Source organism: Ptychodera flava, chromosome 3, assembly GCF_041260155.1.
Source record: "Ptychodera flava strain L36383 chromosome 3, AS_Pfla_20210202, whole genome shotgun sequence".
Taxonomy (NCBI): domain Eukaryota; kingdom Metazoa; phylum Hemichordata; class Enteropneusta; family Ptychoderidae; genus Ptychodera; species Ptychodera flava.
Genome location: NC_091930.1, coordinates 31,615,255 through 31,687,343, shown reverse-complemented (window position 1 = coordinate 31,687,343; position 72,089 = coordinate 31,615,255). Strand labels below are relative to the sequence as shown.

The 72,089-nt window shown below is 36.6% G+C and overlaps 4 protein-coding genes across 4 annotated transcripts in view; all 4 read right to left on the bottom strand.

Annotated features, from left to right (window-relative positions):
* LOC139129839 (uncharacterized) overlaps positions 1 to 5,150 on the bottom strand; it is a 9,680-nt gene extending 4,530 nt beyond the window's left edge. Inside the window, exons 1-8 of the mRNA XM_070695520.1 lie at positions 5,027 to 5,150; positions 4,647 to 4,662; positions 4,167 to 4,261; positions 3,595 to 3,701; positions 3,121 to 3,157; positions 1,996 to 2,096; positions 1,257 to 1,299; positions 582 to 607 (exon numbers count right to left, since the gene is read on the bottom strand). Of these exons, the coding sequence (XP_070551621.1) occupies positions 582 to 607; positions 1,257 to 1,299; positions 1,996 to 2,096; positions 3,121 to 3,157; positions 3,595 to 3,701; positions 4,167 to 4,179 (327 nt within the window). The 5' untranslated portion in view covers positions 4,180 to 4,261; positions 4,647 to 4,662; positions 5,027 to 5,150. The remainder of the gene's footprint in view (positions 1 to 581; positions 608 to 1,256; positions 1,300 to 1,995; positions 2,097 to 3,120; positions 3,158 to 3,594; positions 3,702 to 4,166; positions 4,262 to 4,646; positions 4,663 to 5,026) is intronic.
* Positions 5,151 to 5,719: 569 nt separating this feature from the next.
* On the bottom strand, positions 5,720 to 6,760 carry LOC139129838 (opioid-binding protein/cell adhesion molecule-like). Its single transcript, XM_070695519.1, has 2 exons — positions 6,481 to 6,760; positions 5,720 to 6,016 (listed from the first exon to the last, which is right to left on the bottom strand). Exons 1-2 carry the CDS (start codon positions 6,743 to 6,745, stop codon positions 5,760 to 5,762), a joined length of 522 nt encoding a protein of 173 aa, XP_070551620.1. The 5' UTR covers positions 6,746 to 6,760; the 3' UTR covers positions 5,720 to 5,759.
* A 34,370-nt stretch (positions 6,761 to 41,130) lies between these two features.
* On the bottom strand, positions 41,131 to 51,532 carry LOC139129201 (uncharacterized). Its single transcript, XM_070694839.1, has 6 exons — positions 51,242 to 51,532; positions 47,681 to 47,809; positions 47,036 to 47,051; positions 46,823 to 46,923; positions 43,467 to 43,537; positions 41,131 to 41,274 (listed from the first exon to the last, which is right to left on the bottom strand). Exons 1-6 carry the CDS (start codon positions 51,258 to 51,260, stop codon positions 41,131 to 41,133), a joined length of 480 nt encoding a protein of 159 aa, XP_070550940.1. The 5' UTR covers positions 51,261 to 51,532.
* A 17,602-nt stretch (positions 51,533 to 69,134) lies between these two features.
* On the bottom strand, positions 69,135 to 70,436 carry LOC139126213 (Fc receptor-like protein 5). Its single transcript, XM_070692263.1, has 2 exons — positions 70,157 to 70,436; positions 69,135 to 69,708 (listed from the first exon to the last, which is right to left on the bottom strand). The coding sequence occupies exons 1-2, from the start codon at positions 70,419 to 70,421 to the stop codon at positions 69,260 to 69,262; spliced, it is 714 nt and encodes a 237-aa protein (XP_070548364.1). The 5' UTR covers positions 70,422 to 70,436; the 3' UTR covers positions 69,135 to 69,259.
* Positions 70,437 to 72,089: the final 1,653 nt, after the last annotated feature.

Genomic DNA, 72,089 nt, shown 5'->3' with positions numbered 1-72,089 from the left:
ATAGTAAAGTTGTGGCTTACAGATAATCTATATAATTCTTGGTGCAATATTTAGTTACAGAGCCGACACTTCCTTAAACGCTAGCTAGGATTTCCTTCCGTGACAAATATTCTGATTCTCAATTTGTTATAAATTCTTTTCTGAAATATAAAGTTTTCGCTTCATGTTGAGCTATTGGGTTAATAAGGAGTTATGGTCATTTTAAATTTCAAATATCGGTATATGTTAAGTAGCTTCAGTTTTTTAGTGCCAAACTTTGGTGCAAAACATATTTTTTTGTCTTCCCTTGGTAAAATAATTGTTGAAATTTCGTCGAGGAAAGTTTAAGTAAGGTTTTGCTATTCACTTTGGAGGCGAAAACTACCTCATGGCAAAATATTATGTTACAAGACAAATGTTGACTACAATGTTTACACCGCTTGTGTTGGCGTTTGAGAGTGAACTGATTGGTAGAAATGACTCAATATTTAAAATGCAAAGCGATCCAATTTGAGGGAAAATTAATTTACAAACTCGTCATCAGGTTCAAAGAGATGATTATCAACGATCATAATTACCCCTGTCTTTGAAAGGTCACTTACTTCAGCTGTCACCAAAGGCGGGGGCACTGGAATAGAAAAGTTGTTTGATATCATGATTAAAGAAGTGAGATAGTTGAGAAATCAGGTTTCTGTATGTACGTTCGCTGGCATAATAGTGTAAATATTTGTTTACAGTAACTTAGTGACCACTTTGCCTTCATAATGGAAATGTTAAATCAAGGAACACGAAACAACAATCATGTGACATGTTATATCTAATAGTATGAAAGTCAAAATGACTCTGTTGAAGTGTCGAGGTTTTATATACAGAATAAATTCATGGTGTTTCAGTAAAAAATAAAAAAATAATAAAAGTACGAGTTCAAAACACATTTCCTAGCACGTTGACATCAAAAATGTTCTTCCTTGGCATTAGATATCAGATAATTTGGTAGAATGGCGCGGGGAAGTAAAGCGTTCGACAAATAAAAATTAGTTCATTCCCTCATAATTTTTGGTCATTCAAAATATTAACTCAGCATCTATTCCCAATATTGTCGCTACAAAAAAACGGGCCTAATATCGACGTCGTATGTTCGGGTCATTAAAATGTCTGAAATGACGATTTGCTCAAATTTTTTTTTCAGCGACAAACGAAATCACTTATGTTTCTACAAAAAAGGTTCTATTTTCCCTCTTATCATGGCCTCATCAAAAAAGCATGGTTTTCTGTACCTGGAATCTGACCGCCATCGTTATCTTGTAGGGGGTTAACTGCCTGTAAATAATTGACCAAATTAAAAAAAAAATTATCAAGTAAATGAACAATTATCTATGCATTTACCATAATACGCAAATAAATATAAAATAAAAAAATGCATAATATACATAATCCATTATACATGATACATAATCCGTTGATAAAATCAACGTGGTTCTTCTACAAATAAATCGATCAATTTACCTATCTTAGACAATTCTGCAAAAATTAATTAATCCACCTATCTATCAATATATCCCATTCGCTGACTTCGTATTTGTGTATTCCCTTACAAATTTAAGCAGGCTTGATAAATACTATATGTGCATATAGAATACGAACTGTAGTAAATTTAGAATTAACTAAAGGTTCCTGGCCGGCTAACAGTATGTTTGTAGTTTAACTTAAGGCTTTCTTTTCCTCGCGAATATGTACTGAATGCAATTTTCCTCGATTTGAGTTGGTAGCGATATTGGAATTAATAAGGGCGCCCGTTGGAATACTATTTACCTTCATTTCAAAGTTCGCAAATGAATTATGATCAAAATTGTGCATTTCATGTTTGCAATATCCCAGTGCTGTCGATAGCACTTTGACCTGCCGTGTCAGAGTGTACTGTATTATAAATTAGTCATTTGTACGCCTTGGCTGCATTGTGAATGTTGTTGCAAATTACTGGTCGAATTTATTGCAATGGTGTTCATTCTCCCGTACCTGCTCTTCCCCCTGCTGCTTCTGCGAATCTTGACCACTCTCAGTCGGCTGATTTGCAATGTCAGCATCCATGTTAGGCATAGGTAGAAATGAAAGAAAGCCTAGACAGCAATACAAAGGGAATACAAAAAAGAGAAGTCACAAAAATCTGAAAAGGCCACCATAGTATAGTTCGTGTTTCATTTCCATTGGTTACGCACAGAGCTAAAGTCTATGCATCATGGGGAAGGGGGATTGTTTTTATTTAGTTGGTATTGTTATCCCTTCGCAGTCACTAAGTTATTCGACACGAAGACAACAAAGTCAAAAGGATATTGACTTTATAAAACATTGTACACGACACACAGTTCGCATTACTGCAAATATGTAGGAATTTATGGAATGTCGGCTCAAAATGTCCAGCTATTTTTCGAGACACTATAAAGTTGAGAAGCACGACGACTGAAATTTCAAGCAGGGCGCGGTGTCAGATACTTCAATACTTTAGCACTTAAAAACCAGCAAAATGGTCTCCGATGACGAATCAATAAAGTGTTCAAATAAAAGTCCCGGTAGTTTGGACACGTCATCGTGCAAAACTGCTTTTAGGAATTAAATGACTCGAGCCGAAAGTTGATTGAAAAATAACACGTCCAACATCACATGATTGACTGTTGGTGTATTGCTTACATTGGCGAGACTTCGTAAAAACCTGATTTTTGGTATACGGGTATAACTATGGGATACACATTTTGATAAAACTTCCCTTGACCTAGATGACCTTTTACCTCAAATATACATATATGTCCATAACCCAGTAACCACAAGAGCTACACCCTTCTTATTTTTTATGACGGAAGACCTAATGACGCCACATAGTGTACCTCATTTAATATACACATATCCAATTCTTGACAAGTCTGTAGACCTAGATGTCTGATTTTTGGTATAAAGGGATAACTATGGGATACTTTTTTTTTAAATGTCACGTGACCATGATTGCCTTTGACCTCAATTTCACAAATTTACCCATAACCTTATATCTTTTTTGCATATCTATTTATCTTGTTGCCCCTGCGCATCAATCCTTAAACTCGGTCATTGCTGCTTTGGAGCTATATTTTACAATATTATTAGTATACTCACTGACGGAATCTCTTGTCATGGTTGGAGTATCAGAAGTCTGAATGAAAAAGCAAAATGTATTCGACCAATGTTAATAGGGAAAAAATTCTCACTGGACTAGTAAATAATTTATGTCAAGCTAGTCTAAAAATATAAATTTTAATTTTTTTCTCAAAAAACTATTCTCAGTGCAAAATTTTGAGGTCGTCATGAGCAACAACTTTCCCGAACATTTACTAGTTTACAGAATAAAGATGTGTATTATACCCAGTCATAAAACTCTATGGGGAATGGTATTTTCGAATTTTTACAAAACATCACTGTGAAATGCTCTATACACGCTTCAAAGTGTGTGCGCATAAGCAGCGGACCATCCAAACTTTCTTATAATGTGGGTGTCATAATATATGTCCTTTAGGTAGATTTCACCTTTACTTAATTAGTTCCCAGTTCAATTATGACAAACAATAACCAATTCCTCCGCACGTTACTCACCATTTCCTTATTCTCTGCCACTTTATCTTGATCAGAATCAACCTTCTCCGTTTTGTCAGTAGAAACACTTTGTTCGGCCTCGGTGTTTGCAAAAAATGTCAGTGGTTCTGTGAGAGATCGTTGAAAGAAAATATGAATAGCATATGAAAAAACCGGTTGCGGCACATCGTACAGTAAATGAGTGACGAGTGAAACATTTTAGAATAAAAAGTAGAACATTCACCAACAAAAAGACAAAGATTCTGTAATAATGCTTGACCCGGGTTGAAGTGTTAAAGGTGTCATTAAGAGTAAAACTTTTTTATGCCAGGATTAATCATCCAACCGTTAACATTCGATAAACTGACAAGTGAACTCTACAAAAATGAAAATTATATACAGATGCGTTTTCTATACTTGATGTTATTTAACAAATTTCTGATTATTAGAATGAAGCAATACCGAGAGATCAGAGTATTAACAGTTGCTCAAGCATCAAAGCAAACAAATACTTCTATTGTAATACTGACTAATTCAGACGCCCTTACATTTCACCACTATACGCAAGAAAGTGACTAGAAATTCCGTCTTACCTCCAGATAGCATGGTGTCGCTTTCGTTTGACAATCCGTCCGGATCATGTCTATCGAAATCACTATCCAATTGGACGCCATCGTAGGTACTCGTCCTATTCAAAGATTAGATCTAAACGTATCTTATCTGCATGTGATCTCTAGTTCAGCAATAAACGTACGTTGTCTTGCATTTCTACGGGCAAAAGTTTGACTATTCCGATGCTATAGCTGTGGCATAGTATTTCATTAAAAAGCATAACAGAACTGTGTGGTTACCTTGTCTTCTTTCTATATTGTCGGGGGCGGAGTCGGCTAGCAGATACGTAGTATGATTTTATGATATTTTTTACTATTTATAATTATAAACGTGCACTGTGTAAGTTGTTGTTACTGACAATGGGGGAAAAACTACCCTTAAGTGAAGGCACATTCGTTTTGTGCACTATACTTGAACTTTTCTGAAATGTATAGGTATTGCAACAACAATATATAACTTACCATATAACTGACTGACCTGAAATGAATTAAATGCAAAACATAAAATCATAAAATCATGCAAAACATAAAAATCAGAGCGTTATAAAAAATCATATATGTCACCATTATATCAGCAAACAATGAACACATAAACATGAACTTTTATTGTGCTTTGTATGCATTATGTTTCATTCATACTAGGAAGCATTAACGGTAATGCATTTGGCCTTGTACTCATTTGTCCGTTCTTCAAGTACATCATGATGGAGACTGTTGTCTTCGACAGCTCATGCTACCGTAAAACAGTTGATCAACTCTGTGCTACCCTTAACAATACTGGTAACGGTAAGGGTTACGCTTAAAATTTCTAGGCATTCGATAAGAAAGAAAGGTCAACATACTTATACTTTTATGATCTTGTTTCTTAGTTTTCCGACACAGACAAACCGCTATGGCTATGATAAGTAGAAGGAATAGAAAACCAGCGCAGGCTGAAGCAATGATGATGATCGTCAAATTCGATTCTCCTGTAGTAAAAGAAGAATGGACCATTGTAACATACAAATAAATGTCGACAAACTGTTAAAACAACATTTAACTGATATGAGAGAGAGCGAGAGAGCGAGAGAGAGAGAGAAGAGAGAGAGAGAGAGAGAGAGAGAGAGAGAGAGAGAGAGAGAGAGAGAGAGAGAGAGAGAGAGAGAGAGAGAGAGAGAGAGAGAGAGAGAGAGGGGGGGGGGGCTGACAGACAGGAAAACAGACACTGAGACAGACATGTATAGAGACTGAAAAAAGACAGACACGCTGACACAGGCACAGCAAGGTAGAAGGGCAGATAGACAATGAGACAGACACACGTACAGAAAATGAGGAGGAAAGGTGGTAGATACACAACGAGGAAAGAGCAAGCCAATGATATTATCTATCTCTAGATTCAATTTCGCTTCTTGTAGGTACCTCTGCGGATATTTGTTTCCTTTAGCGATCTACCCAAACTAGTTATCATCAAACAAAATATGAGCACTGGCTGTAAAACGGGCATCAACATATTATGTCATTCATTTGTTGTGATCAGCCCATGAAACCTACCAGTTCCCGTTTCGTTAATGGTCATAGATTGGTAATGACTTGGTTTCACCAGTTGTAAGCCTCACATATATAGGTACCGAAAGAGTTACTGCCAAGCGTGACCGTCAGCGTACTTGTGATTTCACCAGCCAATGTGTTCTCTATTCTGATGTTGTCGTCATCATTTGACAGTGTTTCGTTTCTGTTGTCGAACCATCGAATCGTTGGTCTTGGATTTCCCTCGGCTTTGCATTCCATGCTTACGTCATCATCCACACTCGCTTCGTAAACACGGGATTCATCAGAAGAGATGCGAGCTGAGTCTGAAAAAAAAAATTCAGTGTCTTTACTGTGACAAAGTAACTGTCTTATAGTTTTTCTCTTCATTTTGTACTTGTTAGAAGTATTCCTATATGTCTTTCGACGTGATAACACATTAGCTAAAACGCACTGCTCGCATGATCCTCTAGGTAAGAAGAAGAAAGTTGCATTTTATTTATGCTTTCGAGAACATCATGAAAATCATACTTGATAATTTTGCTTGTAGCTTGCAGCATGTGAACAAAGCGTTGTCAGGGAAATGGCATTATTGATGTATCCCAGTGACTACAGAATGACAAGAGGTTGACAGAAAAGCAAAAAAAAATATCAAGAGAAGTTTGTTGTTTCTTTACTCATCGACATAGGGCAAAATGGTACAAAATCTTCATTTTTCCTCAACTTATGACGAAAACTACAGGCCGTAATGGCCGTTCAGTAAAACATTGAAACATCGAGGCGTACTTACAGAAGACTGTGATTTGCAATGCGTCAGTAGAAAAGTCTTCTCTCTGGTCGTAAAATTTTGTTATGGCGTTGCACTGGTAGCTGCCATCTTGTGCTCTGGAAATGCTGGTGAGGTTGTGATACAATATCGATCCATCCGACTCTGCAATGGTTTCGCCTTCAAATGTCAGATTGATTTTGTAAGGGTTCGGGTTCCCATTGACGGCCGCGCAGTAGATGGTGACGTCACTGCCTTCCGTGATGTTGTGCAGTGGAGTGGTCGTCATTGTGACTTCCGACAAATCTTGAAAGAAGAATCATGGCAACGTCCAGTTATAGCTGTTCGTCAAGAAATGGTGATTCAAGCAGTTGAATTTAATTCTGACGCCCTACACTGAAATAGTCTAACATTGATATTTTCACATAAACGCGGCATATTGAAGGCATCGCTGGCTAAGAGATAGGAATTGCAAACGTGTACAGAAGGTCACCATCACATTCTGCGCACTTTTCATCTTCTTATGATGCCATCCGCTCTCCTGTTCATTCGAAATCCGTTTTAAATCGATCTGCAGATGCCTAAAATCCGATGAAGATATTGTGACGTTTCCATCTATACACTTATCTTATCTTTCTCAAGAGTGGCTGATCGAGACAAGCAAGTCGTGAAAACGATTCTTTGGTGATACCATAATTGATTAAGTTTGTCACATTATAAATATTTAGGATGTTACTGTTTTTAGGACCACCTGGCCTAAAGCTGTAGCTACCTTTGCTGGGCAAGCTACTAAAGCTATGAATCGTTTATCATGCGCCAGCAAGAACAGTAATAATTTTACGCTAAAACACACTTTAAGGTTTTCGGCTCAATGATTCTGCCAATTTTAATTTACGGTTCAGAAATTTAGGACTTCAATACTACGACACAATCGAGAAAGTTCAAAGAAAATGGTGTAGGAGGTTGCTCACTGTATTATGTCGTGTTACAAATAAAGCATTAGTAGGTGAATGTGGCCCACCGCCATGATTTGCTTCTACTATGCGTAGATGCATCAGTTGCTGGTTCAAATTATTTGAAAAGTCTCCTGACAGACTGTCACGACAAACCTATATTATGTTATGTAATTTAGAAAATATGGGACGACACACTTAGGCAATATCCATAAAAATAATTTCATTTTCTTACAGATTGGCTATACCTGGGTCGCCAAGGAGGTCGGCAATAAGAAAATGTTTCTCACTTCCCTTACCACGGTCGCGGGTCACGGATGTCTGCAAACAAGACTGGTTGGTCAATGAATAAGCCAACACTATGTACATATAACTAACTTTTAAGAGTTTACTAGCCCCTCAAAAGTATTAACAGCTGAATTGTAACTACAATACATTCGAGTTTTTGCTCGTTCCCGATGTTCGTCACTTTCTCTAGCAATAGACGAAGGGCGACATTATGTATCAATCTAAGACATAGATGCTATACTTTACGTAAATCACACGATGTGTAAGAGGGATACCATTTTCTGTTAACCTGCTCATTGTATATGATTTAAGAATTAAATATTTCCCACATGGGAGTTTTACTGAGCCCAACTTTGATAAGTTCCAGACACTTGTAAGTTCTGTAGACTCAGAAATGTAAATTAATCTCTTTAAAGTTAAAGCAGTAGATCCTCTAACCTCAAAATATGTAATGAATAGATGTACGTATTTATGTACTGATCTACTATGTATTATTTACATATTAGCTTGCCATCATGTATGCTTTATTTCTTTCCTTTTCACTCATCTATACAGTTATCCATATCATAGTAATGGGCTTCTGAGCGTTTAATTGAACTCGGATTGATTCTCTGTCTTCTCCCTTTGTATATGGGTCGGTGGCCTTAAAGTTGCAATATCGATCTAAATTGTCGACTTTCTTTTCGTAAAACTAAAGCAAATAGACCATGCTACGTTGAAGAACTCTCCTTTGCTAAGCCTCTAACCAATCCCGGCTCAAAAAACACGTTCATTTTGATACGTTACGACCGCCTAGCAAGGCTGTTTTGTACACACACACTTTCAAAACAAAAACATTGGCATTTTCTGCTGTGCGCATGACAAGTACCACCAAGATTGATGACGTCTCCATAGAGTGCACATTGGAAAGGCGATGTTGACACAATAACAGAACTTGACATACATGATGAATAAATAATTGAAAATTTTGCGTTTGCCTTACTTTGGTAGCGTTATAATGTTTCGGAAATATACATATATCGATATGATAAAGTACAGCTCTACAAATGATTGTGTGATCGATTTTTCTCACCAATACATCAGCGCCGCGCCGTATGCATAGTACTGTGTCTGTTCGATCGACCGTCAACGTACGCCTTTTTGGTTATGTTCACAGCGTGCTTGACAGCGTTTTCGCAATCGCAATCCTCACCACGTTGCATGTTGTTACATTTTTCATATTAAAAGGCGAGGCATCTGCACTGTATATTTTTTTGACAGCTTTGTACAGTTCAGTATTATCCACCACTGCAGAAGATCTGCAACTGACTGTGGCGCCCCTCCGTTTTGTCTTGCTTGTCCATGTAAGCGTGTCGACGCGTCATAAATGAGACCACTGATGATGGACACTGCAGTTTTCTTTTTTTCCGAAAAAAATGCCTATTTTACTGAAGGAATCCACATTATCAATGAATGCTAACGACTCTAAGTGATAATAAATTATTTCCCTACGGAAGGACTATGGCCCAGTTCACATTAAACATCGTCGGGTCTGCATGGTGTTGGTAGGTCAACGTCGTATATTATATGTTCCGAGGGACTATAGGGTCCTTGCCCGAGGAAACACCTCTCATGCCACTGGCTAGCGAAGTTGATCATCACACGGAAATGCTGTTTAATACGTCACTTTGAATTACGTCTGCACTCGCCACATATTAAGTTTGAGTTCGTCCCCTAACTTCGATCAGAAATGGACTTAAAATTTTTGATTGATTAGTCATCAACATCGCATTTAACGCCCTGCTCATAATAATGAGACTACACTGAGATGGGGTGAAATGGCTGGGGGAACAAACAAGCCATGCTAACATTAGTGACACTGCACTGACAGATTCAACAGATCTCCTATTTCTCGAGGGTCTTGCCAGTATCAATCGATTAAAAACTTTGCTGGGCGCTACGTCGACGCAGACTGCCGGCAGCCACTTCAGCTGTTGCCCTTGCATCTAAAACGTTTACCTCGTGCTTGCGCACTCGCCCTCGAGCATTCGGCCAGTGGCTCGGTGGGGGAAGCACAATACACAGTGTATTTTTCGCGAGAAACTAGACACAGTCTACCTCCTTGACGTGGTGCTGTAGTCACTTGTCACTCTTTTTCTGGTTCCATCTTTCGATCTGTCCAAACAATGTTTATTTTGCCGACATTTTTTGGCTGATTTCTTCCGTTCTACCAGGCTGAATCAGTCGGCAGAGACCAAGGGAGCGGGCAGAGGCCTTCCTGACGACCTGCCTGTGAGAAGTCTCGGCATGTCGACACGATGTTGCGATTTCGCAAACCTTTACATGCACCGAATACGCATGCGTACATATTCAAAAAGTAGAACTGACGTTTCAAATTATGTGCTCTACTCTCGCAAACAGTACCTACCAAAACAGCAATTTATTCGGTAATTAAATCAATTTACTCAAATTACAGTCATCCACGTGTTCCTGTTAATGATCGAATCTGCAAATGAAATTGTTACGGATTTTTCTATAAAAGTTAAATCGCCGAAATATGAAGGTCAATTCAGATCCATATTGTAACTTTAGAAAGCAATAAGTTACTCTCCATGATTGACAAATCCTGATTAGGTTGGCCAACGTTCTCGTAATAAGTGAGACCCTCTTAGCTGCTAGTCACCTCAGTATACCTGAACCACTGCCATAGAAGATAGAGTTCAAATTGGATAGTTTAAAGCAGCTACCAGGCTGAGGGTGCGTATTTTCAAATACAATGCAGTGATCCATACTAAGTGACCTTGCAAACCTTGTTCCGGTTGGTCGGCTTTTCTTGCTCGAGGTGTGAATGTGATTATCTATCATCTATGGCTGTGGTCAAGATGTATTGAGGTGACTACCATCTAACGAGAATAACCAAGAAGAAGCAAATATGGAAACGTCGCAACCTCGATATCCTATGTTTGATCTAAAGAGAAACAGTTTCACGTACCTTATTTTCAAGAGGTATGTTGTTTACCCTCATTTCATTTTACGTTTTATGTGAACAATATTCGTGCTTCTTCCTATTGTTATTGTTGCTGTTGTTTATTATGAAATGTTGTCAGATTTTGAGAGGTTTTAGATGATAAAAACAAAAGTGATACAAAGTTGCACCGAACAAAGCCAGGGTACCGCGTCAAGCATGCGCTCTTCTCCTGATAAAAACAGACTTTTCAAATCAAGACTTCTCTTGTTAGACCACCATTGATTTTATGGTGTTTCGATTGAAAATTAACTTATAACTATTTCAAGAATTTCTCATGCGCTCTTCTCCTAATAAAATAGACTTTTCAAATCAAGACTGTCACTTGTCAGACCACCATTGATTTTATGGTGTTTCGATTGAAAATTAACTTATAAATATTTCAAGAATTTCTCATTCTAACTAATATCAATGTATACGTTTCAAGTCGATGAGTTTGTGTTAATTTGGTGTGTGTGGGTCGTTATATATGTCTCTAAGTGAATATGTGCAAACGTTACGTGTATGGAAAGTGCAAGATACTCTGCGTTGGTTTTACAGTACTTAAGATCTCAGTGACTGATGCGTAATCTAGCAGTGATCAGAGAAGCCTCTGGTAGAATAAAGGTAGGGATGCGTATGAGTAGAACCGAACTCGCCTGTTTACTTAAATTCATAACGATGAGAGTGCTGTTGCAGTACATAAATAGAAGTCCCACAACAAACTTTCTAAGAGCACAGAATTAGAGTATGAGGAAAAGAAGTATTTTCGCTGCGGCTTTTCTGACCCAAAAAACCGTCAAAAAACCGGTTACACAAACTCTGATGTATTTCTGTACTTGACGAAGATCATACAAATGCTTACATATGCTCGAACGGCTCGTGTGCTCTCGGCCAAGCCCGACCGCGCACCATATCAATGGCCCAGCGCTTCCCGTATGTAAGCCAATGTACGCCAGGTGATCGAAGGTACTTAATGCCGATTTCGGAAAGAAGTTTGTTTAAATTCAATATACCAACGGCTATAGCAACGAAGACCATTTTGATGAATCACTTGATGATGATCATAATGATGATGATGACGATGATGATGATGGTGATGACGATGATGACGATGAAAGCAACAATGTTGGTGGTGAAGGTGGTGATCAGATATTGAGGCATGCTTAGTTATTTCAATGCATTGGAATAACATCATACAAAATTATTGACCTACATTGGACAATGAGTTCTGTAACACCATCGCCAGTAGTATTACTACCATCATGGAAAGTATTTGTTGCTGTACAGGTGTATTTTCCAGAGTCTGACCGATTCACTCTGTTGATGACATAGGTACGTTCAAGTGACAGGAAATCGCCATTTCTTGTCCACGAGTAAAACGAAGGCAATGGATTCGAATCTACTTCACACGAGAAGCTGACATTATTGTCGTGTTCTACACAAGACACGTTCTGTTCGTTGACGGAAGGCGGATCTATGAAACAGAGAAAACGGGAAATACGTTGTTTAGTAAATTGTTTAAAAGCATGTGCATTGCCATTTTACGATTTCCACACTCCAAACGACCCATTTCGTGACTTGCATGCAACGAACATAAAGTGTCATATATGCGCAAACATGTTATGTACACTAACATCCTCGGTATGTACTTACGCTATCGTATGTCAACACTGAACAGCCAAAGTAACCACTATTGATACACTACAAAATACACTTAATCTCCATTTGGTTGCTTGGCGTTTCTAAAGAAGACTTGAATGGTTAAAAATACTATATATAAGTAACTTTCAGCCAGGCTTCGGTTATAATGACCCGGAAAAACACTCCTTTGCAAAAGATCTTCTATACAGTGTTCAATATTTTAGTTGTTGAAATGTGCGTTTTCTATGATTTCTAATATCTGGCATGAGAACATGAATGTGGTATGTGTTGCGATTCTGAGAAATATTGAAACGTCAAACCCCAATTGGCGCTAAGTTGTGTTGATATCGGTATTAACTGCACATTTTATCAATATGCGTAACATTTAATCATTCATTGAAACTGCACAAATTAAGGCAGTAAGGACTTCGAATCGACCTCATACAAGAGATAATCAATCATGGTTATTGACTTACACTGGACGTCGACAGAAATGTTTTCCTTTCCACTTCCGATCGTGTTGTCCCAGAATGTATTATTGGCAGTACAAGTATAATCATCACTCTTGTTTCGAGTAATTAAGGTAAAATTTAACCAAACACCTACAGCGGTCGAATAGTCCCAAGAAATTGTCTCCACCTCTGGATTGGCGTCTACCGCCACACAAAGGATACTAAAATCGTCCTCTTCTATGACCTTGCCAGATTCGTCGATATTACCGTAATAGCGGAGTTCAACATCCGGGTTATCTGTGAAATTAAATCGTAGTAGTTAAAATAGTTCGATAGTGTAACTGGAAAAGAGAACTTCTATCAATTTTTCCATTACATGAAAATCTAAGATAAACGATAAGGGGGTTAAAAGACCATGTTTTGAGAAGACGGAAGGAGAGGGGTCCTCAATTTTAAATAAAAAAGTTAGAAGTTAAAGCTCCAAATGCATGTTTAATAAACCTGTCTCATGAACACCATTGTTAGTGGTAATTCTTACACTGAACGTCCAGTGCGATCGACGTATTCCCGTATCCTGTTGAATTATCCCAAAATGTATTTGTTGCGATACAAGTATATGTCCCTCGTTGTTCTTTTTTGACGTCAGAACGAGTGAGCGAAGAACCGGTGTCGATATCATGTCCTGTTAAATTTATCCAAGAGTAGCTTGGTTCTGGATTTGCGACTGCTGAACAATAGGCTTTGTATTCTCTTCCTTCGACAGCCCTGCCATCACTTTCGTCGGTGATTGCAGCAATCGGTTGGTCTGAAATAAAGGGAACCATTCAATTATTCCATTTTTTCAGTATATACTAAATAAACCAAACAACCGATAGTTCATCTTCCATGCTTTCCATAGCTAAATAGCGTTACTTTGTTAACGTTTAGCCAGTTATACTGATCAAAGAATTAACATGCGTGCTTATTTCGATGCAAAGTTGAGCGTAAAGTCGATTTTGATCACGTCATGATATTATAGTCGTTATCGTACTTGCTGAAGAAATGTATGTCCGAACAAAAACAGTGTGAATATTTGAAAGAGCGGAATCTTCGTGTTCCTCCTTGCTATCAAATGGCTACAGAGTAACGGTTCTCGAACAATGCGCCCTTCGATGAACTATACAGGTAGCTTTTTGTATGCCGTACTAACGATGAAAACACATGTGTCATACATTTCCGTTTATTGCAGTCAGGTAGAAACTCATACAGGTTTTAGGTCACAGCCGCTGATGACGACTTTAAAACTCAAAATTATGAACATATCATTACGATATCGTTATTTGTGCGTATCTTGATTTTGAAAGTGACATTAAGACAAACACATTGGCAATTAGTTTTTTACCTTACAATGCCTAGTTTTCTTTTCTTTCTTTATTTGAGTTTTTCCTTAAGGGACAAAGTCGGCCATTTTCCATGAATTTTGTTTGATACGAGATACAACTTATATTCTATGACATGTTGAAAGATACTGAATGAATGGGTGACCATGCATATATTCGACCCCGGTTTTAGACATAGTAAAAAATTAAACGAAATCAGATCTAAAATGAATCAATGGTCATGACCATTAATTCATTTTCGCGATGGTTTCATGTATCGTGTCCAAAACCGGGGTCGAATATATGCATGGCCACCTATTCATTCAGTATCTTTCAACATGTCAAACGATATAAGTAGTATCTCGTATCGAACCAAAATCATGAAAAAAGATGGCCGGCTTTGTCCCGTTAAGACTGACTGAACCTTATGTTACGTTGGTAGGTTATCATAATGACGCATTATCTGTTCTCAGTCCCAAATCAAACCTTATGTCTCTGTGTTTGGACTTTTCTCGGGGTGACTCGTTGAGAAAATGGCGTGTGCAAACGAACTCTTACGAACTCTTACGATAAACTCTTAATCCCGCTTCTTGACCAAGAAAATAGTTAAAATCGCAGTACAAGTCATTGCATTGATTATTTTTATGTATGAATGTGACGATGTTATTTCGACGTATTTCATCTCGAAAATTATCTCCTAAAAAGAGTTACATGTGTTTTTTAAATTGTTATTTTTCTGTTCTTAATCTACTCATTGATTCTAACAATATAAAACACGTAAAATATCAGTTTAGAAGGTACATGTAGTTTCCAGACTCACATTTATCCTTTTTGAATAAAATGATTATAAATTATACAAGACTTTTATGTCTTTATATGAACAATGCAAATTTAAAGTGCAGTATTTCGTAAATAATTCTTAGGAAAAAAAAACACAGAAACATACAAAAAATGAGTCAATGTTTTTCTCACATTCTACATCGACGTTCATGATTGTGGTACCGGTTCCAGTGTGTCCATCCCAGAATGTATTGGTTGCAATGCATGTATAGTTTCCAGACTCGTCCCTGCTGATGTCTTTGAATTCCACCAATTCATTAAAAGAAACTACATCGCCATTACCATCGAACCATGTTATGTTGTCGTGCATAGGATTAGAATCTACAACCACACACTCGACGCGAAACGAATGGCCTTCAATGATTCTGGCTGTGTCACTAGCATTGCCCTCAATTTGTACGTTCACTGAGGGGATATCTATGAACAAAAATTAACAAAATATTAAGTTTGTTGAACAAAGTTATTAATCTATTAGCAAAGATAATATTAACACAAAGTACAACTCATTAATATTACATCGTTAAACCAAGATATGGCTTGTGGCTGAGGCTCAGCATCTTTGACAATACACTCGGCTGAGAACGAATCTCCCTCAACTGTTGTGCTGTTTTACTGATGTTCCCATGAAACTCGACAGCAACAGATGATGGGTCTACAAAATGATGATCAAGATTCGAACATTAGCGTTTTGAAGGCAGCTAAGTTACAGAGTGGCCTAGCTGTTTGCAAAAGTCAAGGTTTAATGCCGGTTCGAATGTTTTGGAAAAAATATCCCCTGCCATATATACGTTTAGCTTTGTGACAGACGTCATTAACTTTGAAAACAAAAAACGTATATTACAGTAACTACGCGTAGACATAGCAAAGTTTTATATCTTAAAATGCCATTCCCAAATTTAACCATGAGATAATGAATGTACAAGCAGAATAATTAAAAATTCATTATAAACTTACATTGCACAATTAATGAAAATAAAGTCGTGGCGTTTGCCGTCGTGCTATTCCAGAATGTACTCCTAGCGTGGCACGTGTAGTTCCCGGATTGTTCTCGCTGCACTGAATTGAATTCCATCCGTTCATTTGAGCTGATCTCGTTTCCCTCCCAGTCGAACCAAGATATAGCTTGTGGTTGTGGGTTAGCTTCTGTGACTATGCACTCAACTGAAAATGATTCTCCCTCAATTGCTATGCTGTCGTTGCTCGCATTACCGTGGACTTTCGCAGAGAGAGACGGGCCGTCTACGAGACAATGGGTAAGCTTTATTGACGCTTCTTTAGAAAATAGCACTTTGACTTTCACCAATAGGTACCTTTTTGTAATCGAAGTTCAAGATGCAGTTTAGATAAACATAATTGAAAATCATCGATTATCTTTACAGCCCTAAAATTGATTTTACTGCCCAGCAGGTGATCATAAAAATGATATATTTAGTGTGTAAACACATAGGTTGCGTTACTCACATTGCACTTCTAACCACAGTGAAGCGGATCCATTTCCAAGTCGGCCATCTGCAAATTCGTTACTGGCGATGCAACTGTAGTTGCCTCTATGTTCCCTTGTTACATTTTCAATAACCAATCGGTTGTTATGATATATCTCGTCACGTGGTGGACCAATCCAATACCATTCTTGATTTTCTCAGGAAAGCCTATTTCTTCCAAATCGCATATTGCGACGAAACGCTCTCCTTCAAAGACTACAGTTCTAGTAGTGTTGGTTATATTGACACTCGGTGGGTCTAGTAATGAAGCCAAGGATTTAATGCAAAACTATATAAAGGCATATCAATATAACTATTTTACTGCGAGGTAGCAAAGAAACATACATTTGCCGTGTTTTTCCGGCACCCTTCAGTCAGGTCTCGCTTCAGATAAAATAGGGATCTAACACTTACAGTTGTCAATCTTTCTTTCCACAATAACCCTCCCTCACGCAATGATTTTTTTTAAATTATAGCATGTATATAGTATCGGCAAATGCATTCACACTCTAACGCATACCAAAGTGATTATTTGCCGGGTTAAGAAGGGACGTTATCACGGAAAATAGAAGAAAATATTTTAGAAGCTCCATAACATGGCTGTTAAAAGAAGGATAAGGAGTTTGCGACATTGTAATTCGTCGTCATCAAAATAAACGTTTTCGCGCCAGTTACCATTTATGAATCCAAATAGTATTGCATATAACTTCACTAGTAGTAAGAATTGGTAATTTTGTACCAAACAAACATGACAAAATATTGATTTATTTTGGCTACACCATGGGAACTTGAATTCGGTGAATGTATCAACTCAAATTGAACATTGTCGAATTTAGAACATTGGATAGCCTAATGTAAATCGTTACCGTCTAGCAGATCCCTATCTCGCTTTTCATTTTTTTTCTTTCAGAAATAATACAAATAACATCGCAGATTAACGCGTTTTCAACTCACATTGCACGACAACAACATAATCTTCTCCACAGCGTGCGACGTCTTCAACTGAAGCTAGAATTGATTCATGCTCTAGATGACAGTTTACCATCGTACCATTGTCTTCTTTCCGGAACACAGGGTACCATACGTTAATTTGTGAACTTTTTTCTCGAGATTTCACCATTCCGTCTGCATACCAGACAAGTTCACCGGGAGGAATTCCGTCCGTAACACTGCAGTTAAATGTGGAAATTTCACCAGCAACAACATATTGTAACGGATGAAGATCACAAGTTGGACCATCGGCTACCGAAACAAATCAAAACAGAAATAAAACAGAAAATGCTATTTTAAGGCAGTATGCCTCAAGAAAATGAAAATGTTCTTAGGTAAGATTTCCTACCATTCAGCTTCAAAATCAAGACTCTAAATATCTGTCCCCGAATCCTATTCTTTACTACGTGAATAACGTGTGTGAGGAATCAAAAGCTGCAAACTTGTAATATCATGATATGAATTACCGAAAATTACTTCTGATGTAGCCTTGGACATATCGCCGATAATTGTTTTCACGACAAACAAATGACGCAATTAACTGATAAACAGATTATGTGGACTAACATTTCTCCTGGTATGTATAATAATCCTATAGTTACTGAGATACAGAATCGTTTGGCAAAGTTATCGTTCATGTTGGAGGAAAATTAATATGGTACCAAAGTAATAAATATCCAATAAGAACTAACCCTGTAGCCTTTTAGTTAATGACTTTTGTAAAATAGCTCATGATCATCGAAGGTCATTGAAAAATGTATGGCACGAAATTAGGTGCAACACTTGTACATTTGGTCTGTTTGTTCACATTGAAAATATTTGCTTAAACTTTATTTTATGTTGATTGTGGTAACAAAAGCTAGCAACTGAGTGTAGAGCATTTTGTTAACTTGATTGCACTCCCCTGATAATTACCTGAGCAATTTTTAATTCAAATAGTTCAAATCGCCCTTGAAAAAGGGATTTTTTACAGACGTAACTATTTTTAGACAATTCAATAAAGTGTCTTAGGTCACTTGCATGTTCTCATTTTGATTATCAAATTCCAGTAGACTAAGTCATAGCATTCTTCACAAAAAATAACGTGGTTTTCCTTGTATGTTTGAGAGTGTGCCATTTTGTGGATTTTCGTGAAATACAATATGGTCACCATTGTCGATTCAAATCCAAATGTACGATGTACTGGTACTTACTACCCTCAACAATGTTATTTAGAGATACGAGCAGTCGCTACTTTTACTTGAAACGTGTATGTGTCAATGCCCAGTAGGCTTGGGTCAATTAATATCTAACAATACCTAGAACAAATAGCCTAGCTTCATGGTAGTCATCGTCACTGTTCCATATTTGACATGTATGTATCACATCCATTCTCAACTCCGTTTGATTAATGTAAATGTTATAAATATACCGATCTTCGCCTTCATCTCTAATGAGTTCATATGAATTATCGTGTATAGTTTTATCTGTTGTTATTCGCTGATAAGCTCCATCATCATACCCCCATTCGGCTTCATCTGTGTAGCTGTCTAAAGTACAGTTTAACTGTGAAGCGTAGCCTTCAAATGAAATGGTGTCGATCGGACCAGTTATGATTGAAGAACATTGCCCTGGAAGGGAAATAAAGACGATTGTCATAACAGGAACTATCCTACAGGATTTTTTGTGAGCGACAACTAAACCCACTAGTTTACGAATTTCGAAAGATCAAATGAGGGTTTAGTAACCTCAACTTACCAGCAGTTACAAGGCAAGATACAACGAAGATGACATGAACAGCCATATCTTCACTAAGATATTTAGTCGACATAATACGTTTCATTTAGTCACCTCTACCTAGGTTGACTAGCGTTTCAATGTCCTGCTTAAGAATGAATGTGTTCATCGGAGTACTAGTGGGGTTGTTTATGTGAATAAACATAAGACAAGTTAGACTTTTCAAGTGTAGTCGTATCTAATTCAAAAATGTCAAGAAATATGTAGTAGGCCATTCTTTGAACATTCTCACAGCGGAAAATTTCTGTTAACGACAACTATACCCACTTGTTCACGAATAGCAATTTCCCCAACAGTCCAATTGAGTGTTTGAAAACATCAACTTACCTGCAGTTACGAGGCAAGATACTACTAAGACGACTGGAACAGCCAAGTGTTCATTAAAAGATTTAGCCGACATGATACGTTTCATTTAGTGACCTCTACCTAGGATGGTAAGATCACAAGCCGCACTTAGTACAAACAAGGAAGCTACAAATATATGTGTCGAAACACCGCAATGTATGCATTTGTGGGGGCGCTGTGTCATACTGAGTAGATTGTAGTTTACTATTTTAATAACAATCCGATGGTGGCAGTCTACTATGGGAAAAAAGAGAGGTCAGTACGCTTAAATCTAGATATAACGTTCGATAACCTTAAGGAAAATTGACATAAATTTAAAACACGGGTGACTTAGAAGGAATATACTTCAGTGTATGTAGACCATTAACATTTTCATCATCTGTTTTCATCAGAGGGTAAACCGGTCATAGTTGTACAACGTAAAGAGAAGTAACAATTAATTCTATTTTATCCTTTAAGATTACTAATCATGGATCAATACAAATAACATCTTTAATCTCAACGCCTGGCGCGACACCAAGGGCAGTATAATATTAGATGTATTGTGTAAACGGCACGCTTTTCTCCGTCTGTCTCTCCCCACTCCTCCTCTGTGTATCTGTCTGTCTGTCTGCCTATTTGTCTGTCTGTCTAAGTGTCTGTCTGCGTCTGTGTCTCTCTGTGCCTCTCTCCGTCTGTCTGTAAACGTAATGGGGATGATGTTATTTCAAATTTCCAGCCGGTCATTATTGTAATTGTTTCGAATTTATATCTATGTTGCTATTGAGTGTGTTTTCACCCTTTTACTGTATAACAGCGTCCACTTCGATAGAAAGCTTTGCCATTTGTATTATTTTGAGCCTTAAAGCAAAGTTCTACACGTATTTGTTGACAAATATATATGTGAAATGAATTGAATTGAATTGATGAAACTTAGGCATGTATTTACAAAATCTTGTTTTTTGCCCAATGTAGGATATTAAAGTCTTCCAAAGTAGATGTATGCTCACCGTTTCCGAAGAACAATTGATAGAAGAATAAAAAATTGAAAATTAAATGGATAGAGATGACAGATATGATTTTTTATATTTGCTAACGTAAATTTATGATGACCCTTAAACATGTGTGTAATATAGTTTTTCTATGTTTCTTTTTAAGTAAAAGGACAGTAATGATTTTAATGCAAAATATTGTTTAATATGTTTTCATGTTTATTTTCCCTTCGTATAATTTATGTACTAGAATCTGTTAACTCTACATTCCGCCACACTAAGGGTTTGTAGGTTTGGTATACATTCCGCCTCACTAAGGTTTGTAGGTTTGGTATACATTCCGCCTCACTAAGGGTTTGTAGGTTTGGTATCCTAATATATGTACAAACTGCATTTAACGGGAAGGTTTTCATTATCATCAGAGACGCCATGGAACGGCATAATTTCAGGAACAAGGATTACAGAAAATTCATGCCCGTAATTTTCTGTAGCTAACTTTTTACTGTAATTTGCATATGTTCTTCCGGCTGACAATTTAGTACAAACTTTGCAAGAAATCTATAAGAACCATTCAGTCAATAGAGTATTTGCAATTTGTAATTTCGATACCGTGAATCAAAATTAAAGAACAATCACATGACCACCATAGATAGCGCTAAATATAATGACGGCAGTAAGCACAATGGCACCAGCTAATTATAATCCTTATCAACGACGAGTTAGCATATCAATAAGATGTGATACAAGACACAGACAAAAATAAGATAATATATAAACTGGATTCATTTTCAGCCTTCTGCAGTGTCCAACATTCGATCAAAAGCCTTGTGCTTTGGTTAGGCTTGAAACATTAGAGTGCGGCAAAACGACAGTTTGTTCTTCTTATCTATCTATCTATCTATCTATCTATCTATCTATCTATCTATCTATCTATCTATCTATCTATCTATCTATCTATCTATTTATCTATCTATCTATCTCTCTATCATATCTGGCATGTATCTATGTATGTATCTCTGTATCTATGTTTGTATCTATCTATACTATGTATCTTTCATATCTCGTGGCAAATATTAACAAAGAATCGAGTATTCTGACATAAGCCAGTAGTGTAATCAAAGTATACTTTGTAAAGTTAATGACTTGATTCATGATACGAAAAAATGTCATTGCTCGTCAATGACCTAGTCATTTGAATATGACTTGAAATATAATTAACATCAATAGTAACAAACTTATCAATTCGACTGCAACATTATCTTGACGCATAGGTCACATATATGCATTAACTTGGATGGCGCCGCCACTCTCGCAAGAAAAATTAATAGGTGACCAATTTAAGACGCTTCACCGAACTGATTTTACCGTCCATTGACATACACTTAGAGTTTTTTAACAGAAATTTATCTCGGCTCTCTAAACTTCCTGAAAGGCTGCATTGTAAGTTCTCTTTTAAATATCTAAGAAAAGCACTACTTATAGCACAAATGTTGGGTCAGCGTCTTTTTAAATCACCGAACCATTTGTTTTACTGTAAGAGCAGGGCTGGCAGGTTGGCTATTTTAAACGCTGATGACTTGTTATGAAATGAGCTTGCTTCGCGCCATTGACCAATTTGTGACAAACTACCATATCCAAAGAGTCTTTGCATGACACAGACCAAATAAAATGGACAGTAGATCGACATACTTATAATCAAAACATGGACATTTTCAAATTAAAAGTTTTCGTTATAAAAATTATAGGAATGATAGTAGTCAGCAAACAACACAGAAGAATGTTGGCTGTCAACACTTTGTTTGATTGAGATGTCCCCCTCTCGCAAAGCATGTCTAATATATGATGAAATCCTTTTTCATGAACTCGGGCTTTGATGCACTATCCAGACCTACTTTTGCATTGCCTTGTCGCACATGGTGCTCATAATTTCAGAGTTACCAACGCAGCTCTCGTTATGTGAGGAGCGTTTTTGTGTTTCTACAGATTGTTCCTTATTCCCAATTGACTGGTGGTCTAATTTGAACGGAGTTTTTTCTAACCCTTTTTGTCTGCTTAAGAATGAACATCTTCATCGGAGTGAACTTGTATATGTAAATAAACATACGGCAAATTGGGTTTTTCAAGTGTAAACGTGTCTAATTCAAATAAATTAAGAATGACGTAGTAGGCCGTTCTTTGAACATTCTCACCGCAGGAAATTTATGTTAACGGCAACTATACCCACTTGTTCACGAGCAGCAATTCCACCGAAAGTTCCAGTGAGTGTTTGATAACGTCACCTCTACCTAGGTTCTGGTAAGATACGAGCCCCACATCTTACAAACACTGAAGCTAAAAAGTCTGTGGAAACACCGCAATTTATACATTCGTGAGGGCGCTGCGTCATTCTGTGTAGATTGTATTCTACGATGTTAATTACAATCCAATGGTGGCAGTCTACTATGGCTAAAGAAATGTCGGTACGTTTAAATATAGGTATCTGTTTGACAAGCTTTGAGGAAATTTCACATTAATTTCAAACACGAGTGAGGAACTAGTAGATCGGATATATTTCAGTTTAAGTAGGACCAACAAGTTTTGAATAAATATGGTGACTTACATTATTTAGGTAGAGGCAAGCTTACAACACATTGGGTTTAAATAGATAAGAATTTGTAATACGATATGTACCCAATATATACAAATGATGGACTCTTAGAATCAAATATCTAGACACATATGTTTTACAAGTACTAGACGGTAAAAATTTTAGAAGGAAATGTTATTACAGAGTGTAATAGTCCTCGGGATAAAGGCGAATTCCTTTCATTTAATCTGCAAAGAGGAAATTGAAATGAGGAGGAAGCCCGAAGGCGTCTGAGTGGTGCATAAAATATAATTTGAAATAAAAGGTAGAGTCAATAAACTGTCTCCGAATAATACAGTTTAATTAAAGCTAAAAAAATTCCGCCGAAGCGAAAGAGAGGGAAGATTAAAATCCATGCAGGACTGTACGATTATTTTCCCAAATAAACTTTAAAAACATATCTCTCAGAAAAAGTTTTTGAGCTTTGTCTAAACAGTGACTATAATATTGGCAGTTGGGGACAAGACCAGTACTCTAATCTGCTTCTAACTAAAGATGCATACACGGATTTCAACTCTCTCGGAGAAGAAAATGTATTACACGATCTCGTTATCAAACGGAACATTATGAAAGCTTGTTTACACATTCTTCGATGTGCTTTCGAATTAAAGATCAGAAACCATGGTAACATCCAAATCTCTGATCTCAAACACTCTATTCAACTGGCAGCCATCTATAGGGACTTCATACGAATAATTTATCTTGTTGTCGAAGGAAATAACTTTGTATTCTACAACACATGCGCTGTGTAAAAATCTCCGCGCTGTGTAAATCAATATCCGCGCTGTGCAACATTTATCTCCGCGCTCTTGGAAATTCTCCGCGCTGTGTAAAACCTCCGCGCTGTGTAAAAAAAAAAAATCATCGGCGCTGTGTAAAAATCTCTGCGCTGTGTAAAAATCTCCCTTTTGGAAATTCTCCGCGCTGTTTAAATTTCTCTCTACTATTTATAATTTTTCTGAACTGTTTCAAATTTCTCTCTACTGTTTGTTTTCCGTGCAATTCACTTCTGTGACTGTAAAGGAAAATGAGGGCAACTTCACATGTATGTGTTACTATGTAAGTCGAGCTTGGCCAGATCTTTTAGGTTGCGAAATCTCCGGTATATATCGAAAAATATTTATCCGCGATTTGACAAATATATAGTATCGTCCGTTTTTCGAAGTTGGGGTCGAACTGAGGAAGTCGTGCTTGCTCAGATCTGTAAAGTGATGAAATCTTGGATATATAAAGCTTATATTGGATATATACCCGCCATATGAAAAATCTAGTATCGTCTATAGCTGTAAAGAATGTGTTTCCTGGAAGACCAGCCAAAACTCCCGATAATGTCCGATCGGTCCTCAGCTAAGTCCCGATCGTCAAATAAAAAATTATTAAGCCTACATGTGAAGAATTTATTTCGTGCAAGGCCCGGAAACTCTCGATGATATCCGATCGGCCCTTTCGACGAAGTCCCGCTATTAATGTGTATGAATGTTTCGTGTGGACATTTAATGAAAAATGCTTTAAATGTAAAAATGTATTTCTTGAATGAATAAATTTTATAATGTAAAACATGCAGGGTTCTTGACTACCGGCCATGGATGCTATTTTTGAACTAAGAGTCGGACAGAGGTAGTCGAGTGGTCAGATATGTTAGGAACATTCGTTTTTTACAGGGAGGGGAATCGGTGGAAATCAGGGGGTTGACTTTTACGAAACCGTTTTTAGGGGGGTCAAGTTTTACAATCAATGATTTGAAGGGGGGTCAAATTTTACAAAGGTTTGTATGGAGTTATGGAAAAATTTGACTTTGGAATTTCACCGAAATGTTGCTTGTCCTCCATACATAATCTATGAGTGGTATAATCTATGAGTGGTCTATGAGAAGCTGTGAAAAACTTCTTTTAAATACAAAACTAGCTAAATCTGTGTTTTTATAGACTCTTGATTATTGATATTAATGTACTTGATTAGAGTGGGGCGATTACAAGTTCATGTGTGTGCAAAAAATTTGATTTTTGCAATTTCACCAAAAATGTTGATTCTCTTTACATTGTGGTATGTGAGGAAATTTTAAATATAATTTTTGCAATACAAAACCAGCTATTGAAATCAGTGCTTTAAAAAAGTTTGACAATTGATAGATATGTACGTGACGAGAATATTATATTTGAAGAGCAGATCTGAAAAAACAATATGACATATGTGATTATTTGTAAAGTTAAAAAGGATTCTTTGAAAGTTCAAAGGTCAAATGGCAAATTATAATTCAATTAAGATATTCCACGACCCCTCCCTGTAAAAACGAATGCTCTCTTACGTTGTGAAATCTCCGATACACATCGGATATTTACCCACGATTTGACAAAGTATCGTCTAGTATCAGAGTTAAAGTCCGAAATCGCCGATATTTATCGGGTTAATATTGGTGATTTTGCAGACCCGGCGTGCCGAGACACAGTGCAAATAAATCTAGTATGATCGTCTGGTATCGATATTAGAGTCTCGCAATTGCCGATATTTATAGGGTAAATATCAGCTATTTCTCAGCGTGCCGAGACACGATAGGCAAGAAGTCGTTCTAGTAACTTGTGGTATCAATATTACCAGGTATAGTCCCGAAATTGCCCATATTTATCGGTTATATATCGGCGATTTCGCAGACCCGGGCTGTCGAGATAAGAGACGCTTTGTGTAGTTTCGTCTTCGGATAGAGTCCCGAAATCGCCTATGTTTATCTGGTTAAAACCGGTCATAGTAGGCTGACTCAGCATGTCAAGATACGAACCACATTGTGTGTTATCGTCTTGTATCGATATTAGAGTCTCGAAATCCCTTATAAAACAATCATCTTTGAAAGGTGCAGAACATAACTTAGTATCTTGACAGTTTTTAACATTTTAGGCCCTATTACCTCCGACTCGCCCGACTTTCTTTAGACACTGTCTTCGAAAGAGCTGTTCTGTGAGAAAACGGTAAAAAACTAACACCGTTTTTGTTCTTCCTTTAGTTATTTTTGCACCCAACTGCACAACAGTTAATTTATGTTTTATGCTAAAGAGCATTAAAAAGTTGTAACGTGCAGAACTATACTAGACAGCATAGACTTAATGCTACGGTAAGCTGTGTCACACGTTCGTGTGTCGCCGATGACGTCACTCACGTCCCTCCCATGAGCCCTTTCGCGCCAATGGGATTTCGAGTTCATTTTCAGACATTTCGTTTTCTTCAAAGTCTCGTTTCGTCGCGCCGCAGTCGTTGACGCGTGCAAATATGTGGCAAATTTGAGCTGCATTTTATTAAGGTGGATTTTAGAAGGGGATAAATGGTGACATTCCCTGGACTGAGGTTTCCCTTTGAACAACGCAGAGAATTTCTGACAGCGAGGATTTTACACAGCGCGGAGATTTGTCGTTTTCGTCCACGGTACAAGAAACATTAAACAATTTCACTCGGTAGCAAAGCCTTTTCAGCAACATGATGGCCCTGTATCCATCAAACTAACGATAGAGGGCGCTTTGGGTCAAACTCACATGCAAGAACCGATTAAGAGTTGACCTTATCGAATATTAAATTTGTATAGGCCAGAAGGAATAAAGCAATGTGCCCAATGATATTGTTGTCATGGTGATAGCCCAGAACTTCTGAAAGATGACACATCATCTGGACACGCTTGGCCACGCTAAAACGGCGCTTTGACTTATTTGATTTCAAGTCTGGTGCCGTTGTGTTGATATATATAAAAAAGAAGGATGCTTTGCATCTGCCTTCTGTTTTATTCACTGTGAAGGTTTGAGGACCGGGGCATTATGTCACAACTTAAATTATCGAAATTTCAAATTGAAAATGTCAAAACAAGTGTTTTAGAATATGATATATCAAATATCACGACATCTGAAGAGGTTGACGCAATTTGTCACGGATTCTTTCATTGAATAATCGAACCTTGTACAATTTTCACAATTTTCATCTAAAAAACAAACAAAAATAAATCCATAAAATGTATCATTTGGACACAGTTCATTTACACAGCTTCAAATGTGTCAAAATCATAAATCTTATCCGTACCATGTGGGCTGCCAAACATAGGGACAAACTGCATTGTAAGTTTGAGCAAATCAAATGTTTTCATGCTTAACATGGCAACATATAAAGGAGACCTAGGTACACTTTATTGGTAGTTTTTAAGTATATATTAGATATTAGCTATGGTGACATTTGTTTTAATGAGGGACTAACAGTTTTACCCTCTATATTTATTCGGTTAATGAAGGGAAGATGAATATCTCTTACTGTAAATAAATGTAATTTTAGTTTGTAAATTAGAAGCTACAATATTGCTTGGTTTGCTTATTTCATTTAACGTTATGAAGGATGATGTGTTGGTATTTCCGGCAATAAAAGTAAATCTTTACTGAAACATCTACGCGTCAGTCATTTCATTTCATTTTGTATGTGCACCCTATTAATACAAAAAACTTTCAATTTTGTTTCTAGCAGAAAGCATATGATTATGATAAAGAAAAAAACAGCAATGGTGACACAGACGGCGATAATGATAATTACCGTGCTTGACTGTCCTGTATAAAAGACGTAAAAAAAATATAAATTAAATGTCAAACTTTCCATCATTATATGTACAGATTTTTACTTACAGACAGATAGATAGATAGACAGACGGACAAACAGACAGGTAGATAGACACTGGAAGACAGACAGACAGACAGACAGACAGACAGACAGACAGACAACAGGCAGACAGAGAGACAGACAGTCAATACTAGAGATAATAGGAGAGGGAATAAACGAAGGGGGCCAGACTTTGTCATTTGCAGGAAAAAATCAAAGACACTGTGACGGACGTTAATTCTCGTTTCGTATATTGTCACCGACTATCAAATTCTCTCTGTGTAAGATTTAAACATGGAATCTTTTCAATCTTTCAATACTGGGGTACCTACAAAAGACTATAATTTATTTTATATATTAAGTAAAATTATGCATATTTATTGAAGGTGACTATTGTTGACATTACAAAATGCTTGAATGAATAGAAACGTATAGTATATTCCACAGATTTCTGGCCAATACTGTATAACCTGAGACATTTTATCAATTTATGATGGTTAATGAATTAGTTATATGTCCTCAGCGGCAAAAATTAGGACTCCTTGTTTGCTTGTCTAAAGAAAAAACATTCATATCTCTCAGCAGGGTTTTGACAGTGACCTCCTGCGCCCCGGTCATGACACGATGACCTTCTGATGACAGAATCAGGTAATCAGTTTGTCGTGAAAGGTGACCTAGCCCATTTTAAAAGGAACATTGCCACATTCCAGTGACCATGGGTACCGGCAGCCAAGAGGCTACACGTACTAAGTATAGCGAAGTCTATCGCCTTATGTGTTTTGAAGAGAAAGCTGCGGATGTCAAAACATTTGTTTGTTTGCTGTTATATATCCACATATGCAAAAAAACAAAAAAAAACTGAAAGAGATTACGTCATAATTTATTTTGCTTGAGTAGATCCATATAAGATATACGGCCTTCACAATTTCTAATTTTTCCATAAAACTCACATTTTTAGCAAATCTTACGTTACTGATCTACAATTATTTGAAGTGCACCTTGATATGAGTAACACTGTAAAATTGCGATAAGTGAGCGGAAAATGACACATGCTTGAAAAACTACAGTATTGGGGTAAACGTTATATCTTAATTGGTCTGACACCTACACTTTATCGCACAAAATAAAGTGAACCAGTTAAGTAAATACTGTAAGAATTAACATAGAAAACAATTACAGCTAACTAAGAGAAACTTTGCAATGCCGGGTAAGTCATAACAATCGAAAGTGGCTTATGTTCAAACATTTTTCAAGGTTATTTTTATGGTTTTGTGAATTGGCAAAATTAAAGCCAAACTCGGACAATCGACAAGGTCTTAATTTATTAGTGTTATTATAGTGCAATGGCTGTCTTCTTCTGCTCGTCCAATTCCACCTTCCTACAGTATAAAGAACACAACAGACTGTAGAAAGAATGAATAGTAAATTGTCCTGCTGTCACCACAGGTGGATCGGACGCTATTAGTTTTATTTACTAAGTTTTTTTTCTGACAATTTTCTCTATCTTTCCGTTCCATTTCCTCATGCTCTGATTGATCGGAGTAAACAAAAGAAATGATTATATAACCTAATCTAGCCTCTAGACTCTTTATTGATTTTACACCCCAGTACAAGGACGTTTATCTCCATATTCATATCTTGTAATTAATTAGTCAACACAACTAATTTATGTTCATTCGTGAAATCATCAGGGATTTTGTCTTCTCTCTGATTTAGTTCTAACGATTATTCATATTGGTGCACATTGATTTCAAATTCACGTGACAGAGAGAGAGAGAGAGAGAGAGAGAAGAGAGAGAGAGAGGAGAGAGAGAGAGAGAGAGAGAGAGGAGGAGAGGAGAGAGAGGAGAGAGAGAGAGAGAGAGAGAGAGAGAGAGAGAGAGAGAGAGAGAGCGAGAGGGAGAGAGAGAGGAGAGAGAGAGGGGGGGTGGCTACGGATGGTGACCAAGAGAGGCTGTCACTGATCTCACATATCTCTAGGATGTCAACTGTAATTTTAAAAACAAGGACAGAGAGAAAGAGAGAAAGACAGACAGACAGAAGAACAGACAGAGACAGACAGAGACAGAGAGACAGACAGAGACAGAGAGAGAGAGAGAGAGATCACTGATCGTATCTCAAGTATATTTACTGTAATTTGAAAAACAAGGTTGTTGCAAAGCACAATCATATTTACATGTATGCATAATTCCCTTATACTTTACATCACATTATTTTACATTAAATTACATTGTGCTCCATGACTTTCCATGACATGACATGGCATTACACTACACTTCATATCATGGCATTGCATTACAAGCAATCCAATATGAGGAATGTCCCACTAGCAACACGGTGTTCTAAAACAAACAAATATTAGAACACTTCCCCATCTTCACAACGTGAACATCCACTCAGAGTATTGTCGAGGACTTGTCGTTGATGATTAGTGTTGACTTCATCTTCTCTTCCAATTTCATTAAACACTGCATCAAAACGCAATAATACAGATAAATCCGTACTTATAAGCTGACTGTATCAAAGAATAATACACGTGAATACACATGAATCCACATGAATACAGGCTTGCTGAATACAAGCAATGGATTATTGACTGTATTCATCTGTATATGCACTATTCAGCCAAATCAGGCAATAATCCATGTTAATACAGTAAGTATTATTGGCTCTTCATGCAGTGAAATTTCCTTTGTTGCGAAGCCTTATCCCTGGATTTCGGCAGTTTTGTTGTAGTTTTTAGCGTTTTGATAATCTTAACCTTCACCTGTTATCGTTCGACGTTTTATGATATCATAACTGTAGTAAACTTCGTTTTAGCTTGTATACTATCTGCCGCCCTCTACATCCCTCTCCGCGAATGGCTATGGTAACCATTATGGCAACCGTTGTACTATCAAATACCACCCTCATAACAGATTGGAGATTATAATTGCGCAATCTCATTTCGGTTTGATCACGTCCTGCCATCATAATGTCGCCGTTCCTCGTAACTTCCTTATCAGGGCGAAAAAGAACCATTCCATTCAGTACTCATCTGATGTGGGGCATTGGCCACATTTAGGCCAAACTCAGCCAATCTGGGATGTCTTGTTATAATATATGGCATGCCTAGTGCACACATATGAGATTAAACACATAGGAAACAATTGTGTTTACGGTATTCTTGCTAACACCTTTCCATTCCTTCTTCCGTATTTCGACGTTTAGACGAACTTCCACGTTTTCTTCTGTTTACAAGAGCAGTCTAATTTGAAGTGTCATACCAAGGATTCTTATCGTCTTTAACCACACATCTGATGATGTAGAACACAAATAAAGCTGTGGCCCGGCAGGACAACATCATTCAGTTTTCTTGCGGACAACCCCCCCCCCCCCCCATCAACCAATATGGAAATACCAGGATGAACTCTGTGTAAATTTGCATCCACAGAAAATTCTGGCCTCTACTGCATGACTTGGCACAATATATCAACGATGTTCGACGACTGAGATGTCATTATTGCAGAATCAACTACAATTTTTCAAAGACTGTCATTGGCGCAGTGCCCTCATTGGCGAATTTTAGGTTTCTTTCATTTTGCCTGCAAAGGAAAATAATGATCACATCTCACCGCGTTTTAAAAGTAATTCGAGAATAAAGTCTATTCACTGCCCCGTCATGGTATGAGACCTGATAAGAGTATAAGTTACCATTGTTGGGAACCACTGTGCCATGAAAGGTGACTTGGCTTATTTTTTTCAAGGACATTTCCTCGTTGCAGTGTACCCATGAGTAGCCCAGAGGTCATACGCACTGAGCTGAGTGGAGTTCAGCGTTGTGCTCAGTGTGTGTTGAAGGGAAAGGTGCAAATGGCGAAACATTTGCTTGCATGGTCTTGTATTTAATATTTTCAGATATTCAAATAAATAAACTTACTTTGGCGTCCTACGATATTTGGTGTTTTCCAAAGAGAGTTATCGCTCAGCTGATATCCTGAATGGATGCATTGTTGGTTCTATTTTAGATATCTGTTTAATGCAGAAAAGTTGAGTCAGCTTCCTTTAAAATCACTGACCCATTCATTTTACTTTACAGCAGGACAGTATGGTCGACAAGTTTGACGGCTGATGATTTCGTATGAAAACGCCTTGTCTCTCACCTGCTTAGCTTGCTTAGGAATGAACGTGTTCATCTGAATGAGCTTGTCTATGTGAATAAACATACAACAAGTTTGGCTTTTCAAGTGTAAACGTGCCCAATTCAAACATATTAAGAGTAAGGTAGTAGGCCATTCTGTGAACATTGTCACAGGGGGAAAACTTTAGAAATACAGAAAGCTATTATGATAAAGAAGTACTCCAAATAATGGAACTCATACTTACTTATGTGACATGAATTATGTCTAAAAGTCGTCATTGTAGACAAACCAAGAGAAAACAGAAATTACAACTCCAGTGATTGACCGGAAATAATACATGCCAAACAAAGCCGGCACACACGTTGCAGGTTCATATCTCGCCTTATCCCTCAAACGGCGGTGAAAAACCGCCGTTTGCCGGATTACAGCCAAACTTCAGAACGAGTAGATAAACACAACGAACCTCCCTGAGAGAAATTTTGTCATGTACACCCTGATAGCGTAACAAAAGATTGTCACACTTGAAGATGGCTATGTTGTTAACATCTGTAACCTCCAGAAATGCAATAATCTCCATAAATATAAATCAACCATAATTGTAATAAAATGCTCCATAAATGTAATATCGCCCATAAATGTAACAAAAATCAACCATAAATGTAATAAAAACACCAACCACAATTGTAATAAATGGTAACCATAAATGTAATAAAAAAATCACCCATAAATGTAATACTTGTCAACCAAAAATGTAATAAATCTATTTTGTGGTTGCAATTGAGGAAATAGCCCTTAAATATTTATCTATGTAATAGGAAAGCAACACCACACATTCATATCCTAATTTTTTGTGTTTAGTGTGTTTCGTATATTTGAAAGCGTATTTTACGTTTCCCTGATTTGTGTACAGAAGTGATTGGCCATGGCAAGACACGGCTGTAATCTGAATGTTAGTGCAGTCTCTACTCGGAGTGGAGGAGACTGTATAACACTGAGATCCTTTAACGCCGTTTTTACTTTCCTTAAAGCCTATCAGTCGCCTCAAATTTGTCTTCAGAGGATAAATTATGTTGAATAATTGATAGATTGTCTGTATTCCTATGTTGTTCCACTTGAAGTTTGTTCCTTCACTGGGGCTTTTAGGATGTCTAATTTTGTTCTACTGTCTATAAGGTATAGGCGAGCGGCGAATCCACAAAAAGGGCCTTATTTTAGGAGTTTAATTTACCCACCTTACATACGTCCATATCATACGTCATTTGAAAGCTAATTATCTCTACTTCAAGAAAATTTACGATGTGGAGCTGCCAAAGTAGGGCTATAACCCCTAATTTGCATAATGCACACGGGTACCCAATTTGAATAAATGCGATATAATATTTGAAATTTATTGTTAACTTCTCTGAACACATTTTTAAACTATCGTGTGATATTTCAAATGAAAGTAATTTTCATGTAGAATACAAAATGGATATCTAAAGAGATATTGAAATAATTCACTGAAATATTTTAATAGTTATATGGAAAAAATATTTCCGCTTTTGAATAAAGGTATTTTAAAAACATTAACAAAAGTATCAATGCAACCACAAGCAATATAATGTGAAAAAAGTGCATAGAACATGAAGAACAAGTATCTCAAAATTTAATAGTCATCAATTTCGCCATTTGCTATAGCGTTTCTCGTCTCATTCATTCCTTTCTATCTACCCGTAATTGTCTATGTCAGTTGAGCTATGTCTTTGAAGATGACATTTGTGTTTGTCTTACCATCGTATCATCCTCCTTTCCGCTCTCACATTATGTACTTTGCCTATGCAAATATAATCTTCTTATTTTCTGGCTTCACTTCAATATCTCGACAACTTTTATCACGGCAGGCTAAATAATGCTAACAGTAGCATATTTTAGTTCAATTCCACCTCTGCGACATTTTATGTTAATGGGCTGTCGGGAAGGCCGAACGAAAATAACATATGCGTGTGTGTAATATGTTTGTCTCTGCCACAAGATTGAATCCCAAGCTGATGTGAGTTGAATACTTATAAGACACCATTTGCAATAATCACCCTATACAATTATATTGTATATTGGAGCACACGGTTGTGTTCAGATCATTATGTTATCACTGTAACCTCCACAAATGTAATAATCTCCACAAATATAATATCAACCACAATTGTAATAAAATCAACCATAAATGTAATAAAACAGTCAACCATTAATGTAACAACTCGCAACCAAAAATGTAATAAACAAATTAACCATAAATGTAATAAAACTCAACTGTAAATGTAATAAACTTGAACTTGCGTTTGTGGTCATTGCCCTGAGTAAAGAGTAACTTTAATAAGACTAGTGTAATGTTATTGCATACTTTCCTGAAACTAGGTTTCCTTTCCGAAACACAGAATAGAATAATTTGAGAACACTATTAGAAAACGGCAAGGAGCCGATCAAACCGTTAGATAATGGAAGTGGAACAGCAGTTCTAGATACTGATAATTACATGACAAGGAAGCGTCAAAATTACTCGTCAACCAGTGATACCACACAAAGTTTATGACAGATAACTCAGAACAAATAACAGAGAAATATACAACCTTGTAACAGAATCTTACGACACAAAACATGTTGACGAGAACATATATCTGTATTTCAATCTGGTAAAAACAATACGAACACTTCTAGGCGAGCGGCAGGCTCACCTATTTTCACACTTAATGTACGCACCTTACATACGGCAACATCATACATCATTTGAAAGCTAATTATCTCTACTTCATGAAAATTGACGATGTGGAACTGCAAAGTAGGGCCATACCCCCCTAATTTGCATAATTCGCATGGGTACCTAATTTGCATAAATGTGATATAAAATTAGGAAATGCATAGTGAACTACTCTAAACATACTTTTTAACTATCAAGTGATATATCAAATAAAAGATATTTGTATGTAGAATACAAAATGGATATCCAAACGATATTTTAATCTATTGCACTGAAATATTTTCATATTTATATTGAAAAAATATTTTCCCCTTTTGAATAACAATATTTAAAAAAGTTAACACATACGGCCACATCATACAGCCAGAGCATACATCATTTGAAAGCTTATTATCTCTACTTCAAGAAAATAGACACTATTTAGTTGTCAGGTACGGCAGTAGCCCCTAATTTGCATAAATCACACGATTACACAATTTGCATTAATGCCATATAATATTAGAAATGTATTACTAACTACTCCAATCAGTCTTTAAAACTATCGATTGATATATCAAATAAAGGTATTTGTATGAGAGTACTAAATGGATATCTAAAAAGATATTTAATTGATTTCACTGATATATTTTCATTTTTATATTGAAAAAATACTTTTCCAATAAAAAAACAATATTTTGAAAAAAAATTCAACACATAAAGCCAAATCGTACAGCATCATCATATGTAGCTTTCTGTCTCTACTGCAAGAAAATTGACAATGTTGAGCTGTCAAGTGTGGCCGTGGCCCTTAATTTGCATAATTTACACGGGTATCAAATTTGCATAAATGCGATATTAAATAAATTTTCTGCTTTTTAATAACGATATTTCAATAATTTCAACACATAGAACCGCATCATATAACCACATTCAACGTCTTTTGAAAGCTTATTATCTCTGCTTACGAAAAATGACGATATGCAGCTGCCAAATAGGGCCGTAATTTTTTGATTTGCATAATGCTCACGGGTACCTAATTTGCATGAATCCGATATGAAATTACAAAAGTCCATTGTTAAGTACTTTAAACTTACTTTTAAACTATCGAATGATATATCAAATAAGAAGAATAGAACTACGAACTCCAAACGTGTATTGAAAATATTCTTATTGAATATTTTCATTGAAATCGTAAATATCTTGACTCGTTTTTAATATTCAAAAAATTGTGCAGTAAATACGAATAATGTTCACCATTATGGAGATAAATATCTGAATTTGTTTTGCAATTGATTTTTGTTTATTGAGGATACGCAGACTGAAACATTTTCCTGTCTAATTCCCATATAGCTGAACAACAAGAATATATAAAACCAATTGGAACTAATTCGGGATAATTGGGTCTTCATATTTTTGCAAATTTTCTCAAACGTGTTCAGTGCCCTATAGCTGAGTGTTGAAATATTACAAAGTACTCTTAAAACATGTAAAAAGAAAAAGCAGGTGAGCTTGTATTTGCAAAATTAAACCGACATTACTTCACCATCCAATTATCCCAAATTAATTCCAATCTTGTTATAAATAGTTGTGTGTTGAATAGCCCTTTTAAATTATTGATGCCATTTTTGTCTTAATTTTTAGAAATCTTTTTTGATGGATGATCATATGTTACCACATCTGTGTTACATTGACCGTTTCACTTCAGTTATGTGGAATATGTAGACGGAAGGCACCATATTTCATTTTATCGTATTTATTGTTATGTAATAAAGGGAAAGCAACTCAAAATGAAACAAAAGGGCAACATTCAAAGGCCTTGTCAAACGCGAAATAATACGATACATTAGAACAATCATGCAACAACAAGAGAATATATAATACAAGATATTTCCGAGATAAAAGTAATGAAAAGCGACAAAACGATTCTCAGTCTTGTTTAATTATTGCTAACTTTTGAAAAATCGGATGACGTTTAAATGTTGTTAGATTTTCATTTGACTTACTTGGAATTGTCAAAAGTAAAAGGGAACAAAACATTTTCAGGTCCCTATATGCAGATCAAAAACTTCAAGTGCCCCTCTATAATCTTCCAAAATTTTCGATTCCACCCCGACATTCTCTGCCCCTCACCGTTATTTTGGGCGTAGCCAAATTACATACATAAGAAACAGAAATATAAGCGTTACGATTATGCCAAGCTTCAAATAAGCATACCCTAACACAGCCTGAACGAACAGTACACATTCTTGCTTCCCTATTTGAACAAACTGAACTTCAGTGGAACAAAATGATTGGGAACACCTACAATCATTCAGTCGGTGCACATGTTTTACCAAAAGAAAATGAATGATTAGAGACTGATGAAGACAACCCTTATCTCAAAAGGTAGCATCAAAGGATTGCAGTGTCACATTAGTCTTGCCATCCCATAGGGCAGGACACGTCGATTAGGGCTACGTCTCGCCATGGTAAATCAACACTTTACACAAAACAGCCAAACATAACATACATTTACAATATGCATAATACTATACAAAAATTCAAACAACTAAGATATGAACGATGTGTGGAGTTGGTTTTTCTAATTGCATGTCACCAATTGTGTCTGCTGTCAAATTTAGCTTCCCTGCACAGACCTTTGTTCCTGCCGAGGCAGTGATAACTGTGACAACCCTTTTACTCATGACAATGGTGGTGAAGAAGAGGATGATGATCCTATAATTACTAGATTTACTGGAAATGATCAGGATCATGAATAGTGCATCTCTGACACATTGTTTGGACTAAAGAGTTACTTTTCAACAACTACAATAGTGTCGTTCATGTTGATCTTTCATTGTGTTTGCACTTAATAGTAATTGGTGATATTTTCCCAAGACGTCTTTACGAAATAATGTTGGAAGTCAAATCATTTACCATATATGTTAAAATAGATACATGCATATATATATATATATATATATATATATATATATATATATATATATAAATATATATATATATATATATATATATAATATATATATATATATATATATATATATATATATATATATCCCGTTGTCATGGTAACAACATTACAAGAATGTGTTGGTATTCTTCAGCGACATTAAAAGTTCAATATGCTGTGAATGGCTATATTATACTGCAAACAAAAGGCAAGTTTAGAGAAATAGTCTCTGACCTATAAAAGCTGGACATTGGTATTATGAGGTTATCCATCGATATCACCTCTTGGTGGGGTCGTATTGCTGCGAGTGCGGTTGTGGGCCGCATCACACTCGTCTTCGACTCGTGTGATGCGGCCAACAACCGCACGAGCAGCAATACGACGCTACCAAGAGGTGATATCGAGGGATAACCTCTTTATCATATACCTATGCCCACGTTATTGAAAGAATAAATCTCGTATATTAAATATGATACTTTTCACTGTGGTTTTCTGATGGACTACATTTGTTGCGTCATCTTGCTAAGGCGGATTGATATACTAGCGTCTGACGTAATCTATCAGCTTGCTCATTGACGTAATTTTTTTACGGTTGAGCAGAGAAATGCTTGAACTCTGTCATCAACATGTAGGATATCTACCGAATCCGTACGGTACATGCAAGTGTTGTGTTTGGTATTATTTTCCAGAACGCATTTACCATGAATACATGATATTTTGAAAGTTGTGCTTTGAATTTGCCGGTCCTCCGACATGTCCGATAGCACTTTTGCTTGTCGTCTGCGCGTCTACGTCTGTGCTTATGCACGGACGGAACAGCTGGTCTGATCTGTCATCGATCTGTCAGTGCCTGCACGGTGTGATGCTCTGCTCTTTAATTTGTTCAAATTGGTAGCACTACTAGCAGGTTAATCCGATATCGACACATGTGTTTTATTTCGTTACCCCGCATTTCCCTATGCTTCAAAACCCTGCCATTTTTGGAGATCGGACATGATATCGTAGTCAAAGTCAAAATCATAGACGGGTACCAGGGTTTGTTTTGATTAGGGCGCCACCATGTAAGTAGTCCGGTATGCAAATCAACAGGCCGTATCAAGCTTTGTTATGTAAATCAACAGGTCGTATCACTTTTTCATATGCAAATATTCAATTGAATGAAAGAAAGACGCGCTGATCATTCCTTTCATATGCAAATCAACAAGGCGTATCACTTTATTGACATGCAAATCAACATGATAAATCATGTCACTGAACTCAGTACAGGCACAATACAGGGCATAGGTATATGATAATGGATAATATTGTAAACAAGAAGAGGTATTCATACGTTTTAAAACATACATTTAAAAAATAATCATTTTCAGAAGTCATTTTGGCTGTTTGTTCCCCATGTTCTATGCACTTTTTTCACATCATAATGCTTGTGATTGCATTGATACTTTTGTTAATGTTTTTACAATACCTTTATTCAAAAGCGGAAATATTTTTCCACATAACTATTAAAATATTTCAGTGAAATTAATTTCAATATCTCATTGGATATTCATTTTGTATTCTACATTGAATTTATTTTCATTTGACATATCAGTTGATAGTTTAAAGTATGTTTAGAGAAGTTAACAATAAATTTTCATATTCGCCTTTATGCAAATTGTGAATTATGCAAATTGGGAATTATAGCCCTACTTTGTAGTTCCACATCGTCAATTTTTCTTGAAGTAGAGATTATAAGCTTTCAAATGATGTATGATATGGTTGTATATTGTGGCTGTATGTGTTCAAATTTTCAAAATATTGTTATTCAAAGGGGAAAATATGTTTTTCCATATAAATATGAAACTATTTCAGTGAAATCAATTACAGTATCTCTTTGGATATCATTTTTTATTCTTCATGCAAATACCTTTCATTTGATATATCACACGATAGTTAAAAAGTTGTTCAGAGAAGTTAACAATAAATTCTAAATATTATATCGCATTTATTTAAATTGGGTACCCGTGTGGATTATGCACATTATGGGGTTATGGCCCTACGTGGCAGCACCACATCGTCAATTTTCTTGAAGCAGAGATAATAAGCTTTCAAATGACGTATGATATGGACGTATGTAAGGTGGGTACATTAAACGTTTTATGGATTCGCCGCTCGCCTATACCTTATACACAGAAGAACAGAATTAGACATCCTAACATCCCCAATGAAGGAACAAACTTCAAATGGGACAACATAGGAATACAGACAATCTATTAATTATTCCACATAATTTATCCTCTGAAGACAATTTGAGGCGACTGATAGGCTTTAAGGAAAGTAAAAACGGCGTTAAAGGATCGTAGTGTTATACAGTTTCCTCCACTCCGAGTAGAGACTGCACTGACATTCAGATTACAGCCGTGTCTCGCCATGGCTAAACACTTCTGTACACAAAACAGGGAAACGTAAAATACGCTTTCAAATATACGAAAACACACTAAACACAAAAAATTAAGATATGAATGTGTGGTGTTGCTTGCCTTATTACATAGATAAATATTTAAGGGCTATTTCCTCAATTGCAACCACAAAGTAGATTTATTACATGTATGGTTGACAAATATTACATTTATGGGTGATTTTTTTACTACATTATGATTACCATTTATTACAATTGGTGGTTGGTGTTTTTATTACTTTTATGGTTGATTTTTGTTACATTTATGGGCGATATTACATTTATATGTGCATTTTATTACAACTATGGTTGATGTTACATTTATGGAGATTATTACATTTATGGAGATTACATACCCGACTTAATTCATGGGCGCCGCAATATTTTTGAGTGCTCGTTAGTAAACAAATAAGAAACGTGCAAAGTATTATTTTATAACATGCCACTAATAAAATTTATATCTTTTATTAGCAATTAAGTATTGTTATCCACCTTTGTTACTGATAGAAAATATCTTTATTATCACGCCTAAAAATAAAAAGAGAGAGAGAGAGAGAGGAGAGAGAGAGGAGAGAGAGAGAGAGAGAGAGAGAGAGAGAGAGAGAGAGTTGAGAGAGAGAGAGAGAAAGCTGTGGTGCATATGAACGAGGACATACGCAAAGAACGCTGAAAGTGAATTCTAGAAAAATGCCCCTGTGTCATCAATAACTAGATGCAAAATTTGCCAGTTTTTAGATCGGACGCTGGTTTTCAACTTGCAAGTAGAAGTTGTGCAGTGCAGTTATTATTGCAACGATAATGATGGCACAATCGTAACAGCTATTGCTTTCCTACATTTTCCAAGATAACATTCCATTTTGTATTAAAAGGATCCTAAGGCTTCTGAAAAATACATGTTTGTTATCAAAGTTCACAATTTTTCACTAGAGAAATACATTACATAATATCTATTTATATTCCGAATTCAAAATGACCTCCATCCCTATGCTATATCTACGGATCAGTAAAATACAATTATTTACTTTCACAAAGCAAGTTGATTAGTCTTTTCCTCCGAGCCCTATAAGTAATACTCAAATACCATCGTAAATATTTGAGAGTCCGAATATCTGTTCCCAGTGCGCATTCTAGTATCTTAAACTTTGATATTCACTTGATGATATGGGCTGTAATGATGCATATTCCATTTGCTCTGTATCGTTAGGGTGGGACTGGTTCTGCTGCCCAGGGCCACTAAATCGAGGTTGGGATCCACTTCATCATACGTTTGAGGAGCTGCCTGAACAAATAAAATCATATAACAGGTATTATTTCGCGAAATCATATGTCATGAATGGACAGTGTTGATTTGAAACACAGGTTACTGTCACAAGCTGGGATAATGTTGAAATAAATGTCAGATATAGTAAAAGACACTGATGAATTAAATTTTCGGACATCAAAAGACCATTGCAATATTTTTCGCATTTCTTTTCACGTTGGCGTTTCGTTAATGCCATAAAATTCTCAAAGAAGCACAAGTTGTTATAGCAGCCAACTTGGAGGCCATCTTTATTATCAATGTTTTTTTCGAATATCTTAATGAATATTTACAGATCCGCTGACCAAAGACACTACATTAACACATGAAACGTAACTTAGGCCGCGTTCAAAAACAATGGTGAGGGGAGGGGGGCTGTAGGAATCGCGATTGAAATCTTATTTTTTTCAGATCCACCTCAATATCCTCAAAAGTTTTCAAGTCCCCCCTCAATACCCTCAACAATTTTCAATTCCCCGCTAAATTACCATATAGCCGTATATTTATTAGGAATGCACGCAGATCAAAAATTAACATGTAATGTGTTGTTCTGCATGCAGATGTTCAACACTACCTCTTACCAGCAGGTTGTAAGCAATAAACATACGGCAAGTTCTTAAATTGATTCATTTTTAAATGCATCAGTGGAACGTTTGGATTCTCAGTCTAAGCCGACTTGAGTTTATCCAACTCTGGCCTGTTCAATGGCGCCAGCTGAAAAGCACACTAAATGACAATCATGAGAGAGTATGGAAATTGACTATTCCTACTACGTTTCCAACATTTTGAAAAAAATGAGCATAGTGACCTACCGAGGTTTTTATTAAAAGTACAAGACATATACAACTAAGATGCCACTTATGTTTTACAAATTTGACAATACTGGAGGTTAAATATTCCATGAAATTAATGTTTAAATCTCAGAAATTTTGATCGTGATAATGGTAAATTTGATAAAAATAAATGATTCCATTTAGTCACACATTTTTCCATTTAAATTAGAGTCTTTGCTGTTCAAAGTTTTACTTTGGTGTTATTGGTACAATGAGATGTGAAAATTTCACTCACTGCTTTAACTTGAAATGAATGGTTTTCTATATTGATTTTAAGGGATTTTAGAAAAACTGACTTTTCATCATACATTGTATAAGATCAAGTATGGTAACCCCATCTTTTTTCTCTAATATTTGATTGTTCTCATATGCCGGAATTCAAAAATCCATAGCAACAGTTAGTCCCCTAGTCTTCTATGTGTTGCTCTCTGGCTGGATCTTGTGTACAAGTAGATTTTATGTTTCGCTGTCAATTGAGTGTCCAATGACCAAGAACCCTTCTTAAACTACATCAGAGTCAGCGCTACATATGTCACTGTCACTGCCAGTATGTAGTAGCAGGGCAGTAGTTGTATTAACTTTTTATTTTGACAATATTTTTGTTCAGTTTATACAATTGCGTTCTTGTTCTACTCCCTACAGCATGTTGAGCTGTCTAATATTCAGCTTGCCGACATAGCCTATGTGTAACATGCATTTTTATCATTCAATTATCACCAATATTTAGACAAACGGGCTTTGTTGACAAACTGAATATTGTGTTTTTCAGCATGCTGTAGAGAGACACCAAGAAACTGTGTTTGATACATTGCATAGAAATATTGAAAAATTATCAACAGTTGCAGCTCCTGCCCCATTACAAGGCCAACTTGTTTACGAAATTAAATGGCATTCATACATTTTAGACTTTTCGAGATTAAAGACATAAAATGTGGCAAAACGGTTCTAGATTGTGTTTAATTATTACTAACATTAGAACCATTTGACGACATCAAAATGTTTGGGATCAAAATATTTTCAGATCCCCCTATAGGCAGAGCAAAACTTTCAATTCCCCCCTCGACTACCCTAAAAATTTTCGAATCCCCCCTTAATTCCTCCACCCCCCCCCTCACCATTTTATTTGAACGCGGCCTTAACATTACAAGTTGGACCAAAATATGCACTATAATATGGCTTTGAAGATACAGCATCCTTAAAGAAGCATTGCATGTACAATTGTGGGTAGTATTCACTTGTGTTCCGGACAATGCATGACATTCATCTATCACGTTTTATTTCATTCCACCGATTGAACCACTATACGATTTGTAGACTATAATAAATGCGATAACTCACTTTCGTCCTTGGACTTGACGTTATATTGCTTCCATCAATGGCAACATGTTGAGGTGAATTACCGGGAGGTTCTGGTGATGTAAATGATATAATTCGCAATTAATTGATGTTATTGTCAATTTGTATGCAGGCTGAAGTTAAACACGGCCAAAGATAATAATCGTTATTCCTTCATGTCTGAAAAATGGCAACCTAAACAAACGTATACGTAGCTGAACTGTTACATAAAAAGTCTGTATCCAATATGCTTAAATTTACCACCTCGAAATACTTTCAAAAACGTAAAGCCGTAAAATGACTAGGTGATCTTTTGAAAAAAAAGAATGCCATGCTGGTGTCGTAGATGCATAAATTTTTGTCACCAAATTTGCATAAATCGCAGAGCATGAAACTTTGAAAGCCACCCCTAAGATATATCTCACGTCAATATCATCAACAAACAAAAGAATATATCATCATTGATTTTACCCTCGGACATGTTATGCTCCGGCTAAGGCATAAAAAAACAAAGCATAAACGTGTGGATCACCCAATCTTTTTCTGCGAAGTAGTGTAGGTGGACAATGACCTTGAGGATACGAAAAATATGGCCGTGTAGGGGGCAGCGGAAATAACAAGCCAAGTAAAGTTTTATCGAAGAGAATCGTAGGTATCCCGGCCCAATTAAGAGAATAATTAATCATATAGCAATGTCAATAATATGAAGTATAAATATCAAAGTCACTAATTGTAACTGCCTATGGATAATAACTAATATTTGACGCAATTTTATACATTTGATAACTAAAAAGTAAAAAGAAAAGTGCGATTTAGCCTACTGTCAAAGCTTCTAATTGAGAGGGAATAGCAATCATCGCCCGTTTCGTATACAAATATGTACTTCAATCAAGATTTAACAATTTTTTTTCCATCATCACTGAGGTTTTCTATTTATCAATATATGTTTATACGAAAAGGCAGACCTGATCCGAGTTTTGCATATTGCATTTTTCTATCTGTTGTTTAATTATCATGTACAGTGTCAGTACGAGCCGATTAGCTACCATCAGACAGACTATGTGATCAAACAAAAATTATTCTCGCGTTTACACAACTGGTAATAGAGTCTTGGGCAGGAATGTAGAAGTGGTGTAGCCACAAAGTGATGATATCAAAGATGTGTGTACGTGTGGAAATGAGGTCAAAGGCTACGTTGGAATTGGTGGCTTGGAAAATTTGTAGGAAATGATTGAAAAGTGAAAAAAACAACAACAACACAATTTTCACTCAATTCCCTCTTAATATCCTAACTCTATCCATGTCTTCTTTTTTCCATCCTGATATCATTGTGGACGGACAGATCATTAATATTACATTAGGATAGAATGTGTTATCATTAGTTCTACTTATTTTATACAACAACAAATACAGCTGCCGGCGCTCGAACCGAGCGTCTTCATCATCTGAAGCACTACGTATACCATGTACTTCATGAAAACAAGTTGCAAGCAGGGATGCAACATTATGTTGCACATAAGTAATGCTATGCAGGCACTGCTCGGTTTATACTCTTCACTTGTATTGACTTTAAATTGCTTTAGACGTTTCGGGTTCATTTTTATTAAATTTCGGCCTTGCATTTCGTTCTTTTCTAATTATTTTTCTGCATATTTTGCATTGCCGTGTTTGACAGGCTTATCATTTCTATATTTATTCATTTTTGTTCTTTCTGTGTTCAGCAGGTTTATTATCGGTTAATTATACTTTTTTATCATTCGTTGCATTTGCACAGGATATATTAAGGGAAATAAATACCAATATGATAAAAACCAAATAAATACCAAACTTGCCTTTCTCTTACCTACATGCCCTGTTCGCTTGAGACGTGACGGACTGCGCACTGTCTGTGTGTGTGTGCGTGTATGTGTGTGTTTAAGTGCGTGCGTAGTAAGATGCGCCTTCTTTCCGTGAACTCCTGCTTCCTGCTGTGACCTGAATATTTTGCAGGATTAGCGAGTCTGATTCCCCTTCAACGGATTCAGGTCATGCGCGGAAGCATGAAGGAGCGTGCATTTTACTACGGATATTCACGTCTCAAGCGAGAAGGGCGAATAGTTACAGAAAGGCAGACAGAAAAAAAAACAAAAAACTTGTAGACAACGAAACTTATTTAGTTTTTATCCTATAAGTATTTTATTGTCCCTGAATATATTCCTGTGTTTGAACCAATGCTGATATGTGATGTTTGGTCTGCAGAAGAAGTAATGCAAATTGAATGAATATAGTCTTTTGTTTGTCATTATATTAATTGTTCTTTGCCTTTAAATGTACCCTGACGTCTGTTACGGAACAGTGTGTTGTGTTTGGCAACTGCTACATTGGAAAGGATTCAATATAGCCGTTGCGGTCGGGGTTAGTTTTTACATAAAACAAATATGATTAATGAAATGTTAGATAGATGATAGTGAACACGGAGTGAGACGGAATTATTGCAGCAGAGAGGTGATTCCTTGCCCTGAATCTAAAAGATGTGCGTTAGTCTTCATTTGCTTGATTTTGTGTCGTGTGAAGCACAGTGGGACCAGGAATTGGGGTTAGCTGACCAAATTGTCGGAAATACGCTCGCTCCGCTCAGACAATTTGATCAGCTGACCCCAATTCCTATCCGACACGAAAACTAAGCAGTCTAAATTGTGACAGTGATCGGAAGAAAGCAGAAATTCATTTTAATTCAACGTCATTAGTTAGTCAGTGCTCCAATTACAGACCGTCTGTGACCTGTTCATCGCTTTCTGTCTATACTCTTCAACTTCTTTAACCAATCTATATGTTTTTTCGTGAAAAGATCTGATAGACTTAACAAATGAGCCGATAGACAGGCATAGACATGAAAGAAGTTTACATATTCATTTTAGTGCATGAAATAAATATGAACTGTTTATTGTGACAGCATAATGTGATATTAACACAGGAAACTTCAGTTCTAGGAGGAATTTTTTTCCTGTTGTTATCAATGTGCTTATCGTCAAACGCTTAAAAGTTTCGTTGCAAGATTTCATCATGTATGTGAGAAAGTATACATGTCTTTTGACTGTATGGAGAGTTTGCCTATGGTTATTTCTTTATGCGTCCAGAATTTAACGAGGGTCTCGCTTTTCCATATCTTATTTGTTATAACGTATACAGCTTCAAGAAGAAGAGTTTCTGGGATGATACCACCATTTTTTATGTTACAATCTTTTCCGACAATTCATTCGGCGTTGAACCCCAATTTATGCAATTTAAAAGTTTTGCATTTTGCATTGCCTGTAGAAATGAATATTAATGCCACTAAATTAAAACGTGCCTCTTGAGAAACAAAAACGACATTTACGTACCTACAAATCGAGTGATATCGATCTCTTCTGATAAAGCTTTTGGTTCTTGTTTGTCAGTCAAAGTACTTGCGGTTATTTCAGCATATGCACTGATGTCTTGTCTTTGAAGAAATGTTGATCTGAATTAGTTAATTATTTTATCATTATAGTCAATAAAATACAACAGTAGATATTACTAACAATTATTATTTCAAAATAAATCACTTGACTTACCCCGCATTGGCATAGTCTGCAACAGAAATAAAACACACAAAAACCAGTTTTAAGTTCTTTTTACAACATATATCGACAAATAAATGTTCTAAAATTGGTTGCTGGTGCCAGTTCCTCTTTTTGACATAATAGTACGCTCATATCTTCGGATAAGGTAAATGTTACTGTGTAAAAACATTCTAGAGATTAAAGCTTTTGACACTTAGGGAAGCCGATCAAACGATAACGATTAGTTTCGTTGGACGCAGCGATATATTTATAGAGTATTTTGAAAAGTTCCCTTTTTTCTGTACAGAGTCAGAGATTAATGTCATAATATTTTACGGTATACATCTCTAAATGTCACATTTTTCTCTTCATTATACAGCATTTTTAAACATGAGCCTATGCAATCAGAAATATTTTCACATACAGTGAATATACTTCAGTATTTTTTTTTCAACTTACATTTACCAAGTTTCAGTCAGTCATCTTCATTCGAATGCACCGATAAATTGCTTGATCTATGAGGTCACATTTTTTCATATATTTTTCGGTGATGTAGAAACCACTTTACGTATTTCAACTGTGGTTGCTCTATTACTGATACAGAGTGATGTCCAATGTCTTTTTAGGCATCACATTGTAATGTCCTTCTTTACCTACCTGTGTTGCCGCTTTGAATTTTGACCGCACGTTTGTTGTAGTACAAAATTCCCAGAACAATTCCAACGATTAGAACCACAACGATGACGGTACATGTAACGCTGATGGCAATGATGTCTGAATTTGAGCCTGTGCAACGACAAAATACTCATAGGTAGTTAAGAGAAGATAAAAAGCATAGTACTGAACAATGCTACATGGATGTTTGGGTGCTTTCTTACCGAGCTATACAGGGACACAGATATATGTCATTGGTGATATCGGCTGGCCCGATAAAGCTATTTAATTCCCTCAAACATATCCTGACACATTTGGTTTTTAAGATTTTCAAGTTTGTATGGTTACCAGGTTGTAAAATAATCCTAATAACATCATTATAGTAATTGAAAACTTTGTAAGGGGGAATTCATACAATGCTGAAAAACATGAGTGCATTTCGGGAAATATTCCATAAGGAAACAAGTAAGGTAATGACTGATTTATGATATGGGAAAATTAAATCAAAATGCTCGTCAAAGACCTCATCATTGGAATATGACTTGAAGTGTGTCAACAAACAAATCCCTTCGACCGCAGCATTATCTTGATGCATAGGTTACATACCTATTTTGGATGGCGTCACTACTGTCACATGAAAATACATTAGTGAAAAATTTAAATCACTACGCCAAACTATTTTGTCATCTATCGACATTAAGATTTTAAAGAGAGATTGTTTTTCGCCATGCAAACCTCCTGAATGCCTGCATTGTAAGTTTTATTTTAAATATCTGAGCAAAGTACTATTTATAGCAGGAATATGGGGTCAGCTTCTTTTACAATCACTGACCCGTTATCTTACTCTAACAGCAGGGCAGTCAGGACGACAATGTTAAAGGTTGACAACTTGGCATGGATACAGTTTGCTTCGCTTCATTTACCCAATTGCTACTATCTACCTGATCCACAAACATGTTGCATGAAAGTGATCAACTTGAATGAGACAGCAAGATCGAGATAATTATTATCAAGACACGGATGTTTTCAAGTAGAATTTTCCGTCATAACAATATGAATATGTTAGTAGTCAGCAAACAACACTGAAGCACGTCGGCTGTTGAATCACTAAGGTTGTTCCTGCTGGGTAACAACACATTGTTTGTTCGAGAGGCCCCAACGGTAAAGCATGTCCGGTGTTCTATGTGATTCTTAAAGATGCAACTCAGGCGTTGAAACACTATCTGGACCAAATTTGTCTTGCCTGTGTTCACTATTTCAAGTCATTAATTCAAAGTTGCTAATGCAGGTCTCCTTTCGGGAGGAGTTTCTTGTGTTTTCTACAGATTGTTCTCCATTAACAGTAGGCTAGTGTTTCAAAGTCAGGGTGCATTTTCACACTTATTTAGCCTACCCAGGAAAGAGTCTATTCATCAGAGTAAGCTTGTCAACGTGAACAACCTAACAACAAGTTTGGCTTCATTAGTAAACGTGTCTTATTCAAAGATATTAAAAATGAGGTTGTGGGCCTCTCTTTGAACATTCTCAAAACAGGAAATCTAAACATGTACAGCAATAAGGGCTAATTACAGTACTTAACGGCAACATAAATTAACAGGTCTAGATACAGTTTATAAGTGGTCTCGAACCTATCAGGGTTTATTAGATAATAGCTGTATGTTAGGTCTTAGATATTTAAGAAATAATTCACACCCAGCGGTGGTTATAGCACGAGATTTTGACCAGTTGACGACATATACGCACGAGCGATATTGACTGCATAATTATATGAAGTGAACTCGTCAAAATCGAGTAGGATACCGCCGCTGGGTGTGCTTTATTGCTATTATATCATAACAGTACATTGAAATTCTTTCGTGGAACGTCAAAAACTGATATTTGCTAAAGCCGGGAGCTCGAGCTTATGCCAGCCGTGGTATATCGCAAATATACCATGGTTCTTTTTTCGTCTCAACCAATCAGATAATTGTATTTTGCGCCATAAATATACTGGTTTGAAAAAATGTCCATAATATCAAACATTAAAAGTATATTGGTGGCCCAAATACAGCGACCTGATTGGTCGAGACGTGAAAAGAACCGTGGGCGAACCGTGTATGTCAGTGATATACCACGACTGGCATACGCACGAGCTCTTAGCATGAACAACAATATTTTGTATGTTCCATGCCAGAAAATTAATCAACTGTTTGGATACTATGCATAAATCACACCAAGACGGCATACCACTCGGTTTTGACCAGTTCCCTTCTTGTATGCACTCACTATCGTTCGTGCATATATGTCGTGAACTGGTCAAAATTTCTTAGTATACCGACTCTTGGTCTGCTTTATTGATTAATTAGATACTAGCTATGTGAAATCGGTTTAATCAGGGAATAACGAATTGAGGAATTAACGATGAACGAATTTCCCTCCTTATTTGAACAAAGATGAATATCCCTTTTTGAAATAAAAATAATTTCAGTTTGTACATATAAGCAAGAATATCTCTTGATTTCTATTTTTAACGTAATGAAAGATGCCGCCATGTTCGGATTTTGACACTAAATAGGAAAATTTTTACAAACATATTTACGCGTCCTATAGTCAGTCATTTCATTTAATTTTGTATGTGCAATTTCAATGTTGATTCTAGCATAACTCATATGACTATGATAAAGACAAGAACACGTACAGCGTGGTGACAAGTACAGCGATAATAAATCACCGTGTTTCACTGTCCTGAAGGAAAAAAAGCATCTAAAATATAGTAATTAAATGTTAAACTTTAAGCATTAAACAAGATACAGAGGAAGACAGAAGACTGACTGACTGATGACTGACAAACAGACAGACACAGATAGATAGGCAGACAGACAGATAGACAGACAGACAAATAAACATACAGACTGTTCAAAGTAGACATAAAAGTAGATCAAATAAACAAAGGGGGCGACTCTGGCTATTGGAAAAAAAGAGACAGGGACTGACATAAATTCCTGTTTCAAACCTGGTCATCGAATATAAATTGTCTCTTTCTTTTCCTTATCATGCATCAAAGGAGATTTACTGTCGTTGTTCAATTGAATTTAGGGGGTTTTTTTGCCAATAGATCAATTGTATTTGTTCAGTTGAACAAGTTTTACGTTTGACGTTACAATGTGTGTTGCCGTTGAGCTGTAGGGCCGGGGACTGTACAAAGCTCAACTGTCGACGAATCGTATCACATACCTAGTGCTTGCAGACCACTAGAGATGGGAGTCGATCGGGTCTGCTGCCCCTTTAGGTTAAAGGGTGTAATAAAAGCTTTCAGGTCACCAAATTTCGACTTAAATATATTTCAATGACAAACGTTATTGCACAATTTCGGCTTGAATTTTCTTTAGAAATGAAAACTCATGACTGTTTCGATTCAAAAGATTGATCCGTTTATGTAACGAAAATGCTTGTCGATGCCATTGACATTGGATAAGGGCTCTTTTTATCCGTCCTGTTATACTTCAAACTGGACGCGATTGGGACTACTCTATGAGATGATGTGAGCAAAATGAGAGAGTAATTGTCTGATCGTATGGAACCTACCCTTTTGGATGACGGTCATAAATGGTAGTCGCTAGGTCTTACCAAATTGTAAGCTTCACATGTGTAGATACCGAAGGAGTCACTGCCCATCGTAAGCGTCAGCGTACTTGTGACTTCACCAGCCACGATATTATGTATTTTGATGTGTTGTCGTTATCACTAGAGAGAGTTTCGTTTTTATTGTTGAACCATCGAATCGTTGGGCTTGGATTTCCCTCGGCTGTACATTCAATGTTTATGTCATCGCCTACACTCGCTCGTACATGCGGTATTCTTCAGAGGAGATACGAGCCGAGTCTGAAAAAAATATTATATATATTTCAGTGTGTTTACTGTAAAAATGTGTGTTGCATTTTGCCTCACACTTAATAAATAAGTTTGTCTTTCTATGTGATAACTTACAAGCTTACAACGCATTGCTCATGTTATCCTAAAGTTGGTAGAAGAAGGTTGCATTCCAATTTCGTTTTCGAGAACATCACGCAAATCAGACTTGATAATTTTGATTTCAGCTTGCAGCATGTGATCAAAGAAGAATAGTCTGACAAATAGCATTATCAGTAAATCTCGGTGAGTTAGAACAACAGCAAGAGGCGAACAGACAAAGCCGTACAAATCTCAATAGAAAACCTCTTCTTTAAACCAACGGTAAACAATGACATGTAACAAATCTTCATTATTTCCCTCTCCCCACGACTAAAACTAAGGAACCTAAAAACTGTCGTGGAATCTGATACTAGGGTACTTACAAAGGACTTCAATTTCATGTGCGGCTTTAGAAAGGTTTTCTTGCAGGTCATAAAATTTTGTCATGGCGTTGCACTGGTAACTTCCACCTTGTGCTCTAGAAATGGTGGTGAGGTTATGATACATTATCAACTCATTTGACTCAGCGATGACTTCACCTTTAAATATTAAATTGATTTTGTAAGGGTTCGGGTTCCCATTGGTGGCCTGACAGTAGATCGTGACGTCACTGCCTTCGGTAATGTTTTGTAATGGAGTGGTTGAAATTCTGATGTCTGCCACATCTTAAAAAAAAGAATAATCGTAACAGCAAATTAGAGTCGTGTATCAGGAAAAGGTAGCTCAAACAGTTGCACTTTCGATTCATCTTCAACCCTACACTCGAATAGTCACATATATGTATTTCACATGTTACGATATATGTTGAAGACATGGCGGGCCTCTGAATTAGGATTGCAATTGTAAACAGAAGAATGTGTCATTTTCTTTCTACGCGCTTTTATCAAGTCCTGGTGAAAGAACGCGTTTTTACTTTGATTTATATTTTAATCAATCATCCACGAGGCATTGCCCAATTGCAGGATGAGGTACTCATTTAACAACGCCAAATATAGCTGTGAGCAGTAAAATGCCTAGAATTTTGAACGCTCCATGTGAATCCGTTACTCTGGCTTAATAGGTCATGCCTCCTGCAATTAGATCGTAGGAGGCATAAAAACTTAGTAAAAATAATTACTTTGCTCTTGAAGTTATGTTGTGTTATTGTTCGTAACGCTCAGCTTGGCATAGAGCGTTTAATTTCAACGATGACTCCTCTCTCTCTCTCTCTCTCTCTCTCTCTCTCTCTCTCTCTCTCTCTCTCTCTCTCTCTCTCTCTCTCTCTCTCTCTCCGTGTGGTGGTGTGTGTCCCGGCTAGACCCCATCCCCTCAGCATAGCACTGGTCTGGCGCTTTTTCTGTAAGTAAGCCTATGTAGGATTTTAGGTGGGATGACCCTGCTATCTTTGTAATTCGTGTTTGTTAACATAATTCGATTAACACGATTGGAACCAATTTGGGATAATTGGATGATGAAGTAATGTCGAATCAATCTTCAAATGTAACCTCATCTACTTTTTTTCTTTGCCAGTTACACACTTGTTTTTTATGAGTAATTTGTAATATCTCAACATTCAGCTATACGGTACCTAGCACTTTTGAGAATTTGAAAAATATGAAAATCTAATTATCCCAAATTAGTTCCAATAGTTTTCATTGCCTAACTGGGAAAAAGAGCAGATATCAAAGTTTGTATTCGGCAATACATGAATATGAATGAAAACTACAGCCTGGTAGAAGGGCTAAAGCGAGACACACGAAAGAAGATACTGGGTAATACTACGTGGCAATACCGAGGTCCTCAAATCTCATATTTCAAAATGCATCATAAATAAACATGTCATACTTAAAAGATTATCCATAGTAAATCTTACACTGAACGTCCAGTGCGATCGACTTATTCCCGTATCCTGTCGAATTATCCCAAAATGTATTTGTGGCGATACACGTGATCCCTCGTTGTTCTCTTTTGACGTCAGAAACAGTGAGAGAAGAGCCAGTGTCGATTTCATATCCTGTTACATTTATCCAAGAAAAGCTAGGTTCTGGATTTGCGACTGCTGAACAATAGGCTATGTATTCTCTCCTTCGACAGCCCTGCCATCACTGTCGTCGGTGATTGTAGCAATAGGTTGGTCTGCAATAAAGGGAACCATTCAATTTATTCCATTTTTTTCAGTAAAAAAACAAACAACCGATAGTTCATCTTCCATGCTTTCCATAGCTAAATATCGTGTGTTAACGTTTAGTCCAGTTATACTGATCAAAGTATTAATATGCGTGCTTATTTCGATGCAAAATTGAGCGTAAAATCGATTTTCATCACGTCATGATATCAGAGTCGTTATCGTATTTGCTGAAAAAATATATGTGCGAAAAAAAAAACTGTGAAGATGTGAAAGAGCGGAATCTTCGTGTTCCTACTTGCTATCAAATGGCTACAGAGTAACGGTTCTCGAACAATGCGCCCTTCGATGAACTATACAGGTAGCTTTTTGTATGCCGTACTGACAATGAAAAGACGTGTGTCATACATTTCCGTTTATTGCAGTCAGATAGAAACTCATACAGGTCATAGGTCACAGCCGCTGCTTATGACTTTCAAACTCCAAATTATGAACATATCATTACGATATCGTTATTTGTGCGAAACTTGATTTCGAAGTGACATTAAGACAAGCACATTGGCAATTAGTTTTTTACCTAACAATGCCTAGTTTTCTTTTCTTTCTTTATTTGAGTTTTTCCTTAAGAGACAAAGTCGGCCATTTTTCATGAATTTTGTTTGATACGAGATACTACTTATATCTTTGACATGTTGAAAGATACTGAATGAATGGGTGACCATACATATATTCGACCCTGGTTTTAGACAAATTAAACGAAATCAGAGCGAAAATTAATCAATGGTCATGACCATTAATTCATTTTCGCGATGGTTTCATGTATCGTGTCCAAAACCGGGGTCGAATATATGCATGGCCACCTATTCATTTAGTATCTTTCAACATTTCAAATAATATAAGTAGTATCCGGTATCATACCAAATCATGAAAAAATGGCCGACTTTGTCCCGTTAAGACTGACTGAACCTTATGTTACGTTGGTAGGTTATCATAATGACGCATTATCTGTTCTCAGTCCCAAATCAAACCTTATGTCTCTGTGTTTGGACTTTTCTCGGAGTGACTCGTTGAGAAAATGGCGTTGTGCAAGAAACGACGAACTCTTAATCCCACTTTTTGACCAAGAAAATAGTTAAAATCGCAGTACAAGTCATTGCATTGATTATTTTTATGTATGAATGTGACGATGTTATTTCGACGTATTTCATCTCGAAAATTATCTCCTAAAAAGAGTTACATGTGTTTTTTAAATTGTTATTTTTCTGTTCTTAATCTACTCATTGATTCTAACAATATAAAACACGTAAAATATCAGTTTAGAAGGTACATGTAGTTTCCAGACTCACATTTATCCTTTTTGAATAAAATGATTATAAATTATACAAGACTTTTATGTCTTTATATGAACAATGCAAATTTAAAGTGCAGTATTTCGTAAATAATTCTTAGGAAAAAAAAACACAGAAACATACAAAAATGAATTAATGTTTTTCCTACATTGTACATCGACGTTCATGATCGTGGTTCCGGTTCCAGTGCGTCCATCCCAGAATGTATTGGTTACTATACATGTATAGTTTCCAGACTTGTCCCTGCTAATGTCTTTAAATTCCACCCACTCATTAAAGAAACTACATCGCCATTACCATCGAACCATGTTATGTTGTCGTGCGTAGGATTGGAATCTACAACCACACACTCGACATCGAACGAGTGGCCTTCAATGACTCTGGCTGTGTCACTGGCATTGCCCTTAATCTGTACGTTTACTGAGGGGATATCTATGGAGAAAGATAAACAAACTATTAAGTCTGTGGAACAAAAATATTTAATCTATTAGCAAAAATAATATTAACGCAAAGAACCACTCATTACTATTACATCGTTAAACCAAGAGATGGCTTGTGGATGAGGCTTAGCATGTTTGAAAGTGCACTCGATTGAGACCGAGTCTCCCTCACTGTTGTGCCACTTTACTGAATCAGATGTTCCCATGAAACTCGACAGCAACAGATGATGGGTCTACAAAATGATGATCAAGATTCGAACATTAGCGTTTTGAAGGCAGCTAAGTTACAGAGTGGCCTAGCTGTTTGCAAAAGTCAAGGTTTAATGCCGGTTCGAATGTTTTGGAAAAAATATCCCCTGCCATATATACGTTTAGCTTTGTGACAGACGTTATAAACATTGGAAACAAAAAAAGTATATTACAGCAGGTATGCGCAGACTCAGCAAAGTTTTATATCTCAAAATGGTATTCCCATATTTCGCCATGAGATACTGTACGTACAAGCCGGATAATAAACAATCCATCACAAAACTTACATTGCACAGTAATGAAAATACAGTCATGGCGTTTGTCGTCGTGCTATCCCAGAATGTACTTGTAGCGTGGCAGGTATAGTTCCCGGCTTGTTCTCGCTTCACTGCATTGAATTCCATCCGTTCATTTGAGCTGATCTCGTTTCCCTCCCAGTCGAACCAAGATATACTTGTGGTTGTGGGTTAGCCTCTGTGACTACACATTCAACTGAAAATGAACTTCCCTCAACTACTGTGCCGTTGTTGCTCGCATTACCGTGGACTTTCGCAGAGACAGACGGGCCATCTACGAGATAATGAGCAAAATTTATTGATGGTTCCTTACAAAATAGCACTTTGGCTGTCACCCACAGATTCCTTATTAGCAATCGAAATTCAAGATGCAATTTAGATAAATATCATTTGAAAATCAACGAATACTTTTACAGCTCTAAATTAATTTAACTGCGTAGCTGCCAATCATAAAAAAATGATATACCCAGTGTGTAAACACGAAGGTTGCGTTACTCACATTGTACTTCTAACACTAGTGAAGCAGATCCATTCCCAAGTCGGCCATCTGCAAATTCATTACTGGCGATGCAACTGTAGTTGCCTCTATGTTCCCTGTTACATTTTCAATAACCAATGTGTTGTTATGATATATCTCATCACGTGGACCAATCCAATACCATTCTTTGATTTCCTCAGGAAAGCCTATTTGTTCCAAATCGCATATTGCGACGAAACGCTCTCCTTCAAAGACTACAGTTCTAGTAGTGTTGGTTATATTGATAGTCGGTGGGTCTAGAAATGAAGCCAAGGATTTAATGCAAAACTATATAAAGGCATATCAATAGAATTGTTTTACTGCGAGGTAGCAAATAAACATACATTTGCCGTGTTTTTTCCGGCACCCTTCAGTCAGGTCTCGCTTCAGATAAAATAGGGATCTAACACTTAAGTAGTCATTTTTTTGTTTACTTAATAACTCTCCCTCATGCAATCATTTTGTTTTATTTTAGCATGTATATAGTATCGGCAAATGCATTCACACTCTAACGCATACTGAAGTGATCATTCGCCGGGTTAAGAAGGGACAATATCACGGAAAATAAAGGAAAATATTTGAGAAGCTCCATAACATGGCTGTAAAAGAAGGATCAGGTGTTTACGACATTGTAATTCGTCGTCATCTAAAATATACGTTTTCTCGCCAGTTACCATTTATGAATCCAAATAGTATTGCATATAACTTCATTATGAAGTAGTAAGAATTGGTGATTTTGTACCAAACAAACATGAAAAAAATTGATTTATTTTGGCTACACCATGGGAACTTGAATTGGGTGAATGTATCAACTCAAATTAAACATTGTCGAATTTAGAACCTTGGTTAGCCTAATGTAAATCATTGCCGTCTGGTAGATTTCCAGTCTCGCTTTACAAAACTTCTCTTTCAGAAATAAGAAACAAAACACATAGATTAGCGTGTTCAACTCACATTGTACGATTACAACATAATCTTCTCCACAGCGTGCGACTTCTTCAACTGAAGGTAGAATTGATTCATGCTCTAAGTGACAGTTTACCATCGTACCATTGTCTTCTTTCCGAAACACAGGATACCATACATTAATTTCTGAACTGTTTTCTCGAGATTTCACCATTCCGTCTGCATACCAGACAAGTTCACCGGGAGGAATTCCGTTTTGAACACTGCAGTTAAATGTTGCAATTTCACCAGCAACAACATATCGTGATGGATAGAGATCACATGCTGGACCATCAGCTATCGCAACGGTAAAAAAAACAGAAAATACTATTTTAAGGCAGTATGCCTCAAGAAAATGAAAATATTCTCGGGTAATATTTCTTACCATAAAGCTTCAAAATCAAGAATTATAGTAACAGATTTCACAACACATTACTGATACTCGAAAGTACAATAGTTTTATGTTATTTAAAATTAAAAAGGTATTCATTTCTGTCTCTTATCTCTTTGAGGAAGATACAATTCACGAATTTTACAAAACAACGGTGGTGAAACCTTTATGGACGTTATAAGCTTTAAAATAGCCCAACAAGCAGTAGACAAACAATGTAAAACCTTTATTAGACTCTGAATATCTGTCCCCGAAGCCTATCTTCATTACGTAAAATTACGTGTGTGAGGAATCAAAAGCTGCAAACTTGTAATATCTTGATATGAATTACCTAAAATTACTTCTGATGTAGCCTTGGACATATATCCTTTAATTGATTTCACGACAAACAAAATGACGCAATTAACTGATAAACAGATTATGTGGACTAAAAGTTCTCCTGGTATGTATAATAATCCTATAGTTACTGAGATACAGACTCGTTTGGTAAACTTATCATGTATGTTGGAGGGAAATTAATTTGGCACAAAAGTAATTAATATCCAACCGGAAAAAAAATAACCATATAGCCTTCAAGTTTTAGTTAATGAGTTTTTTGAAACTAGTTCATGGTCATCGAGGGTTATTGAAAAATGTATGGCGCGAAATTTCGGTGCAACACTAGTCCGTTTGGTCTGTTTGTTAAGATTGAAAAGATTTATTGAAATTTTATGTTGATTGTGGTTACAAAGCTCGCGACTGAGTGTAAAGCACTGTGTTAACTTGATGGCACTCCTGATAATTATCTGAGCAAGTTGTAATTCAGATAGTACAAATCGTTCTTGAAAAGAGGATTTGTATAGACTTAACTATTTTCTGAAAATTCAATATGGTGTCCAAGGTCACTTGCATATTCTCATTTTGATTATTAAATTTAAGCAAACTAAGTGATAGCATTCTTCGCAAAAATTAAACGTGGTTTTCCCCTGTATGTATGAGAGTGTGAGAGTGGATTTTCTTGAAATCCAATATGGTCACCATTGTCAATTCAAATCCTAATGTATCATGTACTGGGTGTTACTACCCTCAACAATGTGTTAAGTTGTTTTTGCGATACGGGCAGTCGCTACTCTTACTTGCAACGTGTATGTGTCAATGCCCAGTTAGCTTTGGTCCCTAAGAACGGTAACAATACCTAGAACAAATAGCCTAGCCTCATAGTATTCTCCAGCACTTCCCCATATTCGACAATATGTATCAGATCCATTCTCAACTCCGCCTGATTGATGTAAATATTATAAATGTACTGATCTTCGCTTTCATCTGTAATGAGTTTATATGAATTATCGTATACAGTTTTATCGCTTGTTATTCGCTGATAAGCGCCATCGTCATACCCCCATGCGGCATCTGATGTGTAGCTGTCTAAAGTGCAGTTTAACTGTGAAGCATAGCCTTTAAATGATACGGTGTCGATCGGACCAGTTACGATTGAAGAACATTGCCCTGGGGAAAATAAAGAAATAAAGACGATTGTCATAACAGGAACTATCCTACAGGATTTTTTTTGTGAACGACAACTAAACTCACTAGTTTACGAATTTCGAAAGATCCAATAAGGGTTTAGTAGCCTCAACTTACGAAATGTTACGAGGCAATATACAACAAAGATGATATGAACAGCCATATCTTCACTAAGATATTTAGTCGACATGATGCATTTCATTTAGTCACCTCTACTTAGCTTGACTAGCGTTTCAATGTCCTACCAAGGAATGAATGTGTTCATCGGAGTGGGGTTGTTTATGTGAATAAACAAACGAAGAGTTGGGCTTTTCAAGTGTAGTCTTGTCTAATTAAAAGATGTCAAGAATGATGTATTAGGCCATTCTTTGAACATTCTAATAGCGAGAAATTTCTGTTCACGACAAGTATACCAACTTGTTCACACATAGCAATTTCACGACAGTTGAATCGAGCGTTTGATAACGTCAACTTACCTGTAGTTACGAGGCAAGATACAACGAAGATCAATGAACAGCAAAGTGTTCCTTAAAAGATTTAGCGACATGATACGTTTCATTTAGTCACCTCTACCTAGGATGGTAAGATCACAAGCCTCACTAAGTACAAACAAGGAAGCTACAAAAATGCGTGTCGAAACACCGCAATGTATGCATTTGTGGGGGCGCTGTGTCATTCTGCGTAGATTGTATTTTACTATTTTCATAACAAGCCGATGGTGGCACTCTACTGTGGAAAAAGAGAGGTCAGTGCGCTTGAATCTAGATTATATGTTTGATAACCTTTAAGGAAAATTGACATCAATTTAAAACGCGGGTGTATAAGAAGGAATAATATTTTAGTGTATGTAGGACCATTAATTTTTGAATAAACACGGCTACTTGCATTATTTCGGTAGAGGCAAGCATACAACATACAATCTAATCAAGCTTATATTACAAATTTACTTTAATTTATAACTTTATATTTCGGACCATGTCTGACCTCCTGCAAGACAATGTTTCAACTTTGGCAGGGTTGATTTCTCTGTGGTCGACTGGAATTACTGCTCAGCTGATAATTACACCTGACAGCGTTTGCAACTCCTCAATTTAGACAAAAAGGCTACTTTGCGTAATGCCAATACTTCAAAGCAAACCACTGTAACACTTATGCAATTAACCACCACTGATTAACATCTAACTACTTGTGAGTCTCTACTCTGTCCAAGATTTCGACGTATCTCTCAGCAGTGAGTAAACTCCCCAGACTGACGTGTTGAGATATAACATAATGTATGTATGTATGTATGTATGTATGTATGTATGTATGTATGTATGTATGTATGTATGTATGTATGTATGTATGTATGTATGTATGTATGTATGTATGTATGTATGTATGTATGTGTGTATGTATGTATGTGCGTGCATGAATGCATCTATCTTTCTATCTATCTATTTATCTATCTATCTATTTATCTATCTATCTATCTATCTATCTATCTATCTATCTATCTATCTATCTATCTATCTATCTATCCATCTATCTGTCTGTCTGTCTGTCTGTCTGTCTGACTGTCTGACTGACTCTGTCTGTCTGTCTGTCTATCTATCATATCTCGAATGTATCTATGTATGTATCTATGCATGTAGGTGTGTATATATGTATGTATCGTTCATATGTCGTGGTCAAATATTAACAAAACATCGAGTATTCTTAAATAAGCAAGCGATGTACTAAAAGTATACTTTGTAAATTTAATGACTTGATTCATGATACGAAAAAAATACATTGCTCGTCAATGACCTAGTCATTTAAAAATGACTTGAAATGTAATGAATACAATAGTAACAAACCTATCCATTCGACTGCAACATTATCTGGACGCATAGGTCACATATATGCATTCATTTGGATGGCGCCGCCAATCTCGCAAGCAAAATAAATAGGTGACCAATTCAAGACGCTTCGCTGAACTGATCTTACCTTCCACTGATATACACTTAGAGTTTTTTAACAAGATTTATCACGGCTCTCTAAACTTTCTGAATGGCTGCATTGTAAGTTATATTTTAAATATCTAAGAATAGCACTACTTATAGCACAAATAGTGGTTTAGCGTCTTTTTAAAACACTGAACCATTTATTTTACTGTAAGAGCAGAAGAGTCAGGTTGACAATTTTAATGGCCGGTGACTTGTTATGAAAAGAGCTTACTTCGCGCCATTGACTAATTTGTCACAAACTATCGTATCCAAACAGTCTTTACATAAAATAGACCAAATAAAATGAGACAGTCGATCGAGATACTCATAATCAAAACATGGACATTTTCAAATTAAATGTTTTCGTAATAACAATTAAGGGTATGTTAGTAGTCAGCAAACAACACAGAAGCATGTTGACTGTCACAAAAATATACTTTTAATCGCTCATGCTGGGTAACAACACGTTTTTCGAGCCCGCAAAGCATGTGTAATATAACATAGATTTCATTTTCATGAACTCAGGCGTTTAAACACTAACCAGACCTACTTTTGCCTTGCCTTGTCGCACATGGTGCCCATAATTTCAGAGGTACTAACGCATGCGCAGTTCTCTTTATGTGGGGAGCGTTGTACGATTTCTACAGATTGTTCCTTATTCCCAATCGACTGGTGGCCAATTTGAACGGAGTTTTTTCTAACCTTTTAGTCTGCTTAAGAATGACATCTTCATCGGAGTGAACTTGTATATGTAAATAAACATATGGCAACTTTGGTTTTTCAAGCGTGTAAACGTGTCTAATTCAGAGAAATTAAGAATGACGTATTAGGAAAGTTCTTTGAACACTCTCATAGCGGAAGTTCATGTTATCGACAATTATACCCACTGTTTACGAGTAGCAATGTCACCGAAAGTTCCAGTGAGTGTTTGATAACGTCAACGTACCTGAAGTTACGAGGCTGGTACAATAAAGATAACATGAACATGTTCTTTAAAAATATTTAGCCGACATCAAACGTCTTGTTTAGTCATCTCTACCTAGCTTGGAAAGATCACAAGCCTCACTTATCACAAACACGGAAGCTAAAACGTCTAAAGAAACAGAGCTATTTATACATCCGTGGGGGCGCTTCGTCATTCTGTGTAGATTGTATTTCACGATCATGTTAATCACAATCCGATGGTGGCAGTCTACTTTAGGAAAGGAAATGTCAGTACGCTTAAATTTAGGTATCTGTTTGATAACCTTTGAGGAAAATTCACATTAATTTCAAACAGGAGTGACAAACTAGTATAAGAAATATATTTCAGTTTACGTAGGACCAACAATTTTGAATAAATATGGTGACTTGCATTATTAAGGTAGAGGCAAGCTTACAACATACAGGCTTATATTACACATTGGGTTTAAATAGATAAAGAATTGGTAATACGATATGTACAGAACATATACAAACAATTGACTCTAGGAAGAAACAATCTAGACACATTGTTTTACAAGTAGTAGAAGGTAAAAATATATCGAAAGAAATCTTATAACAAAGTGTAATAGTCCTCGGGATGAAAGCAAATTTTATTTTATTTAATCTGCAAAGAGGAAATTGAAATGGTGACGGAGCCCGGAGGCGTCTGAGTGGTGCATAAAATTTAATATGAAATAAAAGGTAGAGTCAAGAAACTGTCTCAAAATAATACCGTTTAAAAAAAGCTCAAAAAATTTCCGCCGAAGCGAAAGAAAGGGAAGATTAAAATGCATGCAGGACAGTACGATTATTTACCCAATAAACTTAAAAAACATATCTCTCAGAATTGGTTTTTGAGCTTTGTCTAAACAGTGACTATAATATTGGCAGTTGGGGACAAGGCCGGAAAGCAGTACTCTAATCTGCTTCTTACTAAAGATACATACAGGGATATCAAAGCTCTCGGAAAATATACGATCTCATTATCAAACGGAGCATTATGAAAGATCGTTTACACATTCTTCAATTTGCTTTTCGAATAAAATTATAGATCAGAAACCACGGTAGCATGAAAATTTTTGATCTCAAACACTCTATTCAACTGACAACCATCTATAGAGAAATCATACGAAATAATTTATCTTGTTGGTGAAGGAAACAAGTTTGTATTCTAGAACACTGCACGCATGGAGGGGTCACAGTCAGAAAAATGCAATAACTTAGCTCAGTTATTGATCAACTCGTTTGGGGAGCGGGGATTTTACTGAGCGGTTCTCTTTCAGACTGTTGCTTCCCCGGTAGGTGACAGAACACCGTAGGTTGTGAGTTTGAACCCGATCGAAAACACCAGGTAGTCAGGGCATTAGGGTTAAGCTTCCACAAATTACACCAATTAACAACCATTACCGAATCGTCAATGTGAAAGAGTACATAATCTACATACCGTATTCCTCCGATTCTAAAACCCCCCCCGTTTATAACACCCCAGGATTATTTTATCGATTCGTAATTGGTAATACTGAAATCGAATTCAGGAGTAGAGAACCATAAATATCGAAATTTGGTCATTGCTCCTGGAAATTCTATTAAACTAGTTTGAAACATTCATAAATATGTTGAAATAAATGAATTATTTACCATTACGTTTCCACTTTCAATCTCGGCAGTGATTAGGCCACAGACAAACATAGACAGACTAGTAACGCGGCATGCCTTTTGTTCCATGGTCGTCTCGGTAGACTATTGGTTTTTGATATTAAAATGAGCTTCAAGGGTGTTCAACTTTTTGGAGGCTTTGTTTGTGGTTGATAATTGCACGGGATTATGCGAAATATACGACGAGATGACATCGTACTGTCAGTCGCGTAGCAACCATAGTTACTTTGTGAGCTCTCAGGCCAGAAACACTGCTTCAAACCAATCAAAACATAATACGCCAGCAGTTTCTAAACATGTCCTTCCTTGACGCACGTGTAAAAGACGGTATGACTTACCGTAAACCATTGAGTAAAACCAGACAGTATCGATAAAAGACTTTCAAATTTGGTTCAAACACACTCATTATATATTCATAAAAATATGAGGAATTTTTAAAACGGTAAAACTCACTTTCCTGAAGCTCAAAACACTCCCGTTTTCGCCAGCACGTCAATTCCGCTCAGCACCACACGACAACAACAACACAAACTTTGTCGAACATACTTTCGCTTAACAATTGGTGAAAATCCGAAAATTACCGAAGGATGCATGGTCGGCACTCTTCGGAAAAGAGAGCCGAGAGCTTCATGAGGCGAGGCAAACATGGATTGCTTACGTAACCGCTTCACGCCTTAAACAATAGCCGTTACCAGTCTGTCTATCTTTGTGTGTGATTAGGCGTAGCAGGACCGGAATTATCCAATAACGTCACGTTCAATGATCGTGACAGCGATCGACAGTTGATCTCGTGAGACATAGGTAAGAGTTAGTCAAACTCCTTCAACTACAACAAGTTGTCTGAGGTAGTAATGAAAGTAAAATTTTGTCATATTTAGTAATGACAATTTTCTCGACTTCCCGTGCGGCGACATATTTTCGATTGACCATAAACCTATCATAATGAAGACTCAACCAGAAAAGCTTCATGCAGTGTAGCCCCTTGCCTCTAACGCAAACATGCAGATTCACAACACTAGGTAAAAAGTCGAATCAAGTCTTCATTTATTTTAATAATTTTAATACTGAAAGCTTAAACTCTTTCTACGTTATGGACTGCCCGTCACGTTGCCCTGGTTACAATTACATGTAGTGTACATAATGAACAAGTTGCCGCTTGTGTATGAACCACTCCCCACTACGCATCATTGCACAAAAAGTAAGTTACCATCGATGACATTGCCTCGGCACTATTCTAAAAGGACGTTCACGTTGTGGAGATGCTTTGCGAATGATTCAGTCTCTAACCAAAAGTATTAAGGGGAAATATCTTTTACTTTAGAAGTTGAGTGTTATTTTAGTTGTTTCTTTATAACCTCGAGTTGCTAATTGGGCATTCCTCATAGTAAATGGCCTGTTTGTAATAAAAAGAAATGTAATGTAATGTAATGTAATGTAATGTAATATAATATAATGTAATATATAAGTGAAAATAATGTTGTTGTATGGATGGCAATATATTGTGTTATGCATCGACCATGTTTTCAAAATTACAGTTGACATTCTAGAGACAGGATCAGGGACAGCCTTTCTGTGTTGTCATCCGAAGCGTCATGCACTCCCTCCCTTCCTCTCAATCTCTCCCCCTCGGTCTCTGTCGTCTGTCTCTCTTTCTGTCTCTGTCTCTCTCTGTCTCTCTCTTTCTCTCCCTCCCTCTCTCCCTCCCTCCCTCCCTCCCTCCCTCCCTCCCTCCTCTCTCTCTCTCTCTCTCTCTCTCTCTCTCTCTCTCTCTCTCTCTCTTCTCTCTCTCTCTCTCTCTCTCTCTCTCTCTCTCTCTCTCTCTCTCTCTCTCTCTCTCTCTCTCTCTCTCTCTCTCTCTCTCTCTCTCTCCATATTGTAAGCTTACATAGGACGCATATGTAGGTAATTGGTGATATCGACTGGCCTGACAAAGAAATTTAATTTTATCAACCATGGCCTGAAACATTGTGACTGTAAGAACTATAACAGCAAGAAATTCTAATAATGTTCTTCGAAATAATTAAAAGGTGTGTCATGGCAAATTTCCGACAATGTTGAAACTCAAAATCACATGTTTCAAGTATTGCAAAAGTCATCAGAAAACACCGCGTGAAGCCAGTGACTTGATACATTATATTTGTGAATTGAATAAATTGTTCGTTGATGACCTAGTCACTGAGAAATGATAAAAAAAAAAAAAAAAAAAAAAAAAATACACAAAACCCACCTCTTCCACCGCGACATTATCTTGAGGCATAGCTTACATAAGTGGCATATTGAATGGCGCCACCACGAAGAAATTAAAATAACATCACCAAACTTAGGTAGGCGTTCAACGATTCTCGGTGTTTTTAAGAGGGTTATCGCCCAGCTAACCTTCTGAATGGGTGCATTGCAGGTTCTATTTTTAAACAGATATGCAAAGTACTGTTCGCTGCAGAAATGTCGGGTCAGCTTCTTTTAAAATCATTGACCCCTTTATTTTACTTTAACAGCAGGGCAGTCAGGTCAACAATTTTAACGGCTGGTGACTTGGTATGAAAACAGCTTGATTCGCGCCATTGACCAATTTGTTACAAAGTACCAAATCCACAACATTTTTAAATCAAAGAAACCAACTAAAATGAGACAGCAAGATCGATATACGTATAATAAGAACATGGCTGTTTTCAAATTATAAGTATGTTAGCAGTCAGTAAACAACACAGAAGCTGGTCGGCTGTCGGATAAATATCCCTTAAATAGCTCTTACAGGGTGACAACGCTTTTGTTTGTTCAAAAGGTCCCCCTCCAGCAAAGCATTCTGTTATACAATGAAATTTTTAGTAGCAATTCAGGTGTTGAGACACTATCCGGATCTGCCTTTGTCTTTTTTTTTCTCGCTCACGGTACCCATATATAATTTCAGAGTAACCAACGCAGCTGCCGTTTTATGAGGAGCGTTGTTGTGTTTTCTTAAGATTGTTCCTTATACCAGGTTGACTTTAGTGTTCCAATGTCAATTGAGTGTTCTCCCACTTGTTTATCCTGCTTAGGAATGAACGTGTTCATCTGAGTTCTCCCATTTATGTAACTTATAATTTACTTAGGCTACATGACACGAATTATATTCTGAACGCCGTCATTGTAGATGAAATCGAGAGTGACAACTGTGACAGCAGAAGTGACAAGCCAATGATTGACTGAAATAATATGTACCAGACCATCAATATGTATAAAACGATGATTATTAAATCGCTACTACAAATGTAGAAATTCACTTTTTGTTATTCGTCAAAGTCAAAATCACAAGGTGTTCGCTACAGGATATCAAGTTCACATTAAAAATAGCTAAGGTAATATTAGTTGTTCCGAAAACACTGAGAACTTCTTTCTTTTATCTTTTTTCTTGTTGTTTCTTTGTTTGTTTGTTTTTTTTCGTGTTTTTTTCAGGTTGGGGGAAGTTTGGAAGGTTACTGTCAGTGATCTAAAATAAATATTGTAATACAAATTTATCATTAATTTTAGAATCAGTTAGAATCCTTGAAAGAGCCTAATGAGTACATGCAATGTCAACTTCTACTCTAGCAGACCGTTCACACAAAAACGCTATTTGAAAATTTTGTAACTATAAGAGTTTTAGCCTTTAGTTGAAATATGATTAGACATCTGCAATAAAGTGGTAGTTTCAGTGTGAGCACAGATAACACTCATTTATGATTCCTGACTGTTGTAATCAAAATAATCAAAACCACTCCTTTTCCCGCAACTTTGCTAAATTTTGTAATCGTTTGCAAAAGTACATTCTGAAAATATAGGCTTTATTGTCAAAGTTTTATACATTGAATAAAATTCATGTACTTTTGAAATTCTTTTTAAGGGGGTTAATTTTAACACCTTTGCACATTTTGCTGAAGTCATTACCAACAATACTTAATTATCCTAATGCTTTCAAAATATCAGTTTCGTAATACAGCGATGACAATTGTTTCTCTTTCGTGTCAAAGCGATGAAAATCAGAACAATGTGGGGTGACTTCGTAAGTCATCGAAAATATAAGAAAAAAAAACTTTACAAAGCATAATAATCAAACTTCGTACAATTTTCTTTATCTAAAATACAACTTGAAACATAATCCCTGAAATGTTTAACGCAGTTCATTTACTGAACTTAAATTGTGTGACAATCATAAATCTTGTATATTAGATACTAGCTATGATGAGATTTTCTTAAAATCAGAGAATAACAATTTTACACTCTATCTTTATCTTGATGATAAAGGGAAATTAATATCTTTTATTGTAAATTAATATAATTTTAATTTAGAAAGTAGAAGCTAGAATATTGCTGGGTTTAATGAAAGATGGTTTGTTGGTTTATTTTCGGCAATAAAAAAGTAAATCTTTACAAAAATATCCACGCGTCATATAGTCATATCTTTCAGTTCTGTATGTGCACCCTATTAACACAAATTAGTTTCAATTTTGTTCGTAGTACAACAAATATGATTGTGATAAAGCAAAGAACAGCAATGGTAGCACAGACAGCGATAATGATAACTACCGTGCTTGACTGTCCTGTATGAAAAGAAGTAAAACAAATATCAATTAAATGTCAAACTTTCAATCACTAATGGGAGATACAACGAATTTCGGACAGGCAGGCTGACAGACAGATAGACAGACGGACAGACAGATAGATAGACAGATACTGACACACAGACAGACAATTCAAACTAGAAATAAGAGGATGCGAAATAAACAAAGGGGTCAGACTGTGGCAATTGCAGGAAAATCAAAGAAACGGTGACGGACATTAATTCTCGCTTCGTATAAGGCCATCGAATATCAATCTCTCTCAATTTGTTTTCTTATCATGCAACGAAGGAAATTTACTATCGTCGTTATACTGACTTTACGTTTTTGCCTTCTATGCCTCTTCTTTTCACATCATAAACTTAAAGATATCAGTTGTATTCGTCCAGTTGAACAGCCAAGTAACATTTAACGTTTCAATGCTATCGCCTTTGAGGTGCAGTATCGGGTATCGTACCAAGCTCAATTGTCGACGGATCTTACCAAATATTTACTCGTTGCAGACAGCTGGGATTAGAGTCGGTCGGGCCTGTACCCCTTTCAGTTTATTGGGTATAGTAAAAGCTTCAACGACTCAAAATTTTGTCTGAAATGTATTTCTGTGACAAATATGGTGCATAATTGTTGCCAAAATGTTCTGTGGAAATGAAAGGCTCATGACTGTGACACTACGGTTTCGATGCAAAATATTTATCCGTTTAAGTAACAAAAATTCTGCTCAATGCCGTAGACATTGGGTAATAATGATTTTTATCCTCATCTTGTACATCACATTGGTCGCCATTCGGGCTTCTTTTCAAGACGATGCATTCGAAATGATAGCGTAATAGTCTGTTTCTATGGAACTTACCTATTTCGTTAATGCTCATAAACTGGTAGTCGCTTGGTCTTACAAAGTTGTAAGCTTCACATGTGTAGATACCGAAGGAGTAACTACCAATCTTTAGCGTCAACACACTTGTAATTTCACCAGCCACGACGTTTTCTATTCTGATGTTGTCGTCACCGTTAGGCAAGGTTTCGTTTCTATTGTTGAACCATCGAATCGTTGGACTTTGATTTCCGTCGGCTGTACACTCCATGTTTACGTCATCGCCCACACTCGCTTCGTACACACGGGATTCTTCAGATGAGATGCGAGCCGAGTCTGAAAATAAAATACCATTTCAGTGTCTTTTATGTGACAAACGAACAGTTTGACAGTTTTACTTTTTGTTTTCACATAGTAAAAGTTGTCATATGATTCTTTCTACGTGCTATCATATCAATTGACGATGCTGTGCTCGCACCGTCAAGGCAGGCAGAGGCTTTCCAGAACGTAACAAATAAATGACGCTTGATAATTGTTCGTTCATTTTGCTGCATTTGAATAGTCCAACAAATACCAGTATTGGTATATCTCAGTCATTGAATAACAACTGGGCAATGTAAAGCAGACGTTTCCTTTCCTTTTATTCAACGACAATCATCAAACAATGACATATGATCAATCTGAATTGATTTCTCAACTCATAACTCAAACTGGTGGGGAGGGGCCTAAAATAGCCGTCCAGTATAAGATTGAAACATGGAGTCTCGTAATCCTGAGTACTTACAAAACACTGTGATTTGCATTGCGTCAGTAGACAAGTCTTCTCTCTGGTCGTAAAATTTTGTCATTGCATTGCACTGGTAGTTGCCATCTTGTGCTCTGGAAATACTGGCGAGGTTGTGATACAATGCCGGTCTATCCGATTCTGCAATGGTTTCGCCTTCAAATGTCAGATTGATTTTGTAGGGGTTCGGGTTCCCATTGACGGCCTCGCAGTAGATGGTGACGTTACTGCCTTCTTTGATGTTGTGCAGTGGAGTGGTCGTCATTGTGACGTCCGCCAAATCTTGAAAGAAGAGTCATGGTAACGTTCAGTTAGAGCCGTTCGTCAAGAAATGGTGATTCAAGCAGTTGTATTTAATTCTGACGCCTTACACTTGACTAGCAAAACATTTATATTGTCACATAAACGCGATATATTGAAGGCATGGCTGGCTAAGAAAGAGGAATTCCAAACGTGTACAGAAGGTCACCATCACATTATGCGCAACTTTATCATCTTCTAATAATGCAATAGACGATGTTCCGCTGAATACGAGATCTCGCGAGACTTTAATACATGCCCGTAGAAACAGCTTTCCAGCTTAGTAATACAAGTCAAACTTTGTATGGAACTAGGAAAAATGCAGAACTGAGCGAAGATTGCAACTTCATATATTTTATGCAGTGTTTAACGTAATTAGCGACTTGTCCTGTTTACGCAGTTTGTCCTGTGTTGCGAGAACACATCCACTGCGAACCACATATTCTCGCGATATCTCGGAATTTCTCGCGCGGTCGGAACATGGTCTATTCGTCCTCTTTTCATTCGAAATTCGTTTTCAATCGATATGCTTAAAATCCGATGAAGATATTGCGACGTTTCCATCTATACACAATCTTATCTTTCCCTGGAGTGGCTGACAAACAAGTCATGAAAATAATTCTTGGTGATACCATAATTGATGAAGTTGTGTCAAATTATAAATATTTAGGATTGTTACTCTCTTTTAGGACAATCTGTTCTTAAGCTGTAGCTAGTTGCTGGACAAGTTACTAAAGCTTTGAATCTTTTATCATGTGCTAGCAAGAAAAGTAATAATTTTACGCTACAAAACACACTTTAAGGTTTCAAGGTTTAAGGTTAAGGTTTTTGACTCAATGATTTTGCAATTTTTATATATTGTTCAGACATTTGGGCCTTCAATCATACGACACATTCGAGAAAATTAAAGAAAATGGTGTAGGACGAGAAAAGCATTTGTAGGTGAATGTGTCCCACCTCCATGATTTGCTTTTATATGCGTAGATGCATCAGTTGCTGCTTCAAATGATTAGAAATGTCTCCTAAAAGACTACCACGACAAACCTATAATATTTTATGTAATTTAGAAAACATGGGGCGACACACTTAGGCAAAATCCGTAAAAAAAAAACATTTTATTTTCATGCAGACTTGGCTATGCCAGGATCGCCCAGGAGGTCGGCAATAAGAAAATGCTCTCACTTTCTTTACCATGGTTGTGGGTCACGGGTGTCTGTAAACAAGACTGGTTGGTCCATGAATACACCAAAACTATGTACCTAAGTAATAAAAGTTTACTAGCCTCTGAAAATATTTACAGCTAAATTGTAACTATAAAATATATTCTCTAGACTTAGAAATATATATTAGTTTCTTTAATTTGTTTAAAGCAATAGCTCCTCTAACCACAAAATACAACAATTATGTACTGATCTTCTATGTATTATTTACATATTAGCTTGCCATCATGTATGTTTTATATCTTTCCTTTTCACTCATTTATTCAGTTATCCATATCATAGTAATGCGCTTCTGAACGTTCAAGTGAACTTGGATTGATTCTCTATCTTCTCTCCTTGTATATGGGTCGGTGACCTTAAAGTTGCATTATGGATCTACATTGTCGATTTTTTTCGTAAAACTAAAGCAAATA

Bases quoted from the DNA above. Each gene is read 5' to 3' on its own strand.
- LOC139129838 (XM_070695519.1), bottom strand. From the start codon at position 6,745: ATGACGACCACTCCACTGCACAACATCACGGAAGGCAGTGACGTCACC. The intron at 6,017-6,480 runs GTAAGTACGCCT...TTTTTTTTTCAG, and splicing joins ATTGCAAATCACAGTCTTCT to ACTCAGCTCGCATCTCTTCT.
- LOC139129201 (XM_070694839.1), bottom strand. The intron at 43,538-46,822 runs GTACGTAAATGT...TTACATCACCAG, and splicing joins CGATATCACTCGATTTGTAG to AACCTCCCGGTAATTCACCT. The intron at 41,275-43,466 runs GTGAGTTATCGC...TTATTTGTTCAG, and splicing joins CGTCAAGTCCAAGGACGAAA to GCAGCTCCTCAAACGTATGA.
- LOC139126213 (XM_070692263.1), bottom strand. From the start codon at position 70,421: ATGACGACCACTCCACTGCACAACATCAAAGAAGGCAGTAACGTCACC. The intron at 69,709-70,156 runs GTAAGTACTCAG...TTTTATTTTCAG, and splicing joins AATGCAAATCACAGTGTTTT to ACTCGGCTCGCATCTCATCT.